The sequence below is a fragment of the Anastrepha obliqua genome, chromosome 4 (genome assembly GCF_027943255.1).
Source record: "Anastrepha obliqua isolate idAnaObli1 chromosome 4, idAnaObli1_1.0, whole genome shotgun sequence".
In the NCBI taxonomy this organism is placed as follows: domain Eukaryota; kingdom Metazoa; phylum Arthropoda; class Insecta; order Diptera; family Tephritidae; genus Anastrepha; species Anastrepha obliqua.
Genome location: NC_072895.1, coordinates 41,089,234 through 41,161,322, shown reverse-complemented (window position 1 = coordinate 41,161,322; position 72,089 = coordinate 41,089,234). Strand labels below are relative to the sequence as shown.

The following is a 72,089-nucleotide window of genomic DNA, read 5'->3' as shown; positions in this document are numbered from 1 at the left end:
CAAAAAATACCTTGGTTATCTGCAGAAGGGCTTTTTGGATAAAAAATGAGCATTGGCTCCTACTAAATTTTCTAAGTAAAATTTCATTCTTATTCTTATGTATGTAAGTAGCTTTACTCACTAGCCCCTATACATGATATGACTTTGGAAGTCTAAAACTTTGGCTAATGAGGTCCCACGAAGACGTGAAAATTTATTTGAAAAGGTTCTTGAGTGGACAAGGCTGCCTTAAAGCATATCTGCACAGATTCGACACTACGAATACTGTGGCAAAAGCGTTGCAGAAAATGTTTATCACGGACTCTTGTGCTGGCGCTTTAGTACTTCAGGGGAAAACTCGACAGAACCCTTAAAGAGCGTGCATCGTAGGAAAAATTCCTGCAACAATTCCTGCGATGCAGTACTTATGTGTTTTTTACTGTATTTGTATAGTTCACAAGTCTTAAGTATGACCCATTTACAAAAATTATAAATTTTTATATAGGGTGATTAATTTTGCGCTAGCTTGAATGGCGGATTCATAACCCTGAAAAACATGCTAGTGCATAAACTTTTTCAAACAAATAAATTCGTGAATATGTAACTAGTTAGTTCTTATTGCTCCATAGCGCGCTGTGACTTGGTTGGTTTATTGTCTTTGATATGCGAGCCACTTTCTGAGGCTTTTTTGCCATATCATTAATGAATTTAGAGTCGCACCATCTAAGTATGTGAGTCTTCATCTTGAACATCAATAAGTAGTTGACTTGATTTCAATAAACTCTCATTTAATCAGTTTACTAAGATTTTTGGCGCAATCTTTTTTATAAAATTATAGAAATTAAAATAAAATTGTTTTTTATAAAATTATAGAAATTAAAACTAATGTTTTTGTTTATAAAATTATAGAGATTAAAATTAATTTTTTTTTTTGTAACTTTTAATAAATTAAACGTTGATGACGTTGATGTAGGCATTTTGTGCCCATTTCTCAGACACTTTAGGAATGCCTCCGCCGAAAAGTTACTCGTCTCTTGAACCAAACCAGCCAATAAAACATTTTCTCGCATATCTATATGAAAAGAACAACAAATCTATGGATGAAAAAAAGTGAAAATCAAATGCAGCATAGACTGATACATAAGCAGAAGTCCATCCTAATGGTTCATAATACAATTGCATGGTGCATATTTTTGTGGCACATTTTAGCCCAATATTTTTACCCGAGGGGGCCATTTTGACCATTTCTTGTAAACAACAGAAAATGTTTAAAATAATCCATAAAAGCATTTCTTTGAAATATTTTTTAGGGGCTACCTTACGAAAAAAGTGAGTGATAACAGATAATAATTTGTGCGCAACATTGCTTAACCTGTCGTACTCCCCTGCCTTCTCTAATGAATTATAATGCATATGTACACACAAGGTGGCGCAAAATTAATCACTCTATCGGAAGATTTATAATTTTTGATAGACGTACATCAATCATATTTGAAACCCAAGGAACTGAACAGCCACAGTATATAAGCAGACAAGCCATAGTGCGTGTAAAGGAGCTGCAGCTCTGATTTGGCACCTAAAGATTTCCCTTTGTTCCCTAACGTCAAAACTAAAATTGGAGGTCAACGTTTTTCAAAGCCTGAAGAAGCTGTTGAAGCCTTTAACCAACTCTCTTCGGAGGTATTCACTTCTGAGTGGCAAAAGTGCTTTGAAAATTGATTTAAGCGAATACAGATAAACAAGTATATTGGCTTCCAAGGGCAATACTTTGAAAAACAATGAAGCCATTTTCATTATTACTACACTGGGTTTTCATTATTGGGCGCAATATATAAAAGGCCACCCTCGTAAGCCAATATATTAATTTAAATCAGAATGAATATACACTTTTCTCTTACATACTTTTTACATGGCAATACCTTCAATTGTTTAAGTAAATTCTGTAAATTTGAATAGCAAATCCCACTTCCGATGAATATTTTTTCCACCTGTGTTGGATGTGATTTTAAAATGTAAATTGCCAAATCCCTTTACGTAGCAACAATTTAACGGAAATCAGTAAATCACAACTGAATTATGGACCTTTCTAATTTCCCCTAAGATATGCCAGAACAAAAAAAATTCCAATACGGATTGATAATTCTAAATTTTCCAAGTAGGAAAAGTGCTTGACCACAAGTAAAACAATAGCAGTCGGTGTGTTGCTTAAGTGCGCACAACTTAAATAAATATGAATGAATGGCGACGATGCAGACAACAGTAACAAGCTCTCTTGATATCTGGGCAGTAAGTTGTTCTTGTTGTTGTGGTGACAGTAGTTGCTGCATTATGTTGAATCAATACAAGGCAGACACACTCGTACTGTAAATGTCAGCTGCTTATAAAAGTGCAAATAACTAAACGTAATTGTCGATGTAGAGCAACAATGTGAGAATATATTTACAGTTTGCAGTGGGAAGAGTGGAAATTGGATCATTGAGAATTTTAAAACAATAGAATTTTAATAATTTTAACGCTTTAACAGTTTAATTTTATTTCGAAAATCTTTTTCGGACTGCATAATTACTTTCCAGCAAAGACGACTACGCTCGACATAAACAGAGTAAACTATTTCTGCCTATAAAAGTAGGCAGTTATGATTAAAAATCAAGCTGTTTTTTAGAAAATATATATTTTTCATCGCTGTTAACAAGCAAAATTTATTTCATTGATAAAAAATATATGACACAAAGATAAAATTAAGGCATTGAACGAATAAAAAGAGAAACACTAAAAGACCAAATAAATTTCAAGAAATCTCTGTTACAAAAGTAATGATGAAAGCCGCTACCAAAAAAAAATGGAATAACTTTTTTTCTTTTTAAGTTATCTGTTCCATTTTTGTTTTAATTTGCAGATTGATCTTTAAAATTTATTAAAATGGATAACTGGGACACGCAAACAAGAATTTGGATAGTCCGCCGCTATCACGCACTGGAGTCCGTAGTTTTGGTACAGAGAGAGGCGGATGTTTGGCGGCGATCCCCCGAGCAGATGGACCATAATGAGACTGGTGAATAATTTTGCTGAGCAAGGAACAGTCGCAAGAAGGCCTTATCATCGAAACCCACCAGTTCGGACGGAGGAAACGATCGATGCTGTAGCTGCAGCTATACAAATCAATCCAAGGGTTTCAACAAGAAGCTTATCTGCTCAACTTGGTGTCAGCCGACAGTCTTTGCAAACAATAATGCACAAAGATTTAGACTTATTTCCCTACAAAATTCAAATAGTTAACAAACTGAATGCAGCAGACTTGCCGATTCGCTTGGAATTTTGCCAGAAGATCCTGCAAATGGTGGAAGAAGACCAAAACATGTTAAACTGCCTTTTCATGTCTGATGAGGCCCATTTCGATTTAAATGGCAATGTGAACAAACAAAATTGTCGAATATAGAGTACTTCTAACCCACAGATACTCCACGAGACGGAACTGCATCCTCTTCGCGTGACAGTGTGGTGTGCGGTTTCTTCACGCTGTATTGTCGGGCCTTATTTTTTTGAAGAAAATGGTCACACCGTTACGGTTACTGGAGACCGTTATTTGAAAATGCTGAAAGAATTTTTCTACCTAGAACTACGCCGAAAGTGAATTCCTTTCAACTCTGTGTGGTTTCAACAAGATGGGGCAACGTCTCACATAGCCCAGACTGTTATGACAGAGTTGCGACGAAAATTTCCCAATAAACTGATTTCAAGAAACTCCGAATTTCGTTGGCCCCCCAGGTCGCCTGACCTTACTGCACCTGACTTTTTCTTGTGGGGTTTATGTAAACAAGAAGTTTATAAAACAAAGCCAACAAATTTGGATGAACTAAAACAATCCATTCGGGCAACAATTGCGGCTATTCCTGTCGCAACTCTCAAAGCAGCAATGAACAACTTTTTACTAAGATGCCGCACTTGTGTCAACGAGCATGGGGGGGGGCATTTAAATTCAATTATTTTTAAAACTAGTTAAGCTACATTTAATAAAATTTAATGACCTTCAACTTGACAAAAAAAATAAATGAATTCCATACACTAAAAAAAAGTTATTTGAGTTTCTTAATGTAGCAAAATTCATCAGCCGCCCTGTATTTAAATTAAGGGCACATGAATTAGTCTGATCAACTCTTATTTTAATTAGGTTATTATCCAAAAACTTTTCTATAGAAAAGGGTTGGTCTTGTAAGATGAAAGAATGTCGAAGCGCTTCGCACGATTAGATAAAAACTCAAAAGGTTCTCGTTCTCTACCTACAGTCGTCCATGTTAAACTTGAATTATGTTTATTTTTTTCTGATTAATTGTATTCTCCATCTTCATCACTGCTCTCTGGAAACTTAGCCCTGTCGTCTACAACTTGATCACTGCTTCCTGCGCCACCATCACTGATTCTGGCATCTTCATCACTGCTTTCATCAGCAGGCGAAAAAAGTATTATTCTTTTCGTTTTTTTTTTCTGTTCAAACACATATCTTCATCACTATCATAATAATTAATCTGGTGGGGATAATTAAAGTTATGTATTTTACAATTTATTTCTTAAAGGAATAAAAGTTATTAGTACTACTTTTCTTTGAATAAAATCCACAATATTCTCATAGCTTTCGTTCCTTCAGCTACATATGACATCGCACAATCAGCTAAGAATAGAAAATTTGTTTTTTAGCTTAATACTAATAAATGAGGTTGGCAGACTAATGAATATTCTACATTTTTAGAGGATCTTTATTTACCCTTTTTTTCAGGGGAAAAAATTACAACACAAAATTTAAATACGAATGAAATTTTTTTATCTTCGAAAAAAGGTGGTTTCCACTCTGACGTGTAAACTCGACATAAACAGTTAAAGGGTTAAATAATTATCAACCCTAAGGTTCTACACTTGCCCTGCGTTAAGCAGCTATAGCACCTAAACTTACTGACAAGTTTTCACAATTTATTCGTTTTCTATTTGAATTGAATTTTTTTTTTATTAAAATTTAGGTCATTCGCCGACAAAATCCATATAAATCAAAGTCTCACACCCTGCGCAAATTAAAAAAAAAATTAAAAATTTTACACTTTTTGGTCGGTATTTCTATACAAATTTCATGTATGAAGTTTTATAATTTGTTACGAGTATCAAACGAATTTTAAGAACCTTGCAAATGGCTTTCATTTTTGAAGTATTTTTTTTTTTGCTGGCGCTTCTATGCATATTCTTTAATAATTGATCGATACTTTTTTACTACTACTGATATACCTGTTATGTAGATAAAAATTAATATTTCTTTGCTTGCTTGCCTGGTATGAATTCTCATATCGTTCATCTGTTTTCACTTTAAATCAAATTACCGGCTTATCTGCGCAAAAGTGAAGAAATCAAAGTGACCTTTTTACAATTATTGTTGTTGCTTTCGCATTGGAAACACTTCAAAGTTAAGACATGTACATTTTGTTTCTGCAAATTGTGGAGTACTCCCTATCACACAGCACTTATTGGAAGTCGAACGAATTTTTGCAAGGCAAAAACTTGCGAGTTCAGTAGTACTTGCTCAACTTTCAGTGGTAATTCTCGAAATTCGCTAAGGATGATACAAAACTGCTCACATAATTAGATCACCTTATTCTTTCGCCTTATTAGCTGGTGAAAATCCTCTACTGAACCCTCCCCGAGGGTGCCGGCTGGAAATAAGTACCACAGTTGATCTATTTTAAGGAGGTACTTAAATAAGTTAAGGGTACATTTTTTATTCAAAGTCTGAGTCGCTTTCATCTGAACTAAGCTCATCAAAGGCTCATCAAAAAGCTCATCAAATCCAAAACATTTTTTCTTTGCGTAACCGCCATCTATATAAAAGCCAATTCTTCTTCTAATGCATACTTAATAGGAAATTGAAAAAGGTAGCAGGTGATTTTCCACATTTACGATCACAACCAATCACATTAATAACTAAAACTGACTTGAATACCGTCGAATTTCGTAAGTTCCACCCACCAAAAAGTTAAAAGGTAATTTTACAAGGTTAAATGTGAATTTTGTCTTTTAGTTATTCCATATCTTTAACTTTAAATCAAAACACTTTGATTAAATAAAAATATTTGCTTACTAATGTAGAGAGTTCCAGTATGCAGCGTAAAAAGACGGGAAAGTCTTGGCATGCACATGACACAACACCAGTAATGTTTGAAAGCTGTGCGAATATGTAAAGCAGAACAAAAGAGATGATGCTAATCCCTGCAGTGGACTATTGTTAAGAGAATTAAAAAACAATTTTGGCGGCATTTCACTACATTAAATTTTAATAAAATTCCGCTATATCGCTCATTTCGGTCACTGCGCATCGTATGCAAAAAAAATTGTCAACAGTTAACGCACTTCATGAATTTCAAGGGTTTAAAAAACTACAAACCCAGAAATTGTCTAAATATTCTGATTAAAAAGTTTAAACTTTTGATGGACTTTTCTTGAAATTTTCGTAAATTTCATTCAAAGTTTGGAATTTTGGCTTAGAAGGCTTTTATTATGCGGCCAAATATGTTTTTATATAAACTTAACGAAAAAACTTTGCCTGAAATATATTGCCGGCAAAGGCAGCGCGATAAAATTTTTTTTTGTGCCTGAAACCAATCCCTACTTAATATAACCTTCACAAAGGTACGACTGAAATTTCAACTTTTTCGATACCTTAAAAAATTATTAATAAATTCCACAAATATAAAATTTAGAAAATAAATTATGAGGGTGTCTGACACTATTGCATATGAATTCCTGCCCAAGTGAGCTCTCATTCTTGGGGACAACCTTGCATTACTATATTTCAAATTGTGAATGAATTGAAGAAGTGGTATATTTTGAAATTGCCTTACAAGCCACGCAAAGGAAGAAAAACGTGAAGCCTTTTTTAATCAAGTGGGGATTTCCAATAAGAGGTGTTATTCCCGTAAAAGAGCAATGGTTTCGTTGCTTGTGTGGCACGTAGCGCCGTCTTGTTGAAAATAAATGTTGTCCAGATCAATACCATCCAATTCCGGCCATAAAAAATCGTTAATCATCTCTCCATAGCGCAATCCATTCACCGGAACTATAGGTCTAGCTTCATTTTCGAAAAAGTAAGGTTCAATGACCGCCGGAGCAAAATCCGCACCAAGCAGTCACACGTTGAGTACAGAGAGACTTTTCAACAATAACTTTTGGATTTTCGGAGCCCCAGATCGGACAATTTTGCTTGTTGACGAAGCCACCGAGGTGGAGTGGAAATAGGTCTCATCACTCAAGATGATTTTGCGATGGAATTCCGGATCATTTTCATGCATTTCAACGACCCAGTCAGCAAAGACACGACGTTGTTGATGATCGGCCGACTTGAGTTCTTGTGTTAACTGGACCTTACTCGTATAAGTCTTAAGATCAAAATCTTTATGCCAAATACGGTGTAATGACGTTTGTGGAATGCCTAATTCCAAAGAACGTCGAGGAATGCACAAACCTGGGTTTTCTTCAACACTTTCGGCTACAACAGCAATATTTTCGGCTGCTAATAAGCGACGTGCACGTGTTTTATTCTTCACATCACTAACTTGTCCCAGGAGCTCGAGCTTTTTCACCAATTTCTGTATTGCGGTCCGACAAGGTGCTTCACGATGACCCAAAAATATTCGAGTTTTACGAGCCGTCTCTGCCGTCTTTCCACCATTTTTATAGTAAATTTTAATCATTTCAATGCGTTTTTTAAGAGTGTATCGTTACATTCAAATATCAAAAAATGACAGCTTCAAAAATGGCATCTACCGAAACAGGGGGTATTAAAAATAACACCTGTTATTGAAAAACCCTTTAGTAGACCAACCAGTAAAATTATGGCCCTCCCTTGGAAATACGTCGAAGTTTTCGTTAATGTTTTTATCCATCTAGCGAATGTCTGCACTTCTAAGTTTTTTTTTTTTTTTTGCTGGCGTCTTGTATTTTCCCCACGCAAAAAATGCGCGAAATTTCTTTATATGGAAGAAAACCGCAAACACCATCACCAAAAATAAATGGTCATAAAGGAATCCGATTTGCGAGCGACTGTAACTCTCATTCTAATATATAAACAATTCAAATAAAAAACATTTCAATATAATCAGCCTTTGAATTTTTAAAAAATATAAAGTAAATATAAAATATAAATGTTCATTGATTTTAACCGCATTCGTTCGCCGCTCTCGCTTATCCACACTTTGTTGAGTTCCCGGCCACTCTGGAGCAGAGGAAAATGAAAGAGGGGATGAGTGTGCAAGGGGCATCTTTAGTTAGAATGGTAGAGGTAATAAGCATTCTTCCACCGAAGAAACTCGGCACTACATTGGTTCGGTAAAGTGGCACCCTAACCAGTAGAGTGGGTGCACCTCACAATGACTACTGCAGGAGTTGTGGAGATGAAGAAGAAATTGAATCGGTACAAGACCTGCCAAATATCTTGGCGACTATTTCTTTGAAAACCTAGAAAATTTGGAAAATGTCTCACTGGGGAGACTAGTTAACTTTTTAAAAATATCTAAGTGGATTAAGTAACGAATTTAGGAGATAGAAATCAAATGCAGGTATTAAAATGGGTCTTCTGGGCACCGATTGTTTTGTCTTACACAAACAACATGGCTAATCTAATCTAACAGCATTAATTTCGGTATCGAGCATTTAAAATATTTGTAGTACAAATCAGCGACACTAGAGCTGAGAGGGACTCGTGGCTGCTAGAAAGTCAGGAAATTTTCGCTTAATACGAACCACTGTACATAATTACACATGCATGTAAAGGAGGTAAGAGCATTGTTGTGTAAAAACTCTACGCAATGCAACATCACAATAATCTTGCAACATCCAAAAGAGATTTGCGGTTACCACAAGAACAACAGCATTACATACAAGCATTACTAAGTTGCAGCTGCAACAATATTAGCAGTGGAGACAGGGCACAGGAGCAGCAAAGGAGGCAGCATCGGGCGCTGGGACAGCAAAGCGCCAGTCAGGCATGTCATCCATTTATAGCTGCATTTAGCAAAGTAGTAGCATTTGACGCTGCTGCTGCAACATTCACCTGTCATTCTATTTGTATTTTTTGCCTTTGTCGTTATTTTTATGTATGTTGCACAATGTTGTTAAGCCAAATGTGTCTGTGTGTGTGCAATGTGTATATACTAGGATACGCATCTTGCACCACCTCCCCGAAATGTGGGCACACCGGCAGCACTTGACACCCCAAATAACCTGAAGTGAGCTGCAAATCCTTGTAAACACACACACACATGCACGCACGCATACTCATTTGCACATCTGTGCAAAGAATTGCTCTCCGAGGACACACTCGCCGCCCTCGCATCGATGTACCAAATTAACACATTTCCGTGTGCTGCACTTCTTTACTTGCAACATATCCCGCCTGTTCGACTACCAACGCGCGTCCTTTGCTTGTTGTATTTTTGTAAATTCACACAAAGCTATTCTCGAAATGTTTTTCCACGATGTCAATCTTGCTTAAAAGATTTCCTCTGTGTGATTTGAAGTTCTGCATTCTTTTCTCTGTTTTTTGTTTTCCTTTTAACGCTACAGCATCCAAGCATTCTTTTCTTAAAAGTCTCTCTTGTTTGCTTTACCTAAGTAGCACCCAAATTTTATCCGCTTTCAGATTTTTCTACTTTTTCTTCTTTCCGCTTTCATTGCATTCTCTTTTAACTCTTGTTTTGTATATACAAGTATTTTTTTTTTTTTGTTACTACTTTGTGTCAACTTCTGCTTCTTTTGTTCAACCCTTTATTTTCTTGCCTGCTTATCTCTTTGTCGCTTTTAGTTGGTTTCTATTTGGTGCATTTCTTCTTGCTTCATTTTCCACAGTAATTGGCACTTGACGCTGCACAGCAGGAGCGAATAGCTATTCAAGTACATACAACAGCAACAACAATAAGACGATGATTTACACTTTCGCCTGCACCCAAGCGACTGCATGTCGAAATTTGTTGACGGTAAAGAGCTTGCGTAGTCAAACACTACACAACAACAAAATGCACATACCACATGTATTGTTCGGTGTGCAATTTGCAATGCAAGAAGAAGCACGGCAAAAAATAGCTCGCAAATAATTTTTCACTTCTAATTTTACATTGTTACCTTTTTAGGATATCATTTGTAGGTTAATAGTTGCTATTTTTTACTTTTTCAAATTGATTTCCAAAATGAACTGTAACTCCGAATGCCACAATGGATGAACATTGATTTGCCTACCTACTCAACACCTGATTCAGGAGCCTGAAAACACCGTTGTTTTGTAAGAAAGTTGCACCAGTGCTTTGAAAGATTGTTCATGCGACGACAGAGTAAAAAAGGAAGTCGGAAGAGGGCTAGTCAGCTATCTGTCATTGGAAAGAGCAGAAAAACTTTTCCGTCTAATCTTTAGAAGACTGTTTCGGTACCTCATACATATATATATATATATATAATTAGCGCCTACACCCTTTTTGGGTGTTTGGCCGGGCTCCTCCTCCTATTTGTAGTGTGCGTATTGATGTTGTTCCTCAAATGGAGGGACCTACAGTTTCAAGCCGCCTCCGAACGGCAGATATTTTTTATAAGGAGCTTTTTCATGGTAGGAATACACTCGAAGGTTTGCCATTGTCTGACGAGGGGCGACCACTATTAGAAAAAATTTTTCTTCATTTTGGTGTTTCAACGAGGTTCATAGAGAGCTACAATTTCGTGCCACAGTAAAAGTTGCTAAGAAAAAAATATATGTGTACGTGAAACTTTAGATTTTACCAGGTTTTTGTAGTAAAAACACAACTATATGGTTTGAAATCCACTTTATTATTCAGTAGAGTCTTCTTGAAGATCAATCAACTTATTCCAACCTGATTCCAATTTACGAATTCCATCCCTGAAGTGAGACCTCATCATTTGAAGAAAAACGGTTTCCACGTATGAATTTTTTAGGTCCGGAAATAGATGGAAGTCGCTAGTGGCCAAATCTGGCGAATACGGTGGATGCTCCTACAGTTCGAACTTTAAAATTTTGTCATTGTCAAAGTGCTCTTGTGACTCTTGTAATTTTTCTCTTTTGCAAATGTGGTCTTTTTTCATGATTTTTTTCCTCTAGCTATTCACAAAGGTTACAATAATATCCAGAATTTTATGTTTTACCAGTTTAAAAATAATCCACAAACAAAACTCCTTTCACATCCTAATCCCCTTTCTAGCCGATTTCTGGGCACAATCATGTTTCGGAGCCGAAGAACCAGGTCCACACCACATTTTAGCCTCTTCCTGTTATTTAGGTTCATGGAGATAGATCCAAATCATGTTTCGGAGCCGAAGAACCAGGTCCACACCACATTTTAGCCTCTTCCTGTTATTTAGGTTCATGGAGATAGATCCAAATTTCATCCATACTGATAAATCGACGCAAAAAATCAACTTTGTCCTTTCGTAAACGCTCTAAATGTTGCTGAGAAATTCGCATTCGAATGTGTTTTTGTTCCATTGTTAGCGAATATGGCACCCAATGCTTCAGTCAAAATATTCCTTACATTACCCAATGCGATGCCTATGGCTTCTGCTAAATTTCTTTCAGTCACTCAATGATTTTCCAATACGATATCCTATTTTTTTCTACGAATTCAGGTCTTGTTACTGGTTTTGGACGTCCTTGCCATGGACTTATGTTGATTTAAATTGAGCAAACCATCTTTCTACTGTGCTAATTGATATCGAGAAGTAATTACAGGCTTTCAAAAATTTCCTCTGCTTTTAAACCTTCCAAAATTAGATATTCAACCTGCAGGATACTTGATTTTTCCCATTGTGGAAAATACTCTGGCATGTTAACACTAAATGGTTTGTAAACAAAGAATGAATTGACAGGTTGAAATGAAACTTCACATACGTGCATATGAAAAGTGTACCAACATAGCAAAAAAAAAATGTAGGCTAGTAGCAATGCCCTCTCTAATCGAACGCAAAACTTATTGAACCACCCAATATTTCAGGTTGAAGTTCTATCCATTAATGAGGCTGCCTAGTTAGGCAAAAATGTGATTATCTTTAGGGAAGTCTATATTTATTCTGATAGCCAAGCGCTTGGTTGGCTTGTCACTAATTCGCAAATGCCAGGCATCTCTTAGCGGGATGGCAGATTAATTTCCCATCCATTTGATATGAATGCCCGGGCATAGTGACACCCCCACGATATAGAGATTGTAGGTATTCCCCTCTCAACTTACCACTTGAGGGGTGCAACTAGCATTGTCACTTCAGCCTACACGAGATGGGTCGATAGTCTGACACATAACGCTACAAAAGAATTTAGTCAAAATGAGACGTGAGGTGCTCGAAGATGCTACTTAATCCAGTCAAGGAAAAACGTCTCTATGTTAGTTGCTTTAATCACAGATCACAGTTTTCTAAGTCGACGTGCTCAAGGACTATTGCAAGAGCTGCAAGAATCAAGAGACCGAAGAGTCTGTCAGACATCTTCTCTGTCACTGTCCTGCGGTGCATGCCACTAGGCTAAGATACTTTGGCTCATCGTTCTTGATTGTTACTGCTGGCCTTAGCGATATAAGTAAAATGGTTTAACGAAGAGTAGCAGCTAAACTGCTACCATGGTATCACAATGCATCTTCAGCAGACTAAGTGAATTGGTTTAAAGACCAATTGCCACTTCTACGAAAAGTGCCTTTTATATGTCGGGATTAGAGAACAAAAACAAATTTTAATCATCGAAAATCACTTTATTGTTTTTCAAAATATTCTCCATGAATATGTATACACTTTTGCATGCGTTTGAACCAAATGTCGAAACACTTTTGCCACTCTAAATGAGGTCCCTCAAAAACATGCATTCTAAATGCCGCAACCGCTTCTTCAGGTGTCGAAAAAAGTTGACCTCTCAGTTTGTTTTTTACGTACGGGAACAAAAAGAAGTCATTCGGTGCCAAGTCAGGACTATACGGCGTTAATTCGATGTTTTGGGTGCTCAAAAATGCAGTTGTTTGAGCCGATGTGTGAGAGCTCGCATTGTCCTGGTGAAGAGTGATCCGTCTTTGGCGATTGGTTTTCCTAATTTCTTGGAAGACAACTGGCAAACAAATGGCTGTGTACCACTCAGAATTTACTGTTCTGCGTAGTTCTAGTGGTACGGTTGCGACATGTCCAGTTTTTCCGAAAAACAGGCGACCATTTGCTTGGAAGTGCTTCGTGCGCGAACAACTTTTGTTGGATTTGGCTTATCTTGAAACACCCATATAGTCGACTGCTGTTTACTTTCGGGCTCATGTCATAGACGTGTTTCGAAGCCCCGCGATCGTATTTTTTGAGCATTTCTTTCGACCAATCGACACGAGCCTTTTTTGAGCGATTGACAAATTGTGTGGGATCCAACGCGAACAAATTTTTTTGACAGTCAAATGTTTATGCAATATTGAATGTATGCTGGTCCCACTAATGCCTAAGATTGTCTCAATCTCACGATAGGTCACATGACGATCTTGCAATATCAGTTCGCGCACAGCATCAATGGTTCTCGGAACAACAACTGATTTTGGACGACCTTCACGAAATTCGTCTTGGAGTGAACTACGACCACGATTGAATTCACCATACCATCGATAAACACTGGTCCTTGATGAAGCTTCATCGCCAAAAAATGAATTAAGTTCATCCATGCAATGTTGCTGAGTTAATCCACGTCGAAAGTTGTAAAAAATAATCGCACGAAAATGTTCACGATTTAATTCCATTTTTGGACCGAGATGAATCTTTTAAGTTACTGTAAGCAACACAAATAGCGCTGATATTTCAAAACGTTCTGAGTACGTAAAAGCCAAAAAATGTCGAACTTTGCGATACAGCTGTCAGTTGCCAGATTGCAACACCAGGGTTGCCAAATCTCGACATATAAAAGGCACACCTCGTACATACCAGAGGAAAACCTCCTAATAAAACAATATTCCTTTCCAGATGAAGCAATCCTTTTTGAAGTGAAACTTCTTACGATGGGCGAGCGAGAATGGAGAGTAAAATAGTAAAATTTTAAGGCCATGCAACGTTTTGGGCATTTTCGTTCCTCATGAGAGAAAAAAGATATAACGTAGAGGAAGAGGAGAGAGAGAGCTACACCTTATATATATCTTAGACAATTAAGTTTTGTTTTCTTTTTTTTTGAGATTATTATATTAATTATTTCGTATTCTAAAAATCTTACTTCATACCAAAAAGCCTGAGTAGTAACTTTCACCTGACTCTGATGAATTTTCAAAACTATGTCCGCCATTTTGTGTTTTGAAAACTTGACCTCAAGTTTGTATTCAGCGACCAGATAAACTCCCAGAATAAGGAGTATCAAGAGAAGCCAATAGATGTTTTGTAAATTTTCGATCATATTATATCCGGTATTTTCTTGTTTGCTATGTTGCACGGCCTTCGAAAGTTATATTCTCAACATAAGCCTTCCTCATAGAAAATTCTTTGAATCATGGCGTGTTCTGGGTCGAATGGTGGCTCAGTTGATACTCATATATTTGTATACTTTTACATATACGTGTACTTGTTGCACTCTTCATTATTCTGGAACTTTTTACACATTTCTAAATATTCTTTCAAGTTTTTTGCTCAAATCAAAGAATATTTCATTTCATCTCAACTATTACCTGGATTCTTCCTACTACATCCGGCATACAAATATAAATTGTATATGGAGTAAGTACATCGCAAGTATTTCCTTATTACTTAAATCTGCAAAACTACACAAAATTAAAATAAAACTGAAATGAAAGAAAGAAGCTAAAAATCCAATAACTTTCTCAACTGGCCGAATGCTCAAGTGGAGAGCACAGAGGTTGCAAGCGAACATTTTGAAATATTTATTGTGACCGGAAGAGCGATAGCAGTAAGCGAAACCAAAATGAAAACAACAAATACAAAAATAGGAAATATAAGTAATAAACAACTACAAAGTAATAACTACGCATTGCAGCCATTAGCGTTTGCGTCCAAATCAAGTTAAGGTTACTGCAGTCAACCGGAAGGCAAAGAGTGTAACCAATGAAAGCCATATAAGGCGAGGAGTGTAATGTATGGTTGGTGAAATTTTTCATTTTTACGGTTGAAAAGCAACTAAGTAAAAAATCATGCAATCAAAATTATATTTGATGGTAGAAAATACATTAGAAGTTGTGAGTTCCTTCGAAAGTGGAGGAAATATGAAAAATGATTTAAAGCATGAGTAAGTTTATTAAATATTAACGAACAAGGGGTACTTACACACGCATATGCAAGCATACTTTTATTCATAAATGCGTATATGGTACTGATCCAGCTAGCTGTAACTTTTCGGCAGAGTGGCTGAGACCTGTTTAGCGAGCGAACCCAAGTACCTACTGAATTTAATATTGTGGAAGTTTTCATTAATGAGGAACTGCACAAATCAGTAAGTACATATGTGTTGGTGAAAGCACAATAAATCAGAAAGATAGATTTTGTAAATACCTTAGCGAACAGCAGGCAAATTATTGAATGAAAAAGAATAATTGGACTATCAGGTTTTGGTAGAGTTTTCTCAACATCAATTTATAAAAGTCTTAGATATGACTTTTGAATTAAAAATATTGGTGCCTTTTACTAAATACTAATAGAGGGAAACATAATATTTTGATCAAAATTTGCTCTTCTGTAATATAAATCAGAATAATTTTTTGAATTTTTGAGAGAATTTTTTATGATTTTTTATAAATGTATTACAAACTGCAGTCAGAGAAATTATTGCTGAACATCGTAGTATTATTTATTCAAGAGCAAGTAATACTTAATAATAGCACTAAAATATTAAAAAATCAAGTTCAAAACTGAATATTCTTAAATATTTTTTTATACAAGGGGACACAAAATTAATGATAAATTTCGTTTTTAAATAAATAAATGAAAAAAAAAAATTTTAAAATTAATAAAAAATTGTATTTGAGTGATGAACACCTTTATTTTGAGCTTCACGCGCTGCATACCTTGTGTGTTTGAATACCCCTGTCAACTGTCCAGTTCACTAATGTCAAATATGATTAAATTTTCCGATAGGCTACACCATTTTATTTGCATTAACCTTCTCATATTAAATGCCAAACTCGACGTAAAACAGACAAAGGAAAGGAATTGATAATTTGCTGATTTGGGACGATATTCTCATATTCATATTTGTAATTATAATCAAAATCATATTATCTGTAGTCATACTCGTACTCAATGGGTGCGCCATCTTTTATGTCGGTATGAAAACATTGAATAACTTAAAAAAAAACTGATTTGTACAGGGTAGGCCATTTAAAGCGGGCCCATTTGTTTCTGCAAAAAAAACATTGAAAAAAACATTTTTTTTTGTGTTGATATGAAAAATCATTTATTTTGATTCAAGGAGATTTGTTCCAGCTAGTTTTTGAAAATGATATCCTTCAAATGTTTGCCTCTGGCCTTGATGGCCAAATGTGTCCTTTTTTCGGCGTTTTCCATCGTTTTGGCCAATATTTCGGCCGGTATGGCGGCGATTTCGCGTCGGATATTGTTTTTAAGTTGAGTTAGAGTCCTTGGCTTGTTGATGTATACCTTGGATTTCAGATAACCCCACAAATAAAAGTCCGGTGGCGTCAAATCTGGTGATCTCGGTGGCCACGGAAAATCACCACTTTTCGAAATCAACCTTCCAGGGAACAATGGCTTCAAAAAATCGGGTTTAATTTTTGTGCCATTTGAATTTTGTACGGAAACATTTTCAAATCGATGCGAATTATGCGCCTGAGTGTTGTCCTGGCGATGCCTAATTCCTGAGAACGACGATAACTCGATGTTCGCGGAGCCTCCTCAACACTGGCTCGTACAGCCTCGATATTTTCAGCAGAACGTCGTGTACGTTGTCTGGATGCGTGGCTGGTATTGCTGAGACTACCGTGGTTAATAAATTTTGCGTATAAACGCTGTAAAGTGCTTTTGGATGGCGCACTTTTAACTTTATTTTTTTTTTTAAACGCACGTTGAGTTTTCACAATTGAGAAGTTATTTTGGATGTAAAGCTGAATTATTTCAGCGCGTTCTTTTGGAGTGTACTGCTCCATGGTAAAAATTGTCTTGGACTGACGCTTCCAACGCGCTATGTCATTAGTCGATCTGACGTTCCTGTCAAAAGTTATAGGGTTGCCAGATGGGCCCGCTTTAAATGGCCTACCCTGTATAAGTGAGGTATTTTTATTTGGTTTGGTTATTTACAATTTATTAAAACTATTTTTTTGAATACAATACCAATCAAGTGGCCACCTTTATTAGAAATCACAAACTGCGATCTTTTTTCTGCGTTTGTCATCATCTTGTCAAGCATTTCGGGTTTAATAGGGTCGATTTCGGTTGTTTCGGTGTAATGTGATCCATGGTTGAAATTGTACTGCATTGACGTATCGAAAACATGTATGTTGAAGTCGATCGGTTGGTAAATGACAAAGTTATTCAGCGTTTGCATACAGACATAAAAGATGGTGCACCCTGTACTCATACTCACACTCATATTCATATTTATACTCATACTAATATTCATACTAATATTTATTCCCATATTCATATTCATATTCAAATTCATATTCATATTCATATTCATATTCATATTCATATTCATATTCATATTCATATTCATATTCATATTCATATTCATATTCATATTCATATTCATATTCATATTCATATTCATATTCATATTCATATTCATATTCATATTCATATTCATATTTATATTCATATTCATATTCATATTCATATTCATATTCATATTCATATTCATATTCATATTCATATTCATATTCATATTCATATTCATATTCATATTCATATTCATATTCATATTCATATTCATATTCATATTCATATTCATATTCATATTCATATTCATATTCATATTCATATTCATATTCATATTCATATTCATATTTATATTCATATTCATATTCATATTCATATTCATATTCATATTCATATTCATATTCATATTCATATTCATATTCATATTCATATTCATATTCATATTCATATTCATATTCATATTCATATTCATATTCATATTCATATTCATATTCATATTCATATTCATATTCATATTCTTATACATATATTCATATGCATACTCATATATATAAATATAATATATATAAATATAAATATAAATATAAATATAAATATAAATATAAATATAAATATAAATATAAATATAAATATAAATATAAATATAAATATAAATATAAATATAAATATAAATATAAATATAAATATAAATATAAATATAAATATAAATATAAATATAAATATAAATATAAATATAAATATAAATATAAATATAAATATAAATATAAATATAAATATAAATATAAATATAAATATAAATATAAATATAAATATAAATATAAATATAAATATAAATATAAATATAAATATAAATATAAATATAAATATAAATATAAATATAAATATAAATATAAATATAAATATAAATATAAATATAAATGTGAATATGAGTATGAGTAGGAACTCGTACTCATATTCATATTCATATTTATACTTATATTCATTCATATTCATTTTTATAGTCATACTCTTATTCCTCCTCATATTCACATTTATACTCATATTCATAATCATATTCAGACTCATATTCGTATTCATATTTCTATTCAAATTCCTATTCATATCCATATTCATATACATACCCATTTTCATAATCATACCCCTACTAATGCTTATACTCATACTCATACTTATATTCGTACTAAAATTCATGCCTATATTAATATTCATATTCACATCCACATTCATTTTCACATACATATTTCATATTATTATTCACATCCCCATTCATATTGCTATTCATATTTACACATATGCTCATATTCTTATCAAATTAATAATCGCTGCAACCACTGACAGTTTGGCAAATACGGTAAAATTTCCAAATATTCATTAGTTTGCAACCCGGCATGTCATTGTTTGTTCACCCACAAACAGACTACATTTATAACTAAAAACCGTTTCGGCCCACGACAGCCAAGTTACTTACAACTCTCAATCACAACCAACAACCCATCACATTGCTTCAAAATCAGTGCTCTTTTTGCATGCATCAAAGTTCAGTTCATTTACAAAGAAAGTTCATCAACCAACTTGCGTGCAAGGCTGCTTACTATGTATGCATGGGTGTAAGGAAACATTTCCATTTAAACTCTCGTACGGCAGGATCTTTTCGACAATTCAGTCCCTTTTGCAATTCTTCCTAGCATCAAGTAGACCTACGCACTGTTCTTGTAGAAAACGTTGCCAAACTTCGCCTAAAGTTGCAAAACTTTATTCCACAGAGAATTCCGCAATATTGTTGTCGCCAAACCTAAACTTGTGGTTGTAAAATGTAGCAGGGCGAGGCGTGTCTGGGAATTTGGATTTAGCAAGTCTGATTTTCAATTAGTTTTGTCAAGAAAGAATTTACAAAAGAACGCGACGAAATATGATGTGGAAGTTGATTGCAAAAAGTATTATAGAAAAACTTGAAAAAATGATTATAGTTGATTTAAGTGGTTATGAGTTCTTTTTCTCACTTAAACTACTCATACGCGAAATAAGAATACTTTAGCCGTTATGAGCAGCTACCAATCGTGCATATTGATTTAGTTAGGCATCGGACACTGGCGATGCGCTTTCTCTATTGAGATTTATAGATATATAATACTTAGGGAAATTTGTATGGGCAGCTCCTGCAATAATTAGTCTCTCACATATTTCATAGATGCTGAAAATAACGTAACTAAAAAGATGGTGATATTTGCAATAAATTCACAGAAAATTTGACTACATTGCAGGGACTTTGCGAGGTATCATAGTTGAGTATTTTATTTTAGTCAACTCTACTTTAAAGCGACCAAAAGCGTATTTGGCAGAATGTCCCAATTCGCAAGGCTAAGTAATTGCTGGTTATTTAAAAAATTTATTCACATATTGGGAGTCTAGTACTATAATAGCTGGCTTTCGAAGTACTGCAACGCTAATATACAATCGAGGTATTCTCCACTATGCACTGCTCCAATTTTTCGAGAGTTTTCTTGAATCTACTTAATAGACGAATTTGCAATAATGTAGAGTAGTTAAAAGTACGGACAGACTTTTTATGTGTACCCGAATTATCAGCTACAATGAAAAACATTGCAATTGTGAAGTGAAATAATGCTTTCTTTGATGTTTGATACATAAAAGTTTCAAGAAGTATTTTTTGAGAAGTTAATGTCAGCTGCGTTAACCACCGAACTCTTCCAGTTTTTTCTGACATATCGTAATTTCTCCATGAATTTAATTGCTTGTACGTCAACCGAAATTTAAAATAAAGACATATTGACAAGTTTTGCCTATGTGCTTATTTAGTTTTTAATTTCAATAATTTTTTTATAAAAATTTAGTTCATTCTATATCAAGAACAGAAATACATTAAGTTTTCAACTTTGCACAAGATTTACTGTATAAAAATTCGAAGCATTTTTATCGAAATTACAAAATCTGTATCAGAATTTCTAAAAAAATTGGGTACGCATTTTATAGTCCACTTTTAGTATCGGGTGCTTTTTAAGAGGTTGAGAACATAAAATGATTATACAAAACATAAGTAGGCATGGCATTTATTTTTTTAATATAATATCCGGCATATGTTCGATCAGTTCAATTTTTGACTACTTTTTTCATTAAATCTGGCTGTATGACGTCAATGGCGGGTTGTATATTGCAATAAGTCAATTATTAAGTGCGCTCCATAGTAAGTTGCACCGTCTTGTTGGAACCAAATTTCGTGGATGTTAGCCTGATTAATTTGTGGAAACAAAAATTCAGTCTACATGGTTAGTTAGCGCTCGCCATTCACCGTAACGGCAGCTCCTTCATCACTTCGAAAGAAATAAGGACCGATGATGCCGCAAGTGCTCTTTGAACTTTGCGTACAGATTTTTCATGTTTTTTTTTTTTTCAAAGTAAATTTTCACAATTTGAAACCGTTGTTCTAGCTTTTCTCAAAGTTCTAGAAATCGGAGAATTGGAAGCATAATTAGTTCTAACCAACCATAACGAGAAAATAATGTGATTCCGTAAGCTTCGCTGAGAAATATTGAAATGAATTTTCTCGAGCGCGATGGAAATCGCTTATCAAATCGAGAAGAAAAGTGAGGGAGAGAATAGTCCTTTTAATATATAGTGTTTTTAGATTATTGAGTAAGCACCGACTTTTATAGAATGAAATTAGATCAGTAAAATTCAAAGAATGATCAGTAAAATTCTAGACACGTTCAAGCCTACTAATACGACAAGCAAATATGGTATTGAAATATAGACGGCGTATTCCGGCTTCGAACGTACCAGATTTAGAATATATGGATCAACAAAGTCCGAACTAAAATGTCGAATAAAAGCAAGTACTGGATATGAATTTGCAATGGTGTAATTGAAATGTAATGTAATGTAATTTAATTTGAAAAGAGAATTGAGTCTAATACCACTCTAAAATCAGTAATTTCACAATGTATAAAAAGGTAGGCATAAGAAGGAAGATTTAGAATAAAAAAGATGAAAATATCATACTTGGTGATATTTAAATTCAACTCAACGACAATATTTAAACTAGATTGAAGATTGATACGGTATGTTGCACTCAATTCACCGAGTATATCTGTAAATCATCAGCATACAAAAGAAAATTTTCGATACTAAAATAACTGGAAATGTCATAAACAAAAATTGTAAAAAGTAGGGCACCAAGTATACTTGCCTTGAGTACACCAGAGGACGCAATAAAATAAATATCTAACGCACCAGCAACATGAACAACACATTTCCGAGAAGAGAGATAGGATTGAATCTATTTTAAAAGAGTGGAATGAAATTCTAAAGCCCTAAATTAGTAAATTGAAACCGTGTGATTAACCTTATCAAATGATTTTGAAAAGTCTGTGTACATAGAGCAGACTTGAACTTATTTTGGAAAGCTGATATAAAATATTTATAAAAATTTGCAAGATTTGTAATAGTTGATCTACATTTCCTAAAACCAACCAACATGGAGAAATCAGGGATTAAACGATTAACTGCAAAATAAATTTTATCTTTTCCAATAAGTTCAAAGCATTTTGAAGCCGTGGATAATTTGGAGATTGGTCTCTAATTGGCAACTTATTCTTATTACCACTTTTGAATACTTGACTAATGGTTCGTACTCTCCAGGTATATATACACTCTCCCTGTTCAAATGATTTATTGAACATTAATAAAAGCGAATAGGCAATTGCAGGGCAGTTCTTAAAAAAATACGAAGATAGCCCACCCGTGGGACCCTTTCCATAGCAAATATTCACTCTGAGTCTTGTGGTTCACTACCGTTGACCTCTAGCTTTAAAAAAAAGTTCTTTCGTTAATAATTTGGAAAATTTTATGCGCAGAGGGTATAGAAAACAACACCTATGGCCGATTTCACGTACAAAAACATTCTGCTGGGCAATTATGCAGGACACCAAGAAGAAGAACGTAAAAGAAGAAGCCGTAAAAGTTCATCAAAGTACTCATATTTGCTTTCAAAATAGTTCGATTTATTTAAATAAATCAATATTTTATGTACAACTTATACCAAATTTTAAAATGCATACCTTGAACTAAGTACATTTGTACATACATACAAACATATAGTGAGTATAATATTTCGATAAGCAAAAAATGCAGTATATTAAAAAACGCTAACATCCTTGGCAAAGGATATAAGTATGCGGTGTGAAGCTCTTCACAGATAACCATAAAATGCAAATGGCTGAGAATTGGTGCGTTAAGTGCCATAAATAAAGTAGTGCAAAGAAAAACATATGTATATACGTCACAATAGACACACACTTGCCCTGCGAGCCATACGAACCGGTTAGTTTTTGTGTAAATATTTGTTATTCTTTGTGTGCTCTCGAAAGGATATCAATAAACAGACAAATACTTCTGCGCTTGTGTGCATACAAATATGAATTTGCGTTAGTGGTGTAGGAAGCAAATGAAAGAGACTTGCTAAACTTTTCAGACCCATTCACCAGCCATGAGTGCCGATGTGGCCGGGTAGATGTTTGCATGCACGAAGAAGAAAAGTGTAAAAGAAAACTTTTCTATGACGTTTAAGAAAGAAAAATAAATGGAAGTTATGCACAAGTATGTGTGTGCGTGTGTGTGTGTTCTGGTGCAAGTGAACGTGTTTTGTGATTTATACAAATGTGAAAATGTGTAACATTACTCAAGTTGGCATTCAACTATTGGCGCAAAGCATCGCAATTGAAGTGATGAAGTGTGGCCGCTTGAGGTGAACAGGTTTGTGTATGATTTTTTCTACGACGTAGTCGTTGGCTTTCTTTATTGCATACAAATTATATAGTCTTGCGAGTTGGATTTTCTTTTTTAGAGGTGCTTAGACCTCTTTACCTCAAAACCACGTAAAACGAATAAACAAAATAAATGAACCACTTCTTTTCTGATGCCAAGATTTTAGCTGTCATTCCAGCACCTCTGATATGTTGAACGCGTTTTTTACCGTTAAGGGACGCTGCTATCCTCTTGAAAATAATAAATATTTTATTATTTTCTATGGTTCCAGGAAGGAACAAATGGCCTCAACAAATTTCTTCCATTCATATCTGTTCTGCGCCAGTCTCTTAGCTTCATCCCAGGTTAAACTCACAGTACGAGTTTCCAAATCCAACAATCGTCTCCAAATATTCGATGGCCTTCCTCGTCTACAGCTGCCGTGCGAATGCCACTCCATAGCGGCTTTTGCTAAGTCATTATATTGTCTACAAAGGATGTGACCAAATCAATCCAATTTCCTTAATTTTCTTCCAGAAATCTAAAAGAAAGAATTCCATTATTTTCTCGGTAGATGGCTGTAATGATCGATATGTAATTAAGTAGGTGTGGCATCGCCCAGCAGCAAAAGATCAGCCATGAAACAGTTTTAAGCCATTTGCTCAAAAATTTTACGCAAAAATAATGGATTTCCTTTTCGTCAAACTAATATTAACAGAACATAAATAAAACGGTTTCCTCTTAATAATAAATAACTGAATTTTTGTTGAACTGTTGAGAATTTTTTCTCTAATTCAAGAGCTTTATATCTCGACATTTAGCAAAAGTCTGCCTTTCATAGCCCGGCGCCAGGCGAAAAATGATATGTACACCATACAGATTGAACCCCTCGTGTCGGACATTCATTGGGTTTAATACTATTAAGTTTATTTTAGCTTGCTCAAACTCGCTGAAGTCTCAGAGATCTTTAACAATAGCCCAAAATTCAAGCATGGATGTCCACTGTACTTAGAACTTAGGGAGAAAGTCAGAAAATATAGATAGAGAACACGCAAAGGTTAAAAAAAAGAAAAAAATTCACAACATCTTCAAACTTCCTTTCACCCCTTAATGGATCTGAGAAATTTATCGAGTGATATAGAATCTCGCTAATCCATTGGCAAGCCATCTGACCCAAACGCGTTTTCTTAGTCTAGGGAAAATCTAAGTAAAACAAAGAAAACACTCTGAGTTTCCGTCCCCTCCTGCTGTCATGGTTTGGGCACCCATTAGTGTCATAGGCAAAATATCTCTATATTCCATACACACAAAAATTAATAGTGTCAAATATATATGCAGAACCTCTAGACGAATTCGGTAATGAAAACCAGTCCGTCAATTCCCAATCAGCACTGAAGCGCCGTTTTGATACCATTTTCACATCTCCAATAGGTAGATATCTACAATCAACCAGACTGATGATGTAATGGAGAGGGTTGATGAGACTTAAGTTGGAGCACTGTCCTTGGCTGCCAGTGACCTTAATCGTCCAGCTGCCTATCCCGGACATTTACAGAGAAAGTGCTCAACAATATCCTTCAATGAAAGGTCCCCACCGCAATGGGGATTAGACCCAGCTTTCCTGTGTGTGTGCCGTTAGTTCAGTGCCCAGTAAATACAGCTACAAGTTTGAAAATTGAATGACGTTGAATTCCCATAACTTTCTGCGTCCTGTGTCTATTATCCTGGTGCCAAAAGCTTTTCGAAAGAGCACACGTATAAATGGAGCTCCATCTGTTCTCCGCTTTCCTGAGAAATAAGTTGTCGAATTCCCCTTTAACAACAGTCAGTGGGATGCAGGTGACCGGGTAGGAGACTTCTGAGAGCAATTCAGTCGACCACTTTCTCGCAAGCTCATCAGCAATTTCATTTCTCTCTATGTTTGTATGTCCTGGACGAAGTACTAATTACTTTTTTTGCTGATTATTTCGATGAGAAGAGGATCTTCCAACATGACAATGCAGCCAAAGCTGCAAAAGAGTTTTTAGCAGCGAGAAAAATTCTAATTTTAGGACAGCTTTAATCAAAAATTTACGGGCAATACTTTCTCAATCGGTTTTCCAAAATCGAAGACAAGTTGATGGCGCTAAACGCCTTACAAGAGCGACTATTGTCAAATTATCAAAATCGTATCAAATTATTATAAAAACATTTAATCAAATCGACTACAGTCAAGCTAAATACATAATTGTTTTCAGTATTTATCGAAATTTCATCATGGATAGACACACGCCATATTGCCGTATTTGGACTGAAGAGCAATTCGAAGCCATTCAAGAACAGAAGAATAACCCATTACATTCATTAGAAACAACCGTTTGGTGCGGCCTATGGGCTGGAAGAATCATCGGTCCATATTTCTTCAAAGACGAGGCTGGCGCCAATGTAACAGTGAAATTGAGGCTCGTGCTCTCCATACCAGTTGGTTCCAACAAGACGGCGCTAGTTGCCATACGGCCCGTGAAACAATGAATTTACAGCGTCATCGTTTCGGTGAGCAAATTATCTCTCGTCTCGGACCAGTGGATTGGCCAATAAGATCGTGTGATATTACAGCTTTAGACTTTTATTTGTGAAGGTATGTAAAATCTAAATGCCACTGGAAGCCAAGATGGCCGAATTACGCATTTTGGCCAACATTTCAAAGGGATTGTCTTTAAAAAATAAACTCCATGAATGGTTCTACTCAAAATTAATAAAGATTGCGCAATTAATTTAAATTTTTGTTGTTTTCTTGGAATTTAAAATCCAATACTTTTATATTGATCACCCTTTATAATAAATTTTATTAGTTTGTTTTTTTGTAATGTACAACTTTTTATACGATCATCAAGTGAAAGTAATTCAAAGCGTCACAATTTTACATAGAAGCTATGGACAAAAAATTTTACCGCACACGCGCCAACTTTTTAACCGCAGAATGCGTAAACAAATTTGTGCACATCAAAATGTTTGTAACTGTCAGCGACTATCAAATTAAACTCTTCACGAGCCTATAACTACATGGCTTGCATTTTTTTACAATTTAACTGCGCCTGTTTTGTTCAGTTTTTATGCTTTTTTTATCAAATTCATTTGAGCTGTCGGTCACATCGCCACAAATAACACAAAACGAAAAATTCACCGGAAATGCCTTTCGACTAGCTGAATTAGCATACAGAATGCCATGGTGAGTTTCAGCAAAAAAGAGAAAAATTCGCGCACCGAAAGAAAAAACCAAAATAAAATAAATGGATTTATCAATCTGCGCAATTTTGTGAATCTTTGGCATTTGCATGTCAAATTGAGCAGCAACAAGCCGATGTTTGCCGATAAAAAATATTCCTAACATGAGGTATCTATGTATGGGTACCTGTGCAATCATTTGAAAAAAAAAAATTGCCATAATATTCACTGCTGTTGACAGATAAGCAAATATTTGCCACTGCACGTTGCTAGAATTTTTGCGGCCAAATTAGTGGTCATCTAGATTGGCGGCTATTCGCACTGGATGCACCGCATGTTAATTTGACCTTAATGCGAGGCAACATATTTACATGGCTGCTTGACGCACATGCAAATGCACTTAGGTATGTATGTATGTCACTTGCCTCATGCCGCATGCCATTTGCCACCACATAAACAACAGCTACGCATCGCTCGTTAATGTATTTGTGTTGCTGCCTTTGCTTTCGGTTGAACATTAACCACTGCCCACAACACATATGCAGCAGTAATACTCGCGCATATACAGTCAGGCAGCCAGCCAGCTTGTCGAGCTATAAATTAATGGTTGTAGCTCTCTCCAAAGCAAAAAGCCACTCACACACACATGCATGCATACACACACTCCATTGATTGTAAGCTCATTCTCTGCTTTGGTTGAGCGCTGCTGATTGTCACTTACTTACAATTGCAACCGACTCACAGCACCAACTGTCAGCAGCTGCCAGCCAGTGGCTGTATTAGCAAATGGCGACGCCTGCCGTATGAGCCTATAAACAAATTTGCGAATTCATCAAGTGTAAATCCCTTGATTATGACAGCATTATCACAAGCGGTGGCGGCTATAACTTGATATTGCTGATGCAGACACTACAGCTGCTGTTGCCCCGGCCTACGCTCTATACCCTTATGCCATAGCGATTGGCTGTTCAGTTCAACTGAATCAGCGCGCATTTATACTCGTGCGTGTGTAAGACATTTAGATTTGTTTATTTGTCACATTTGCATACATTCGGTATATTATTCAGTATGCACACACACACATACACTTGATTGCATTTATTGCCAAACCATCGGCAACCAGCAAGCATAAATACAGAGAAAATCAATTCGGTCACAATTCAAAATGTTACGTATACGCCACCACATTTGGCAGGAGCAAAAGGTGCACAGTGTGTTTGTTAGATTAAAATTTAATTATGAATTTTATCTGTATATACAATTATGTATATAAGTATCTGCATAGATTCGGAAGTCGGTTTGAAGTGGCGAATATAAAAATTTTTATGAAATTTCGTGAGCTGTTATGGGTATGTAAGCTTGCTTGCACTCGCCAGGTGGCGCGAAAGTTTAAATATTCCTAAAAATTGTATTTGGAGCAGGATTTGGCTTATATTTAGTCTTTAGATTGGTTATCTGCGAATAAGTACGCCAATAAGAAATTAGCTCGACAAGTGCTAGACCCAAGACTTTTCTGAAAATGTTACAACCAAAATACATATATATCATTGAGTACCAGGAAGGCAAATGATATAGATAATAGTGGTTTTTCTATTGCACTGAGAGGAATGTAATAAAAAATCGATATACTGCCGAACATGTGCCCTTTTTATTGCATGAAGTTCTCCAAAGGGCGCAACGACCTTGCAAACAAAATGGATGTGTTTCTAACACCCAATAATCTAGTCGCACAATTCGAGGCGAATTAAAAGTGGAGCGCGGTGCAAGCTTTAGCAACACGAATTATCGTGAAAGACAGACGACTCATCAGGAACAACTGTCGTATTGATAAAATGCTGCAAGACGAACAGCAGACGCATGTAACTGACGATTGAGCTTATTGCTCACGACAGCCTCCAGACGTAATTTTCAAACCGGTATCGCTGTAAGATAAACCGTCTGATTTGAGGTGTTTTCAATGGCGTTAAAGTCCCGCACTAACTAAGGCTTTCGATTGCGTTTACACCGCGTAAAAAATAGTTCCTCACCGCTTGATTGATGATATTTTATGAAGAGCTTTTTTTCATGGTACAAATACAGTCGCAGATTTGTCATTGTCTGCCGAGGAGCAACCACCATTAGAAAAACGTTGTCAGTTATTTGGTGAATTCGAACCTATGCACTTCCGAATGGTAGTCACGCATCAGCCCATTCAGCTACGGTGACCGCCAATTCTCATTAAGTTTATGAAATAATTTATAGAAATGAGTAAAATTAAAGGCAGGTTCTGGTCAGCGCTTCCGCAAGATATTTGTATTTCCTTTTGACAATTTTGCTCAAACCACTCATATAAAGAATATAACTGTACCTTTTAGCCGCTCAAAAGTAAATAGTTATTCTAGCATAAACTTATTTACTGAAAGTTAACAGCCGAAACTCAAACGAAGATCTTCGAAATCCTTATCCAATAGTTAGATATTGAAAGCCTCAAAAAATTAAAAAAAAACATTAGTATTTTATTAAAATCGAATGAAATATTATTCAAACTTACATACTGCTATGTGACATATGTTCATATTACTTTTAGGCTCCTGCGCACTGCGCCCATATACCTATTGTAGCGTTTTTTTAGTAAAATTTCATACATAATGTCACACTGTGTCGCGGGTGCCACTCACTCGATCTTTGTCAATCGAGTTAATGGGATGACATATGAGTGTATTTATATTTGTATATGTATGTGCGGGTATGTACTTCCACAACTTTTGACAATTCATATTTCTCCGAAATTACTGGCTTATTTAATTTTTGTCAGTTGCTGTTCACTGATTTACGGATAATTGAGTTTTCCCAACGCAACATGGATACGGCAGAAGGCAAGCTACATCTATGGTATATGAAGTCATTCAGACATCCGCCATAGGGTGAAAAGGGCGAGATTTATGAAAGGAGAAAACTCTTTGCACGATGATCAATCTCCGTACCCTAAAACCCACTAATACATATATGCTAGGAATTAATTGTGGGGAGAGTGAAGAGGACACTTTTTTCGAGGTAAAAATGTTACTTTGCTTTGACTTTGACTTTGACCAACTGCCTAAAATAAAAAAAAAGTGATTTAGGTGCACTGAAGGATCAGCTGCGGAATCGTAGCAAGTATAGCTCAGAGTGCAAATTCAAAATGTAGAAAGCCGGCTTTACAAGACGGCGTAAACTTTGATAGCAAATACATATTTTTTAGATTTAAAAATCTATCCGACTGTAGCGTCTACCAAGCAGAAGTCTTAGCCATAAAAGAGGTAACTCTGTACCTTAACACACACGGCGTAACAAAACCTACAATCGGACAACCAGGCGTCCATCGAATCAATAGAAGCAGTTTACTAAGATCAAAGGAAGCTCAAGAATGCCTGGCAGCTCTAAATAATATTAATACGGTCTTCAAGATCAGAAGGAAATAGCAAAACCGATTAGTTAGCTAGAAAGGGTACTAATCTCCCACTGCTTGAAGACAGAGACATTATTGGAGTTCCTATGGAAATTTGGAAATTAAGGAAAGAATAATATTATCCAAGGGGACAAAAGATCATGGAGAGAAGAAATTATTTGCACTACAACCAGGCTAATTTTGCCGCAAACAGATACGAAAAGGTCAGGAAAATTGCTCAACCCCTTGCCAGGAGTATTTTCTCATGAATACTGCAAAAGTTGTAGAGGCGAGGAAAAGAAAGAAATGGTAGAACACCTTATTTGTAATTACCCAGCCTTAGCTAGGACTAGGGCGAGGTTGTTAGGAAAACACCTTTTGACTCTCTTATGGAACTATGGTTTCAATGATGAATAAACATTGAGGTTCCTGTGTTACACAGCGGTACCACCACGGATCTACATGGTCTAAGTGAGTTGACTATTCTAAGCCAACTACCACAAAAACTCAACCCATCCTAGGTTTAAAAAACATTGTATGCTACCTGCTATCAACTCTTCTACACAATTTTTAGACTTATGCCACGAGGCTTCTGTTAAAGCGGTGTTGTACTCATTTTATAGCACTATTTAAAATATTAAAAATTCTGGAATTTGTAGTCAAAATCTTCCATAAATTTTTCATTATAAAATACTCCTTCCGATTTAAATTTTAACAGATCCTAAATTTTTTTAAGAGTTCTTCATTTGACATGGCTGGCTATATGCACATGTGCGTAAGTATGTGTGTATGCATGTGCACATGAGTTTGTCTATGGCCAACCCCAAAATTTTAATAGATGAAGCGTAGATTTAAAAAAATCAATAAAATCGTATGAGTCTAGTGTTCGTGCATCTGCATGCGTACAAGTATGTTTTCACGCATAATAAAGTAGCATAACGTGACGCATAGTAAAGAAAGTTTCGAAATCGATAAATAAGTTGCAACTTAAAATGTGAACATGTACACGAATACATTGTGAAACGTGCACAAGAAAAGCGAATTAGCTTCCAGCAGGAAAATCTAGTTCAAGACTATGTAAAAATGAAGAATAGAGAGCCACCACTATGTACTTTATTATATCTCTCAATTTAGATACTAATTCCGTATCTACTAACGAAAGAAGCAGAGAGTAGAGTCAATTCTGAGACCATCATTATGTGATATTTACTAGCTCTCAATGATGGCTCCAAATTCACTAGAAGCTGGCCATTTCTGTGCCCATAAATTTCCAAGCAGGGTTACTGCCTATGCTCACTCATACATATTCGAGCATACACGAATCAGCTTTTGTTACTGGTCAAGGTTAACAAAACGTAGCGTGTGCTCTTGTCCAAAACTTTAAGAACCCATTCCAGATTTTCCGGGCCATCATATATGTATATAATTGGCGTGTTTGGCCGAGCTCCTCCTCCTATTTGTGGTGTGCGTCTTGATGTTGTTCCACAAATAGAGGGACCTACAGTTTTAAGCCGACTCCGAACGGCAGATATTTTTATGAGGAACTTTCACATGGCAGAAATACACTCGGAGGGAGGTTTGCCATTGCCTGCTATTGGAAAAATATTTTTTTTTTATTAATTTTGGTTTCACCGAGATTCGAACCAACGTTCTCTCTGTGAATTCCGAATGGTAATCACGCACCAACCCATTCGGCAACGGCGGCCGCCATGTTGCGGTGTAAATATTAGTATGTTATTGAAAAGTTTGGAATTTAAAAGAAACCTTTTTTTTATTTTTAACGGATGCGTTTAGTTATGCCTATATATTTACTGGAGCATATTAAAAAAGTGTACTATTAATAATCGAACAGACTTAGAGGCATGAGAAACCCACGTAAAAACTTAAAAAAATTGGAGATATTCCAGTTTGAAAAGTTTTCAGTGAGATGCGCTGCAATTGGTTTGAATATTATGTCGCACGCCCATCGTGAATTTAAACTTCACATATTTTAATTAAGAAAAGAAATATTATATTTCAAACAGTAATAATAAAAAAAACATATTTGGGGCTTATAATTGTCGAATATTAAAACTAAATTAAAAACAATCAAAGTATTTCATGCAAAAACTTTAAACCAACTACTCTGAAATGAACTAGTTGTACACTAGTTTCTAACACACCAGTTGTTATGTTTATACCGAAAAAATTAAAAACTACCACCTACTTTAAACTAACTACTTTCAAGTTAACTGGATGCCAACTACTTTCTATTATACCAGTTGTTATGTTTACGTATAATAATTTAAAAACTTTAAGCCAGCTACTTTCAAATTAACTAGTTGCAAACTAGTTTCTAACACACCAGTTGTTATGTTTATACCGAATACTTTAAAACCAACTTACCGCTTACTTTAAACTAACTAATTTCAAATAAACTGGTTGCAAACTAGCTACCAACATCCTAGTGGCTATGCGTATCCTGAATACTTTAAAAACAAAACTACCACTTAGTTTAAACTAACTAAATTCAAATTAACTAATTGTAAACGAGTTTTTAACAAACCAGTTGATATGTTTATCCCGAATAATTTAAAAACGAAACTACCACTTAGTTTAAACTAACTAAATTCAAATGAACTAATTACAAACTAGTTCCGCAATTTTTATTCCGATTAATTTAAAAAACGAAGCTATCACTTATTTTAAGCTAACTACTTTAAAATTAACTAGTTGCAAACCAATTCTAGCACACCAGTTGTTATGCCTAAAATAATTTAAAAGCAAAACTTCCACATGCTTTGAGCCAACTACTTTCAAAACAACTAGTTGCAAAGTAGTTAGTAAAGTAGTTGTAATGTGTTATTTCCTAACCGTAAACTCATTATCAACGTAATACTAAACTTCGTATGGACTGATTTTCCAAACCTCAAATAACACAAAACAACATTTATTTTTAAGTAAAATCAATCCAGAGTAAAGCCAGATCAATTCTAACAGAACAGTTACGATAGTTTAAAACTTCATGATTTAGTATTTCCCTACACTGAAGCCAAAATCGCTCATTACATAATTGTACTTACTTATAAAGTTATTTCACAGCTACTAATCTACTTATCCTTGATCACAAAACGAGAAAAAGGATCCAGTAGAAGTTCAGATGCGACTCTTTTACAAGTTGAGGAGTAGGCTAAAGCAACTACCAACTGCAGGATACCTATACTTAGAACAGTCAGAGGATCATGTTCACATTGGCGAGCACTTTCTGTATTTAGAAATTTAGAAATTTAGAAATTCAAATGCGAACATTCAGCTCCTGAGGCGTGCACTGAGCCATTGGTCATATTGCTACCACGTTGAGAATGCAATATAAAAATTCCGGCAGAAGCTGTGAGATGGCAAAGCTACAGAACTCATTCCACACCTATTTTGGGGATGCGACGCACTTTGAGGAATGCACATCTAATTTCTGGAATATCAAATCATCGAGGAACTGGTTTGTTAAGGCAGAGTCTTCCGTGGCGAGCTAATTGGATTAACCAGAGCGGTGAAAATATTTGTCGGGTATCACCATTCATAAAGTGCATGAACTATTTTCTGAAACAGCCCGTCTAACCTAATCTATACCAATTTTTGATGAAAACTTTAAGAAAACTACTTTCAAATCAACTTGTCACAAACGATCAAAAATGTGTATTACGAATAATCCCATATACTAAAATCTTAATTTCAATGTACTAGAATACAAATAAAAAGAGCAAAATAAGCAATTTATTTCATGAAAGTTAATTGAAAGTGTAATTACCTGTATTTATTATTTATTTATATTTATTTTTATTTGTGTACAAAGAGTATCCTTAACTTATGGGCTAACAATTAGTTCAGTAAAAACTTATGTTAATACCGTTAATTGCGTACTTAGATACTGATGAAAAATAAAAAGTCAAGGATACATAAAATGTATTACGTTGACCCCTTTTTTCGCCCTCATTGTGTGACGCCTTCTTCCCATTAATTATACTCGTAATTATAGTATTCTAATACAATAACATACTTAGAGTAATATACATTTTCTTTCGACCAAATGAAATGATTCTACAGAACTCGTTTTTCATTTTTATTATTTCGTATCGATGAAGGTCAGCACCTCATTCTTTGTACGAGAGTTCACTGCTGTTAAATGTCGAGGCATTAACATAGTAGGTTGAGCTGTCGCGACAACTGTTTTTTGAAAAAAAAAAAAATTGGTAATAGCATCCGCAATAATTACAGTTTTAAAAATATGCATACAAATACCTATGACACTGCCTAAGTAGAAAAAATAGGAAATATAAATAAGCGTAATACTCATAGCAGATTTTCGGACCTTTCAGACCAATCAGCTTACCCACTGTAATATATTAGACATAGCTTTAGTGGATTTTAGGAAATTATTTCAGCGTTTATTTAACGAGGTTTATTTAAGAATTATATACCTATATATGCATTTGCACGCACGTACGTAATTACATGTTTGGTTCTATAACATCCATTAAAAAATAAATATGTTTCGGCACGTGCACTATTGCCAGACAAAATTTCATTGTATTATTCATTGCCGTATGTGAATTAACATTTAGTATGTAAATATATATGTATAAATTTTATTTCCCCAAACGACCTTGAACTTGTCTTTATACATATTTATTTTTGTGTATAACAAATACATATATCTGAATTTAGTTATGCACCACAGTATAGGCACCCCGTACTCATGCACGCTAGTGGCCAAAAGTCGAACAGAAGCCCGTATTAAAAATGAGAAATATTGTAATTGGAACTATTTCGTGTGTTTGTGAACGAAATATCAAAACTGTACTATTTTACTATTAGAGAAGATATGACTATTCGGCCTTCAGCAATTACAGCATTTTCTTTTTAATTTTCAAAAATTTAAAGTCTAAAATTAAGCAGGAATTTAGATCTGCGCTGAAATTTTCATACTTATTGTAATTTTTTGAAGAGTATTTTTATTCGCATTGGTTGGGCTGTTGCTTTATTATTTGGTAATTTTTGCTTTATAATGTATTATTTTTAGTATTTTTATTTGATGCAGAGCCCTAAAATAAACAGTTATCACATTTGTGAGAAATAAAAACCTCAGGGATGAACGATTGTTATATGTACAAATTTTGGATGCCTTTGAAGTCCCCAGGACCTCTGCTATAACGATCCTGCTTGGTTTTTATTTTGCTAGCTTTCTGGAGAAAAGTACAATATAAACTTTTTACTGGACTTACATTTATTACCGCACATAAACAAAAAAATCCCTTTATCCTGGGCTACATAACTAAAAAGCTTTCAGTTCAATTTAAGTACAGTTCAATTTTAGTATTATAAAAATAGATTCTTCCTGACTTCTAGATTCTAAAAATAGATAAATTGACGACACTGAGCTCAAGAAACGAGTTGGCTCAAGAAACGAGTTGGCTCAAGAAACGAGCTGGCTCAAGAAAGGAGACAAAAACCAGCTGCGGTTTGACTCCCTAGATGACAACAAAATAAATGCAGATTCCACTACAGTCCAATAATTTCACAAAAACTTTAAAATGCACAAAAGGCAGTAATTATGAAAGAGGTTTTCCTGAGGATCAACTTTGCCGCAGACAGTATGGGTCCAAAAGGTCTGAGTTTTTGTTATTTTTACTGAGAGCTAACGCTTTAAACGGCCGCCGTAGCCGTAGCCGAATGGGTTGGTGCGTGACTACCATTCGCAATTCACAGAGAGAACGTCGAAAGTATTTCATATACAACAACTTGAAACATAATTTCTGTCCTTAAGCCTCTGTAATAGAATTTAGGGAAGCATTTTTTGACAGTAAATTTACACAAATGAGCATTCTTAACCCTCTCTCAAAACATGTATTAAAAAATTACATTAAAAGAGGCAGTTAGAGGATTAAAGTATTCCACAAATATTTTAAGCAGACAATTTTACTGTGGGTCACTGAAGGCGAAAGTAAGAGGTATGGCTTACGACAAATGCACACGAAAGCTTAGTCCAAGCTAATGCTAGCCCATAGCGTAGCGTAGCATAGATGCTGTGCAACCTCTTATAACAGGCATCTCTACTATATGGACACTTACCTTGAGCGGACATTTTTTCCTATAACTAGTCTTAGGTATCGGAACATTTTACTCCCTCTTCAGCGGATACCTCTCTTCGGCTCACTGTCAGATAACTTTTGTCCACCCATAAGAGATTTCACTGTACCTTGTAAGCACTTACCAACACTATGCATTCAATTAATCACCCTGTGCGAAGATTTATAATTTTTGCGAACGGCGTCGTACGTCAATCATATCTGACACTTGCGAACTAAACAACTACAGTACACAAACACATAAGCGATAGAGCGCTTAAAGTCGAAATAAAGATTATCATCACTCAAAATATTTTTTTTTTTTTTTTCATTTAATAAAAAATGTATTCAAAAACAAAAGTGGATGATTAATTTGTAGCCCTTATACAGCTATAAGCATTAGGGAGATGCGTTTTTATGGAAATAAATTTTTTGTCTTACTGTATAGCATACATCTAATTCACTCTGTCAAGTTTAATGTTCACTAGAAATTTACACAGGATAAATTTAGCCTTATAATTTTAGGCACACATCAATTTCACTATTTTTTAATTACACTAAGCTACAAAATAAAAATAATAAAAAAGTTAACTCGAACTACCACACCAAAAAAATATTTGGAATGGTGAAATTTTTGTCTATAATTTTTTTAAATATTTTTAAAAGGCACCTCAATATACGACATATTGATAAGTTTTAATACTTGTTTATTTATTTTTTTGTTTCAATTACTTTTTTATAAAAATATGGCGCATACTAAAACAAGAACCATATAAAGCAAAGTTTCGAACTTTGTATAAAATCCGGCAAATTTTCATCAAAATTTCAAACTTTTTGACAATTTTGTCTCCTGACGGTGTTGGGTGATTTCTTCCATATAAAAAATGCAGTAGGCGCAAAATGCAGACCGCGACCAATAAAAATTATCAAAAATCTGCGTGATTTTTTATTGACTTCAAACTTACATTTATTATTATTATTCAATGATCTACTAAACTGCATACCTGATTTTTTTTTTAAATTCTGAATAAAAAGATTGAAATTTTGTATGTAATTTCGTGTAATTTGTGTATAAGTTCGAAACGTTGCTGTATATGGTTTAATTGAAGTATGAACTATGTTTTTATAAAAAATAATTGAATCTGAGATATATTTATATAAATAAATAGTGAAAACTTATCAATACTTTAATCACTTTGTCCACATCAACAGTTTAACTGTCTAAGTGTGCGAATCTTAGCAATTCCCTGATACTTCTAGTTGAAAGGAGTACATTTGGAAGACCGTCTGAATATTACGAATTTCACGCATGTCAGCTAACCAACACTCCCGTACCCAGAGATAAAGAATACTCTGCAGTTGTCGCTTTGGATGTCAAAAACGCCTTCAACTCGGCATTCTGTCCCCATATTATGAAGGCTCTGGAAGAGAAAAAAACACCAGGTCCTAAGAGATATGCAGTGACGGGCGGAGTACCGCAGGGATCTGTACTGAACCCGATCCTATGGAATATACTATACCTTCTACTCAAATATGAACGAGACGTTATCAATAAGCGGTCCGCGGATGACATATGGCAAAAATAAATTTTTTGTTTTTTGGTAGGACTGTTATAAGCTTACATGGCAAATTTCAGCGTGATATGTCACATAGTTTGTTTTCTGTGCTACTGTAAACCAGTCAAGCTCGAGTGTGTTCTTCGAATTTAACGATGGAAATTCAAGTTGAACAAAGAATTTGTTTGAAATTTTGTTATTCTAACAAAATGAATATTATTTAGACGTTTTAAAGCGTTTGCGCGAGAACATTCGTCTTAAAAGGAAGGAATTGTGGGACAACAAGTCATGGTTTTTGCATCACGATAATGCACCAGCTCACACATCACGTCTTGTTCGCGATTATTTGAACAAAGATAATGTTAATATCGTTCCGCAAGCACCGTATTTGCCTGATATGGCTCCATGTGACTTTTTCCTGTTTCCCAAGCTCAAGTTGCCGCTCCGTGGAAAACATTTTGAGACAATTGAAGTCATAAAAGAGAATTCGAAGAACACACTCGAGCTTGACTTGTTTACAGTAGCACAGAAAACAAACTATGTGACATATCACGCTGAAATTTGCCATGTAAGCTTATAAAAGTCCTACCAAAAAACAAAAAATTTATTTTTGGCATATGTCATCCGCGGACCGTTTTATTGATAACGTCTCGTTCATATTTAAGCAGAAGATATGATGGTGCAATGATGATGATGCAATTCCCAATGCCGGGAGAAGTGCAAATAATAGGATACGCAGACGACATTGCGTTGACCATAGTCGCCAAAACAATCCCTCAGATTCAGAGCATCTGCAGCGAGGCAACCACAAAGGTCAAACAACGGCTAACGGTTAAACTCCGTAGAAAAAAGTTAGAAACGACCACACTAATCATTGATGGGTTTCACGTCACAACTCAAGCAGCACTAAGATATTTGGGTGTAATGATCGACGCTCGACTAAGCTTCAAGGAGCACATTAAAAAGGCATGCGGAAAACCAGCCATAGTGATGGTGGCACTATCAAGAATTATGGCCAACATTGGTGGTCCCACTCAGAGTAGAAGAAAGTTACCCAGTCTACACTCATGTACTATATGCAGCACCCATATGGGGTAAAGCTCTAATACAAAAAACATGCGCGAAGAATGCGGAAATAGTTTTTAGACTAAGTGTCCTTAGAGTTGCCTGTGCTTTCAGGGTAGTGTCGTTTGAAGCAGTATGTGTCATATCGGGTATCATGCCACCAGCTACAATGGCCTCTGAACTGGGTAGAATCTACAAGAAAGCCAAAAGCCTAAACAGGCGGCTAACGGCGGAAGTGTATAAGGAAGAAAGACGGGGGAGCATAATTGAGTGGCAAAATCGCAGGGACCTAGCGACAAAAGGCAGGTGGACGCATAAACTTATCAGAAGCGTGCAGGCTTGGGTAGAGAGAGGACATTTTGACACAGATTACTACCTGACACAGTTCCTAACGGGGCACAGATGCTATAGAGAGTATCTTCAAAGACTCGGCCACGAGAACGCAGTAGACTGCTCGTTCTGCGGCAACGGTAGTGGGAACGTAAAACATATCTTCTTCTCCTGCCCGAGATATGCTTCTGAAAGAATGTCCATTGAAGAAATCATAAAAAAAAGAATAACACCGGGCAACATTGTAAATCACATGCTGCAATCGAAGTTGGTTAGTTAAGTTGCGTTACAGGAACTGCGGAAAAAGGAATGCGAACGCAGTAAACAAAGAAAACAACGAAGTAATGAAGGGAAACATATATGCAGAGCCTTACTGGCCAGCTTGACGATGCGATGCAATGCTTAAACGACGGTACCGCGGGGCAAACTAAAGCTACAGAGGTCGGAGTTAGGGTCTAGTATAATATGTAGGTGTACTGTTTCGCCAGTCCAGTTTAGTAGTAATACTGACTGTGCGTGGTCCCGAGTGAGAGGCACCTTCAACGTTCAGTATGAATCGTGCATGCCGTCGTTATTAACGGTATCTATGGTATGTAAGATTCCCCCTTCGGACAAAAAAAATAAAATAAAAAAACACTCCCGTACCTGTAGGAATTCTCCTGATATACACACCGATGCGAAATTTTAAACACGCCACCATTTTTCTTTATAAAAAGTAGTTCATACTACAAAAATCTATACAGCGCAAAGTTCCAAACTTTGTAAAAAATTATAAAAATTTATAAAATCTTTTTAATTTAATTTTTTTTTTAATTTTAATTTTTTTTTTAAATTTCCCTATTTTCTATAAAACATTTTTAATTTAATTTTTTTTTGCTTTTACTTATTTTCTACTTATTTTTTTTTTTAACTTCATCAAAGCTTTCACCATTTAAAACATAATATTAAATTTTTTTCTAGATGCGCAGTTTTATTTTCAGCGTATACAGTTTTATTTAAATTTTCATTGACCTTTAGTATATCGACGTGCAAGTTTGAAGTAACTACAAAATTCTAATGTTTTTTTATTATTTTTTTTTTTTTGTTGGCGGCGCTAAGCTAGCTCCCATATAAAAAAGTCGAGTATGTACAATACTTTGCATTGAATAAAAGTCGTTACACTTCAGCGAAAAATATTTTAAATCATCAACAGATTTTGTAGTCACTTGAAACTGAGGTTTACTAAATCTTAATTAAAATCTAAATAAATCTGCATACGCAGAAAAATTCCAAAAATTCTGGTTAAAAGTTGAAAATTTTGACGAAAATTTTAAATTTGTTGTACAAAGTTTGAAAATTTCCATTATATGAGTTTTGTTGTAGTATTAACAGTATTTTTATAAAAAAAATTGTAATGCGCTTATAATTTTTCAACGGGGTGTATATGAGCATGAATCGTAGGGAAGCAAATTAATAAGGGTTAGGAAAACAATTAACAAAGTTCATTGCGTATGCATCTATTTCTCTAAATACTGATTCAGTGCCAATTCAATACCATGTCAATTCTGATTCTAAACAGAGTGTAGCCAGCTGCTTTACTTCACTTTGTGACGAAGTCTTGCTGACGAAGTATTGGTGCCCTGAGAAGCACTACGAGTAACAGCTTGCTATCAGCGTACGAAATAAGACGCAACCACTTGCTTATATTTATATAAATAATTTAATTATTTACATTAAGAGTTTTTTTACAAACTCATTCGAATTATATTTACATAGAGGATTTGCCACTGAAAGTAACTTCAGGAGTGAATTTTCCTCCTATACAATTTTTTTACATTTTCTTTTTAATTCGCATCACAGCGGCGTTGCATCCAAATACTCGTAACGCAAGAATTCTTGCAAGACGACCATTTTTTGCTGCAACTTTTCGGACTCCTTCATTTTCGCTGACCAATCCGACAACTTTTGTGCAGCCGCTTTTCGCCGTTGCTCAGCCGATAAACCGCTCACATATCCATCAATTCTTTTCACACTATCAGCAATTAACTTGTTGCGTTTTTGATTTACGCTTTTCAGAAAGTTTTCAATGCCATTTGAATAGAGCGCTTCCTCAATCCTATCATCATAACGACTCTTAGCGGGCTCCAAACGCGCCACTATATCCAAGAATTCCCTATATAATAGCGAGTTGCTGAATATGTGAAAGAAACGCGCAGGTTTATGCGCCTTCGGTGGAAATTTTTTCAACTTTCTCTCCGAAACATGCTCCACAAATTTCTTCAGCACCATTTTCTTGCCTTGTAAAATTTCACTCTTCGTATTCTGCAAGTTATCATCGTCGAGTACATCCTGAAACAAATCCTTACTATGAATCATTTCATAGTCAAGCACTTTAAGATAGTCTTCCGTTATGGCATCGAGCAATTGATCGCGTGCAGTTGGTGTGGGTTCGCTGTCAGATTCCTCAGAGGTCTCAGCACGGATGGAAGTGAGCTAATTACAGAAAATGTGGGTAGTTTATTTTTATTTTTATACGTCATTCTTCTTACAAATATTTATTTATAAATAATTATTCCCTTCTTTTCCACTTACACCCTCCACTAGCAGTAAAATACATAGGCTGACACACAAATTTATCGCTTGCCGTGACATTTTCCACAATCAGCACTACTTCAGCTCACTACTTGTAATCTCTTTCAACGATGTGTGCACACTATGAGTATTGATCTTTTTTCACAAATCGCCTGCAAATCTTTTCAAATACGAAGTGTATAGGCATGAACTTTGCTCGAATCTTTAACGAAATATTTCAGTATACCATTTATGCGAAAAGCATCGGCGCTCATGAGCCGACTGGTTCACTCTAGGTGCTTGTGTATGTATGTGGTATACTCTCTATGAGTTTCGATGCTTATTTTTATTTTTGCGCTTATCAATTTTGAGAAAAGATCAGACTCTGAAGCCAGGCAGCCGTTTAGTATTTGTATGTATGTATGTGTGTATATGTGCATATTTACTAAGTATCTGCGATAAGGTAAAGTAACAAACGGAACTCACTTGAATTTTAGTTTTGAAAATAATCATCAATTATTGATGTGTTTTAATTCGTGTGATGAGTATAACACTGCACAACAAAAACCAACTTTTTGCATAAAAATGCAGCTTCGCTAATGGAAAATGCTAAGAAAAACTATTTTAAACCAGTTTTAGAGTTTATGTCTCTACGAAAGTAACCCTAGAATTATTGTAATTCTAGGTATAAACAGTGGTGCGCTGAGTGCACGATGTTTTTTCTCTCGTTTTTTATTATATTATTATTTTTTTTAATATTTTCCATTCTTAAACCAAAACCATATAAACAATATTTCCAAACTTTTTATTAAATATAGGAAAACTACAAATTTTCCTTCAAATTCAAAATTTTGTAATCCGAATTTTTATTATGCGGTTTTATAGTACATTGCACTTTGGTATCATATAATACGGCGAATTTGATGCGGCTAACGAATGGCAATGCATTTTAGATATTTTCTCTTTTTTTTTGTGATAGCTCTTTCATTTCTTATGGAAGAAATTGCATAACAGCGTCAGAAAAATATGATGAAAAACTCCACGCGACTTTTAGCTGCTTAAAGGTAGGTAGGTAAGATGGCAAGAGTACCCCAGGTACACTTCAAGTAGCACTTACGTGCCGTTTTGATACCATAATGTGGGCCACCACCTGTGAAAAGATTAAGAGAAAAGACCGTCTACAGCCATCCAGTGCTGTTGATGTAGTGGATGAGAGAAAAGGGATCTGGGCTGGAGAATTTCTTCAAGTCATCCCCAAAGAGCACGCTAAGGAATCTCAAGCGCCTAGCCGCCAGAGGCGGACATTTGCAGAGAAAGTGTTTCACAGTCTCTTTCTCTGCAGGATCCCCACAGCTTCTGCAATAGGGGTTGTAAGGAATTCCAAGCATCTCCGCATGAGTACAGATCAACCAGTGACCACTGAACACCGCGATGAGTTTGAAAATTGAATGGCGGGTGATTCCTATCACCTTAAGCGTTCTGTTTCTATCGTATTCAGGCCATAGGGTTTTCGAAATAGCACACTATGAGACAGACCTCCATCTGCTTGCGCTTTTTATAGAAAAAATTGTGTAGTTTCCCTTTAACGACGGCCAAGCCGACACCGATGTCTGAGAAGGGGATAGCTGCTTAAAACTTGTACTTATTTTAATGAAATTTCTTGAGCAACGCATCATTTTTTTAGAGACGCTGGTTAAAAAGTTTAAAATTTTGATGAAATTTTATTGATTTCGCATAAATTTTGAAAATTTTGTTTTACATTACCTCGGTTAAAGAACGAACAACATTCAAGAAAAACTAACTAGAGAAATATTGCAAATGACGAAACACAAAATTTTTTTTGGGAAAAACATAGCAAGTATTAAAAAAAAATGAACTCCAAAAATAATTCATATATTAATATTAAAAAAAAAATTAATGGGAAAAATTTTCCGAATGCTAGAACAAAATTTAACACGAAAAACATCCCATACATTAAAAACAAATTTAATTCGAAAAGTTTGGTAAATATTGAAACAAAAATAACTAGAAAATTTTTTAAATATTAAAAAAAATTGAGAGGGCTTTTTTTAGAATATATAATAAATAAAATTCATTATATATCTTAATTTTATTGCTATTAATATCATGAATTATTTAAAATCAAATAATATGCACATTTGCTTAAAATCAATTATTCTTATAAAAGAATAAGCAACTTATTTAGCAACATATTTAATTCGAAAAACATTGTAATTATTAAAAAACGAAATTAATTCGAAAAACATTGTAAGTATGAAAAAAACCATTTCAAAAATCATTGCAATAACCAAAAAAAAAAACAACAAAAAAGCATTATTCGAAAAAAATATATATTCGAACAAAATTATAAATAATAGAAAAATGGGAATATTAAAAAAACTAACTTGAAAAACATTAAGGGGGGAAACCGGTTTAGATCGATCAAAAAATCAATTTTTTTTATTGCATAAATCGTTAGTATAACTACTCAAGAATACGTGGTAAAAAATGTAAAGCGAAATTCGCATTATTCCCGATTCTATGAGCACTTAAGGGAATGCCTGTCGGTTCCGCACCGTAGCACGCGTTAGTTAGAACGACGTTTTTCTCGAAACTACTTTTTTCAACTGGTGGGCATTCTAGCTTCAAAAGTTATGGACTAATCGTTCTCAAATTGTTCGGGACTTTGCTTTGTGTCCAAGCGCCGCAAATAATAAATAAAATATCCTTTAAACTTAAACAATTTCTGATTATTCCTTCTTTGTTCAAAAAATTCTCGAAAAAGACCAAAATTTTGGCCTCCTAAACCGGTTTCCCCCCTTAAAAGAAAATATTAAAAAAAAATTTAATTCGAAAAATATTAGGAATATAAAAAAATTGATTTGAAAAACATTAAAAAATAAACATAATACGAAAGAGTTGTAAATAAAAAATATTATATATTTAATTCGAAAAACGTTGTAAATATTATATTAAGAAACGAATCATCACGCACTCAGTTATCCAGTCTATACGAGTTACATGTACCACTGTAGATGGACTCGTATAGAGAAATAAGCCACAAAATTGCATAACCAACATTTTTTACAATTTTAACACACACACAATTTATTAACCTATTTTACACCTTTAGAGGCCTTCGTAGGCAATGGAAAACCTCCGAGTGCATTTCTGCCATGAAAAAGCTTGGGAATCTTTCATTTGGGGAACAACATCAGACGCACACAACAAGCAGGAGGAGGTGCTCGGCCTAACACCTTTTTATATTTTTTATTTTATACCTCGGACGCAAGGACTGTAGCCTTTCATCATAAAAAGGAATCAAATTCGACCGTCACCTACATTGATAAAAAATTCAGACATTAGCTTTAAAAATGGTGCACACCAGCTATTATTTCTTGGCCCCTTTACCATCAGCTCTTGTCAGCACCTTTTCATTTTTCTTTTGATTGTGGGATTGTAGAGAGAAATCTATACTCTTAAACATACCTTTAAAAATATTATTATTGTTATAGTTTATTAATATAATATAATAATTTAGAATTAAAATTACAGACTTTTTGTTGCAAATATTACTAGGAAAATATTTACAGGGTGAACGAAGTGTTACCTATTCAAAACATCATACATTTTTTGTGTGAAATTAGTTTTTATTGATTTCAAATACAAAATTGTTCAAAATGACCACCTTTTGCCTTGACTATAGCCTTCAAACGGTCAAAAAATGAGTTGCATGCTACACTTTTAAGCGGACTTCGAGCTGCAATTGGTTTTTTATAGGAAGCGTTTTGATGGCAGAAATTCTCTTCTCCATTGCCTGCTGGCATATAATACATACATAGGTGATATTTTATTCGAAAAAAAACTAGATAATTTTTTTCATTTTATCCACTTACTTCAATTTACGTACAACTTTCTCTTAATTCTTTAACTCAAATCAAATCTGTGTGAAATAAACCCATACACTCACGCTTTGAAAACTTCTGGAATACGTCTTTATACTTATATGTATATTCTGTTAAGCAGAAAAACACAGTACTATAAGCTGTTGTTGTTAACAAATATGCACACTTTGTATGACGTATGTGATGCGATTTGTAATCAGTGATTTACGTACTCACAAAACAAATCGTAAGTGCGTTTTAAAAATAGTTTAGAACTATATATACGAGTACGTATGTATATAAAAACCATAGGTATATGGACACGGAATCTCTCTCAAGTGATCCAGTTATATTGGAAATTGTCCTCAATTCTGCAAAAAATTTTTTTATTTGGTAGCTTGTATGTAATAAGAAGTAAACTGCAAAAATTAAAAAAAATGCATTTCAAAAAAAATTTAATTTTGGGATTAGGGATTGGGATTGGGACAGATTATCAGATCAACAGATTATCAACAGATTATTTATAATGAAATATCTGCAATTTTATAACATTTTTATAACTTTTTTTGTTTTTTGCAAATTTAAGCAAATTTTTGCAAACAAAATTACAAAAATATTTTCTTCAACATTCAGTTATATCACTTTTGAAAAACTGTGTTTTCTCTTGGTTTTTTCTTAGTAAATGTTTAGTTTTATTTCGTTAATGCTGAGATTATGCTCGGAAGTCGCTGCTAATTAAATAGTGAAATTCGCATTATTTTCGAGGTATATTCAAATACGGACAGGAAGAAAGTGAAAAATTTGTGTAAAGTACTGCTCTAGCAAAGGTCTATCACACGCGCTCGTACATTGCGTTCGTTCACAAATCGATCGAGACACCGATGCGTACATCAATAAGTATTTTCATGGTCAATTTCTAATAGAAATATTTTTAATAGTGTAGAGTACAATTACACGAAACCCATTTTTATGGAATAATTTAGCCCCAAATCTGCTTAATTTGAACTCATTTGTATTATAAGTTCAAAAAGTCTTTATAAGGAGGATATTAGTGGCCTAATGGCGAAAATATTTGAGGGAATCAACTCAGGTAATAATGCCAGCTGCAGTTAAAGCCTAGAAAGAAGATATAAATGATAAGAATATACAGATGGAGAGGGGAGTCATTACTTCTTTTCCAACTTTCCCGAGCTTTTTTTAATAAATATGAGCAGTTCGTTGGCAAACACAAAGAATATAACTCGTCTATTCTCAATACAGTCGTCCCAAAAACTGTACCGCCTAAATAAACGAAAACTAAATGGCGGCAAAGAGAAAAGATGTGCTCAGTGGTATATCGGTAATGAGTTTGGTGATCGTATATCATCGCCTTAGATTGTGCCCCATAATTAATTCTATCACGGCTCAGCCTGACAGGGTAATAAGAGGTTTCCTTCTCACACAGAGGACTACTCACTCGCTTTTTCAGGAAACACTTACTTGCTTTGCAGCTATCAGTACTGCACCAACGGTTTTCTTGAGGTTTATTAGTGAAAATCTTGATGTACCAGACTGTCCGATTTGATTGCCCATAAAATTAGTTACGGGTCAATCGCACGCTCCAATGAACCGTAGCTCGCCAATGCATCAGCCAGTTCACTGACTTGAGCATAACAATAACCTATTACTCACATAACTGCAAACTCATTCCTGGACTAGTTTTAAAGAGGTGGGAACGGTTTCTAAGGCCTTCAGAGCAGCTTGAGTAGTAATGCATGTCCTACTATTAGGTCCAAAATCTATACAAATTAAATGCATTAAAAATTGTATAGCTCCTTTATACAAATTTAAAAAAAAACTCATTGACACGCAATTCAAAGTTAATTCTGCTAACTCAACACCAAGCAGAGCTTCAAGCATTAAATTTCGAAATTAACAGATTTAGTTTTCTTAAATAAAATTTCCAATTTTTTTAAATTTGTCACCTAAATTTTGCATTTAATGATTTAATTCGTTTTGGCTTCCCAAATATACATTGACTGCGCTTGTCGTCTTTGCTATTTGCGTTCACTTTAGAATTTCACAAAGAATCTCATGAACTCCTTAAAAGTTTCCATACGTTGCTCCACATTCGCTTCGGCTCTCATTTTGGCCAACCAATTCAGCATCTTTGCTGCCTCTCCATCGTCGTCACTGCGCTGCGCCGGCGTCAGTTGTGCCAAATACGCTTCTACCTCGTTCACAAAATTATTCATAAATTGAGTTTGCTTTTGTGTCACGTCGCGTTGCCAATTGGCGAGGCCATTCTCTTTTAGCGTACGCTCAATTAAATAATTTTCTGATTGAAAATTTCGGCGTGGATTTGTAGTATTATGGCGTCTTAGAATTGCCTCGAATTCTTGATAAATCAGCGTCTTGGCAATGAGGTAGAAGAAACGATTTGCTATATTGCTTTTCAGTGGCGGTTCTTCTTCCTCTTTGTCCGTCACTTGGCGCACGTAATTCTCCAGGATACCCCGCTCTGCCTCCATGAGGTCGGTATGCATTTGCATTACTGCTTCACTTGCAAGTACTTTCTGCACCAAAGCCTTGCTATGCTCCAATTCGTAGTCGCTCAGCTTCAGGTACTCCTCAATCATTGTGGTCAGCAATTGTTCGCGTTTGTTTGCTGATCGCTCTACAGATGCTGGAAAGCAGGAGGGTATGAGCTGAAATTATCAATTTTTGGTACATCCCATAGAATTTTTTGTTTTCATTTTAATAGTACTTTTTTCAATCATTTACCTCACCCAGAAGAAGTGCCAAGCCGAGCAGAAGCCCAAGTCGATTTATTATTGTGAACATTTTGACTCTCTACAACTGTGCTCGTTCTCGCTTTGCCGGCAAATGTGTTTACAATGAAATTTAGAGTATCAATGCGTTGAACGGAAAATGTTGACTGTCAAACGACTGACGGTGGCGGTCATCAGTGATAACACTGAAATCATTGCACACTCAATTTTTTGCTGCAGAGTAGAGCTGATTTATTTCCTTTAGTGCTTATCACGAAGCTGTTAGGGTCAGCAGTAGAGTAAAAGTATCAACTTGAGTTGAGTTGCTTTTAATCGAAGAGTAGACAAATATTTATGAGGTGGAAGTAGAAAAATACTCGCAGGTTTGTAATTGCTAGCCGAGAGGCGACCACTTTTAGAAAATATAATTTCTATCATTTTGGTGATTCGTGCCACAGCTGGTTTTGATCCTAGGTACTCCCGGATGGTAGATTAACGCATCTATCCAGTCAGCTATGACGGCCGTCATTTATATACATTTAAATATCATAAATTATTTAAAAAGCAGATTTTGTAAAAATTCTGTCTGGGCCCACGAAAAATATATGTACACAAAAATGTCTAAAATGGTGACTTTTGGAATACCTTGAAGTGATAATCTATAGCTGGAATGTACACAAAAACCACCTCCAATTGTTGTCACTGCAAATATGTTATGAGGCTAAAATTCCTACAGGGTTGCATTGTGTATTTTTACAACTTTCAAGATTCACTGAATGTGAAATCCTAGCTAGATAGTGCTCGTTTTTCACGGGTTTCAAATTCATGGTGTCCGAATTCTGTTGCCGAGTAACTCTGATAAGTTTTAATAGGATTAAGTACTTAAGTACTACAACGTTTTACTGATGTAGATGAGTCATTGGTATGAGAACAGATATGAGAAGATTACAGCTCGAGTTTATTTACTAAGTTAGTGCGAGGTTTATTTTTAATTTTTTTTGTTTTTGTCATGTTTTTTCAGATAGTATTAACATTAGTGTATTCAGTCAATCTGAACATGAGAATGCAACATTGAAATAAAATTTCCGTAAATGTTCATTGCAAATTATTCTAAATTGAGCGAATGACGGTGAACCTTCGGAGTCGTCTTGAAGTACCTCGCAACATAATCAGCTGAAACCCATAAATTTAAATGCAAATGGATTTAAGGCGATGTTTTTATTACCCTTAGAAACCAAAAAAATTTACAAATCTAAAAATTCTGAATAAAAATTTTGAAATTTTAATGAAAGTTTACCAAATTTTCACAAATTTTATAATTTTATACAAAGTTCGAAGTTTTGTTTATATGGTAGTTATTGTAGTATGAACAAAACTTTTACTAAAATTTCAAATTTTAATTTTAAAATTTAAATTACTAACAAACAAGCAAATAGTCAAAACTTATCAATATGTGGTGTAAACTTTATTTTAACGCTGACTGTACATATGTAAGTTACCGTATACATTTTTCGGTATTTTTTCTGGTAATTAATTGGAATTTTGCGCTTTGATGTATGTACCTATTAAGAAACTTAAAGAAACTTAAAGTAGGATGATAAATATATTTGTAGTTTATTTCTAACCATTATCCTCCTCGAATATGGGTATTTTTTGCACATTCCCGTAAAAAGACCCAAAGAAAATTCGCGTCTTTAAGGAGTAATAGTAAACCAAACAAAATTGTTCCTCGTTAAATTTTATATAGAATTGCTAAACACATCATATGCATAAAATATAAGGATCGCATAGCTTTCTATGCCGATTTACCATAAGAATGTTGAAGAAGGAGCTTTTAAGTATCGGATATTTTTTTAACTGCATAGGAACTATCGATATCGATAATTATGCTTTGACAGCTGAGAGTATATGTTGACATTTCCGTTCAATAAGGTTTGGTAAATCATTATAAATAATTTAATACCAGAATGACACTTCTAAATTGTGAAAATTTACTTTGAAATAAATATATCTGTTCGCGAAGCTCATGACGGTATCAACAGTCCTTATTCCTTTCGAAATGGGCAGGAGGAGCTGGTTAATAGCGCACACTATCTAGCCTTACTGACTGAATTTTTGACTGCAAACATTAACTAGTGTAACATCGAGGACATTTGGTTCCAACAAGACGGTGCGATTTGCCACACAGCGCGCTTAACACTAAACCTACCACGGCTGGTTGTGCTACAAAATCATTGAATTAGACATTTTTGCTATTGCATCATATATTTTGCTGTATTGCGTTATATTTTTTGTTGACTGACGACTGAATAGCGAATTTCACTCTACTCCAAACGAGCATACAGTAAACATTGCAAGTTATAGTGCTATTTTGCGAGTCAAGAATTCTTATTTTGTTATTTTACTAATAATTCTTATCCCAAAAATGTCGAAACATTCAAGATATTTGAAATCTTTAGAAATTATAAATAATATAGATGAAGAGTGTTCGGAATTTAGTGAAGACGAACTATCTGAAAGTGAAGTGGATAGCATAGAACAACATGGTGACTCATTTGACACTACGGACGAATGTGAGTCCTCAGGTAAGGAAAGTGAAGACGAGAATATTTTGAATATACGTAGAGAACAAAAGAGAAAAAGACCGTTATCGAGTTCAGAAAGTGAAAGTGATGTGGAAGACCGATGTACCGAAATTGCGGCTGATGGTACAATTTGGCAAGAAATACAAGAAGGTTCAACACCTGGACGAGCATCAATTTATAATATTTTTAGGGAGGTTGTAGGCCCGACAGCATTTGCCAAACGAAATATTATGAAGGGAAAAATGAGAACTGCATTTTCTTTGCTTATTGATAATCGTGTAATGGAGCACATAAGAAAATACACAGAAGAAGAAGCCTCTCGAGTGTTGGGAATTAAATGGAATCTTACTCTTGCAAAAATAAATGCATTTATTGCTCTTCTATATGCCGTGGCGCATATCAGGCAAACAATTTGAACATCTCATATCTATGGAACAAGAAATGGGGTCCCGCTTTTTTTTTTCAAATACCATGAGCAGGAGTGATTTTTGTGAAATTATGCGGTTTATCAGATTTGATAAAAAAAGCCAACGAAGCCAGCGTTTACAAACGGATAAATTTGCTCTAATCTCTGATATTTGGTACAAATTTGTCGAGAATAGCCAAAATTGTTATAAGCCTGGGGAACATGTTACTATAGATGAACAGCTTTTCCCAACTAAAGCGAGGTGCAGGTTCACGCAATATATGCCGAATAAACCGGATAAGTTTGGTATCAAATTCTGGCTAGCATCTGACGTCAGCACCAAATACGTTATAAATGATTTCCATATTTGGGAAAGGATGAAAACAGAGGAACTTCATCTACGCTTGGGGAATTCGTTGTTCTCAAACTACTGGAACCGTTCACAGGATGCGGAAGAAGCGTCACTACAGATAATTTCTTTACGAGCGCATCATTAGCTGCAAAATTACTAGAAAAAAGAACCACTATTGTTGGAACTATCCACAGTAATAAAAGAGAACTCCCAAAATTCGCCAAGCAGGCCAAAGATGGTATGCCACGCTTCTCAACAAAACTATACAAATCGAGTCATTGTTCACTTACCATTTACAAAAGTAAGCCAAACAAAAAAGTGCTTCTGCTAAGCTCCAAGCATACATCTATAAACATCGAAAAAACGGTAAGCGTATACCTGAAACGATCAGATTCTACAATAGTACTAAATACGGCGTGGACATGACGGATCAGATGCCAAGAAAATACTCTGTGAAATCGAAATCGCGAAGATGGCCTGCGCAGATTTTCTTCAACATTCTTGACCTGGCTGGAATCAACTCATGGGTTTTATACAGAGAAACAACCGGCGAAAAAATTTCTAGACAACAATTTTTATTCCAATTAGCTGAAGAACTTGCCGAAGATTTTCAACATGAGCAACAGAAAGAAAAAGAAATTATACAGCAAACGTCAACAAATTCAAGTTCGGATTCGCAAAAAAGGTGCCAAATAGATTTTTGCAAAGAAAACAAAACTACAAATATCTGTTTCAAATGCAACAAATATGTGTGTGGTAAATGTGCCTTCGAAAACCCAAAAATTTGCAAAATATGCGGAATATGAATAAAATTAGCATATTATTTATTTTTTTTTCTAAATTTAATTGAAAAATATTTAATTATTTTCTTTTATTATTTTTGTTTTTCTTGTATTATTTTTATGTTTTTTGAATTTAATAAATAATTTTGAATCGTTATTTGTTAATAATTGTTTTATTCATGTAAAATTGTGCTGAATGATATATATATGTATATATATAACATTTTAAAGACGGGTCACTTTTATATTAATGATTTTAAAAATAGCGCTGAAGTTGACCTCCCGAAAAATTAGACCTGGACGGTGTTGTCCATTTTGGCTTTTCTATTTATCTGAAACACAAAAAACCAAAAAAAAAATTATTAATTAATACGACTGTAGCCATGGCCCGCTACTAATTAAAATTAAAAAAAAAGAAAGACAAAATTTAACAAAATGGCGAGGTTTTGAACTTGGCATACTAAAAATCGTTTTTTCAATATTTTAATAAAAAAAAACCAAATAATTGAAATAATAATATGATTCTAGTAGGGGCGATAGCCATTGACTTAAAATTTCATACAATTCGGTTGAATAATAATTTTTAACACCAGGCCGAAAAAAGTAGTTTCGAGATAATTGAGTTTAAAGTTTGAGGCATAGGAGCGCGCAGTCCGCTCTCTACCTAGTTAATGAGTTGTAGAAGCTATAATATTGGGATTTTCAGCATGAAAATTTCATAGTATATTCTTAAGATACTGCACTGAAATATCGAAAAAACAAAAAATCGGTTTTTTGAAATTTTAAAACTACCGGGTCCCCTTAACAACCGATTTATTAGACTGATCAAATGGATCATATAACTCGTAGCCGCAATGTATTCAAAAAAATAAAAGGCTAGAAATTATCTACCAGATTGTAATAAAAAACTCATTCCAACAATATTTCAGCTTTATTTTATCATTTTACATTCTCAAGTTCTTGAAAAAAAACACCCGATGTAACAAGCGAAAAGTGTTGTTAACATATGGATAATATCGATATTTAATCTGTCAAGCATTAGTGCATTTCCAGCTATATTTTAGTAGAAATGTTACTCACTGACATCAACAAAACGCATTTACTATTGAACAGCCATGCTGCTACTTTTACGGCTTGTGTCGAGCCAATCGACTCAAATTTTCCGATACATTTTTTATTGCGACATTATAATCACCGAAAATATCCATGTTTAAAAAGATTGTGAATTTATATTTATACATAGATCCATTATTATCGTAGTGCACTTTAGTAATTTTTATACAGTTCTCATGCGAGCCATTTTAGTAAATAGTAAAAAAAAAACAATAAATGAAATCCAATTTAGTAAATAGTAGATTTGCGACTTAATATCTGTCCAAAAAAAAGAAAAAAAAAAACCATTGCAAAAAATAAACTCAAACTTGGCATAACCCATACATGAGCCGGCAGAGAAGATTAACCATTAAACAACTTGATGTTATTTGGGTATATAAAACAAGTTTTTTTACATAAAAAAAATCTTCGCTCCCAATGGTGTTGCGCTAAAATAAATAACATTTAGCGGGTGGAGCTGTGGATAACATCTGGTATCTATTTCAATAAAATCCCCTTTAATAAAATTTGTGAATCTACATAAGTGTCACAAGCATGGACATTTTTGAAAATAACTTTACTTTTTTATTACTAATTTTCCATGCATTTCCCAATTGTAAATACATATGAAAGTACACACTTAGTCCCGGACACGTGGCCTAAATCCATGCAATTATTTTTGTAACAAAGAGAACTACCATAAGTATTTGCTGTTCTGCTAACAAACTAATATACATTCATTATTTTCGTTAAATGCATTCTAACCGCTACTCGGATGGGAATTAAATTTCGTATCAAACAAAAATATCTCAGTTCTACGTTTGTGCCATAATAATAATAAGTAAAAGCAGTAATGAATGTAAAAGCAAAAGTAGAGGAGGTGGGGGTGTAAGAGGAAGCACCACAAGTATGCAGCAGCGGGAATTTCATTTGAGTTATTTCTACAATTATGAGCACCGGCTGCATAAAATAGTGTGCAAAAAGCAAAGCACGAACCACACAGAATAGGTGAAGAAATTGAAAGGTGCCAAGAAGAGTGAACAAACAGAAGAGCTGCTACGCAATGGGCTCACAAATTAAAGAACGCATGTGCAATAATTAGTTAAAGGTTCATATATTACAATATAAAGTTAGGTTAGGTTAATGTAAGCAATGGAAAAGAAAGGGAATAATAAAGTTGTTATAAATAAAAAAATTAAGCAAATATCTAAAAATACGTCAGCTCAGGAACAGATTTTGGCAAATTGAGTCAGAGACGACGAGCAATCTTTTGGTAGGTACTCCAGAAATATTTTTACTTTTTTAATTTAATTTTTTATTTTTTGCTTCTGAAACAAATGTCTTTCCAAAGGAGAAAAGTATCAAAGAAAGAGATAGTAAAGAATAGAGACAGAGACAAAGGTAGTTAGTGCTGTGAAAATTTTCCATATTCTTTGGCAAATCTGTAAATATGCTCCAGTCTAAGAGATCGAATACTACTCATTCTCACGACATCGGAACCAAAAACTCGCAGCCTTGCTCTAGCAAAGCCAGGACCCTCACAGAGAAAGTGTTCAGTGCTATCCGCCTCTTCCAAGCAAGACAGGCACATTGGGTCCTCAATGATGCCAATGGTGGTCATATGCTGACCCCTTGGGTTGTGTCTTCTAATTATACCGACCATCAACTGAACATCTTTCTTTTCAAGATTTATTAGAAAGTTTGACAGCCATTCTCAGGAAAAAGCATTGAAACAGTGTCGTCCACCATGCTTTTACCCTCGAAAGTCGGCGGGCCTTTCGACTGACCGATAGCTTTTCAAAGATAGCTGTCAAGATAGTATTGTTGTCCTTTGTACAATAGATCATCTTGTTTGTCAGTATGTATCTCTACCGTCATTGCCTTTGCTGCCACTCTCGCGAATGATTCACCAGACGTTGCTGGTCTTTGAGGTCCTTGCCTTGTCAGGTAAACTGGATAAGGATAAGGTCGAGGATGCAGGCATTTTCGATTTCTGTATCTGGATTTTTCTCTTCTTTGCCTTTCTCCTCTTCCCGTCGTTGAAACAGACCCCTTTTTCGGTTCCGGAAGAGTGCAACGTTACAGAGGAATCTTCTGTTCTGCCGCGCTTTTCCGTTTCCATTACAGGTGTCAAAGTTGACGGAGCTTGAGTACTTGCCCTAGCTACTGCTTCGGCTTTCTTCGCCTTCCGTCGTCTTCGTTTGATCTGTCTTGCAGATAGACCAGCACCTGCGTTCGAATCTGCAATAACTTTGCTATACCTACTCAATTTTACATAGTACTTTTTCCCATAATGTACCAGGTATCCTCGAGAGCTTTTTCGGTGTACTTTTTTTAATCCTCTCCGGAGTATCTTCTTTTGGAAATGCAAATACATTCATTTTTTGGTTGCTCCTATAATATAAAAAACGCTTTTATAGGTTAAGCATTTGCCATACTGTTTCTACAATTCGTAGTGCACAGTTTTGTGCTGCATTCGAACCACCGACCGATTTTATGACCATATTTCTACTCAGAAAAAATGCGCTCGGGGCCTATCAATAGAAAATTTTATGATTCATGCACACAATGAGCATAAAATTCGAGACCAACTGAATTACTGTAGCACACAAATACCCCAGGCACGGTGGTCGCTTTTCAATTTACTCAATCCAATGAGACCGAAAAGCTGTATACCATATGCATGCCCGCATACCTATTCAAGAGTATAAAAAAGCTCTTCCGCTGCTAGCCAAAAAAAAAAGTTGTAAAAAAATTATTTATTTATGCTGAACGCGCTCTCTTTACAATATATTCTTTTTTTTATTATACTGAATTTGTTATTTTCCCTTGATTATTTTATATTTTATTTTTATTTTATACAAAAGGCATTCAAGCAAGTAAATTAACGATTTCAAGTTAAATGCACAGGCAGCACAATATGCAAATAAGGGCAAATAAATACAGCCACACACATACATGCATGCTTGTGTGCATAGTCAAAAAAGGCGCTAATACACATGAGTACTTTGCCAAACACAACACTTGTACAAATATACATACACACACGCATGCGTGCATACATATATAAATGAAGGAGTCAAGGCACTACCAAAAGTCAGGGAGATCTAAAGATTGTGTAGGCGTCATATTGCCCTACGATTGTACAACAAATTCCCTTGTATCCATGTGTAGGCGCTAGAATATCCTTGAATACATATTTGCTTTGAAAGGGTACCTGCGATTCCACGTCAGCCAGCTCATTTATTATTAATCAATTAGGACATATATAAACACATCACAGATGTAATTTAACAAAAAAAGGTGAATAATCAAATGTGTTCTAACACACACAGTCATACAGGTATGTTCATGTGCATGTACGCACATTTAGCCAAATACTGCTGCCGCAAACGCCTCAACGCGCTCCACAACATCACTGGCGGTTTTGAGGTTATTGTATAGTGGTTGTGTTTATTTGCATACTGAGTACACGCCGCGATGATTAAAATCAAGCGAATCGTGCACGGGCTGATTACTTTGCCGCACTTTGAGTCAGGCTAAGGATATGTGGGCGAAGATTTGCATTCATGTATATGTATGATATGTACATATGCTTGCCGTTGTCTAGTGATCTTATACATAGCAGCCATTCAGATGGTCGCAATAATTAAATCAAATTTAATTTAACGATCAAATTCATATTCATACTCATATTCATATTCCTAATCAAATTCATATTTATATTCCTACTCGTTTTCATATTTATGTATACTCATACTATTACTCATACTCATACTTGTGCTCATACTCCTACTCATACTCATACTCATACTCATACTCACACTCATAATCATACTCATATTCATATTAAAGGGTTGTTCAATAGGTGTGCTTCAACTTTTTTCCGATAGGGAGGGCGAACGACGCAATATTTTTTATTTTTCGCTTGTCATTTGTAAACTTGAGCAACGATTACAAATCGTGCAAATTTTTTATGAAAATAATCGTTCTGTTGCTGCTACTTTAAGAGCATTACGGTCATTTTACGGTCCATTTAACAAGCCGTCCCGTTTTGGGGTTATGTGAAGTCATTGGTCTACAGTAACAAGCCGGCGACGATTTGTTAGCTCAGAGCCAATATTGAACGCGAAATTGCTGGAATTTCGGCCGATTTATGCAAAAGAGTGGTCGAAAATTGGGTTCAACGATTGGACTTCGTAAAACGTGCACGCAGTGGTCATGCAAAAGAAATCGAATTTCATACTTAAATGTATATGTTCAAACTCGCTAATAAAAAAAAATTAGTTAAAAAAGTCAACCCGTTTGTGTTTTATTCAAAAAAGTTCAAAAGTTGAAGCGCTCTTACTGAAAAACCCTATACTTATATTGAGACCCATGTTCATTTTTGTATTCATGCTCATACTTATATATTTAATCCTATATATATTCGTATTCATACTCATTAAAGAATTACAATTAAAATTAGAATTAAAATTAGAAGTAAAACTAAAATTATAATCAAAATTTTCAGTTATTAATTTTTATTAGGAAACGTTCTTTAAATTAAGATTAAAATTAAGTTTTAAATTAGTAAAATTCAAATTTTATCAAATCTATTTAAAGTTAGAAATGACAAAACTTCCATTGCGAAACATCAAAAATTTATGTAAACAGAAAAAACAGAAGTCAGCTCAACTGCAAACAAACGAAGGCAATGCCAAGAGGAGAATTCGTAAAGCAAGTTGATGTCATTTATTTTGAGTGGGTAAACTTTCTATTTTCAATTAAGCCGCACGTCAACAAAAGCTCCGCAAAAATTCCTAGAGAATATTAAAATTTTGATTTCTGATCTAAGTCATTCATAAAAAATAAACGAAAAGTTTGAGACGCAAAAACAAAATGCATGTGACTACCTCAACTCACAAATAGTTATCCGATTTCAGCAAAGTTAAAATTTCAGCTTTTGTCTATCACTTATGGCAGCAAAGATATCTAGGAAATATAGAAATATATGTACGTAAATATGTATCCACTTTTACTCGTACGCTAGTGCACTTAAATGCAAAGCTGTTGGGTGACATAACCCTGGTTTTGTTTTCTTTTTTTTGTTTTGTTTTTATTTGCTCTTTGTTTTGAGAGAACGGGTGGGAAATTCAAAATTCAAACATTTACAATTCAGATTTGATGATGAAAGCAATGACGTGCCAAGAACCTAAAATCTTTAGGCTGTGATTCATGTGACTGGCAGTGCTGCGAGGTGACTAAACTGACAGCATTGTTTTCATCAACGTGCAAGTATCACATAAAACAGCTGCACAGGTGCAGAGAAAATATTCATAATACCATACACAATAAAAATATCAGACATACCTACACCAATCAAAAGCTAACAAGAACGCATAAATAGGTGTGTCAGGAGGAGGTTAACGCCGTTGGATATGTTTAGCAAGATAGACATCTACATCGGAGTTGTAATGCTGATGCCTTTGCTATTAAAATTAAAGATCGAAGCCGAAAAGTAGGAAATATTGGGTATGGGAATAAGTTTCCGCCCTCGTAAAAGAGGTGTCGTTGCTGATACTATTTTTGTGTTCGCTCTAATAATATACTGGCGATTTGATTTGTTAGATGAGTGGGTTTAGTAAGGCATGTGAAGAGGTGGTTAGTGTCGTGCGACGAGCCCGGATATGCAGGTCATATGTATGTTTAGTATGTCGGGGTCGATACTGCATAAGTAGGAATTTAACCGGCTACAATTTCCAGAACATAATTGTGCGGCGGCCGCCGTAGCCGTTGGTTCGAAACTCGGTGAAACACCAAAATTAAGAAAAAAATACCAGTCTAACGGTTAGACGCGATAGAAGTGAAACCTTCCGTAAAACAAACTGAGAGAGAATGAGACGAAAGCAGCATTAGGGGCGGGATAATTATAGGTTCATTATAATATTGCTATAAAGTTCATATTTTATTTTCTTCATTTTATTATTATTCATCCTCAATGTTTTCAATTTCAACAAATGATACGAGTGGCTTATGATAGCTAAAATATGATACAAATGCTTTGGTTTCGATGTTGTCAACATGTCTTTGAAATACCGCGTCAATGGTTGTTTTTCATCGTGTTGTCGATTCAGTGCGATTGTTACACATTTTTAAATTGAATGTTGTATTGAGAACGTCAATTAAAGGAACCGCTGTGTCCAATGCAAAATTTACGCTAAAATCGCCACTTAAAATCATTGGAACTTTATCGTAATCTTTTCTAAGTATCCGCGATACTTCTGGTGTATACTTTATTAAATTTTCGTGAATGAATTCCGTGATGCTATTTATTGATTTTTTTTTCTGTCGATACTCACGACACTTTTCTGTATTATTTTTCGGCATAATTGCGGTAAATATTTAAAAATGAAAATATTTACGAATATAAAAATACACACGCGGTTGCTATTATGAGCGTCCCCAGCAAAACCTGCGTAACCGAAACTCTAACACAATTACATTTTTTTGAATGTTACAAACACATATGCACGCAGGTTTTGCTGGGGCGTGACCGAAACTCTAACACAATTACACATATGCACTCGTATTTGTTTGAAAATCGACTTTTTTTTGGTTCTCCGTCACCTTTGGAAAATGTGTAAACAGTAAGCAAACTTTATTCGTATATTTTTCTTCATTTTTGTATCAGTAAAATTAAACAAACGCCGTAGCCGAATGGGTTGGTGCGTGACTACTATTCAGAATTCACAGAGAGAACGTCAGTTCCAATCTCGGTGAAAACACCAAAATTAAGGAAAACTATTTTTCTAATAGCGCTCACCCCTCAGCAGGCAATGGCAAAACACCGAGTGTATTTCTGCCATGAAAAAAAGCTCCTCATAAACATATCATAAAATAAAATAAAATAACAGTATAAAAAAAATTTTTTTCTTGTGATTCGAACCAAGGATTTTGGATCGGAAGCTCACATTGCTAGCCGCTCGGCTATCGCGCCATGCTGTCGGCGCTGGCCTAAAAGTTATTTAGTTCGTCGCTACGTTTATATGTAATATTCGTAGCCAAGAGTGTCGCTTTTTTCGTTTCACTTTTTCTCAAATCACTCCCAACGATTCTAAAGAAGTTTTCACTTCAAAAACATTTTTCTAATAGTGGTCGCCCCTCGGCAGTCAATGGCAAACCTCCGAGTGTATTTCTGCCATGAAAAAGCTCCTCATAAAAATATCTGCCCTTCGGAGTCGGCTTGAAACTGTAGGTCCCTCTATTTGTGAAACAACATCAAGACGCACACCACAAATTGGAGGAGGAGCTCGGCCAAACACCCAAAAAGGGTGTACGCGCCAATTATATATATATATATATGTATTTGTGCCAATGTTACGCGGGTCTCACGGGGAAGTTGGAGCTCTTCATCTGCTGTAGGTGGTAGTGTCTCGATCGCAGTAGTTAACCTTCGTTTGAAGCGTGAAGATACTTTTTTATCTGACGTCAAAAATGTCTACATTCGTCTCGAAACAACAGCATTTGTAGGAAGTCATGCTTCATTAATATATTTTAAAGAAAAGTACAGCTGAAGCGTGTCGTAAAGGGATCAAATATTTTGATAATCACTCAACTTGTAAAGAATGGTTTCGACGCTTCCAAAGTGGCAATTTCGACGTGAATGAAAAAGATCGCGAAAGGGCACCGAAAATTTCGAAGATACTCAACTACAACAATTATTGGATGAAGACGCTTGTCGAACTCTTGAGTTGGATGTTGACAGATCAACTGTCGGTAAACGTTTGCACGCGATGGAAATGGTCCAGAAAGCAGGTAACTGGGTGCCACATCAACTAAACGAGAGGAACATCGAGAAACGTTTGGTAACGTATGTTTCCTCGAAGAATATGCGATATAAGAGGGATATAACGTTTCACTGCGAAGGTCTGCGTATAGCTCATTTCCTAACACCCTTTCGACTTCCCAAATTGAACAACCACGTTCTGCCGCTCTCATTAGAAGTTCGGTATCTTGGAGTGATACTTGACTCCAAACTCCATTCGAAGCTACACATTGAAAATCGGGTAAAGAAGGCCAGTATAGCCTTCTACTCCTGCAAATCTAGGTTCGGTAAAAAATGGGGACTTAAGCCACAGGTCGTGCTGTGGATGTACAACGCAGTGGTTTTGCCAATTTTAACGTACGATGCCTAGTTTGGTGGCTAGCTGTTCGGAAGGCTATAACACTAAACTGGCGAAAGTGCAAAGGACTGCATGCATTGGCATCACCGGAACATGTAAAACTTGCCCCAGTGTTGCTCTGAATGTCCTTTTGCACTTACTTAACATCGATGTTTCCGTCATGTACATCGCAGCTCAAAGTGAAATCAAGTTAAAGGAGATTTGCCTCTGGAGGCAATCTCTCAAGGGACATGGTAGCATTTTCGGGCAGTTAACACCGTATTTCTCCGAACGTCGAACAGATCTCTCTATCCGCGAAATGGAGTTTGAGGGTCGTGCTAGGGTAATCTTGAGAAATAGGCAGGATTAGTCCGGGAAAATCTGCACCGACGCTTGCCCCTCTGTCTTCACTGACGGTTCCAAGATGGAATCCGGACACGAAGCATTGCTTTTCTCCAAATCAACCGATTTATCTATCTCCTTTAAACTGCCGAACACTGCTAGTGTTTTTCAAGCAGAAGTCTTTGCGATTCCGCAGGCATGCAAAATGCTTAGGGAATGTGGGAGCGAGGGAGGTAATAACATTTTTTCCGATAGTCAAGCCGCGATTAAAGCTCTGACGACGCCATGGTGCAGAACGAAACTGGTAAACTCCTATAAGGAGAAGATCAAATCTCTTGGGTATGCAGGTAACATTTCTCTGAGCTGGGTTCCAGAACATAGGAACATAGAGGGAAATGAAATTGCTGATGAGCTTGCTAGGAAGGGGACTGAATTGGCCTCAGAGACCTCCTACCCGGTCATCGGCACCCCCCCCTGACAGTTCTTAAAGGGGAACTGCACAAATTATTTCTCAGGAAAGCGCAGAGAAGATGGAGCTCAATTTCTTCATGTGCTATTTCGAAAACCCTTTGGTCCCAATACGATATACGAAGGACTCAAAAAGTCCTTTGGACTCCTCGCCATTTAAATTCCAAACTTTTAGCTGTGTTTACAGGTCACTGGACAATCGGCACACAACCCCTATTGCAGAAGATGTGGGGACCTTTCAGAGAAAGAGACTGTAGAGCGTTTTCTCTGTAAATGCCCGGGCTTGGCAGCTAGACGACTAAGGTCACTGGGCGCTCCTTCCTTCGACAGCCTGGGCAGTGCGCTAACCTAAATCCAATCAGTCTCCTCCATTATATTAACAGCTCTGGCTGGCTGTAGATATCTGCCTGTTGGAGGTCTCATAATGGTATCGAAACGGCGCTTTAGTGCTACTTGAGGAGCGCCACACCGGCACTTCAACCATTTCACCTACCTACATACCTAATACAAGCCATATAGTTCCAATTTTCAGCTTTTAGACAAAAATTAGAAAACTTCAACAAAATGTTAACCCCAATTCTGCACTTTTCAAATTAGAATTTCCAGAAAGATCTCTGGTATGCAGTTTTATGACTTATTAAATTTGAGTACAATAAAGTGCAGGTCTAAAATTGCTAAAAAATCCCGTTGATTTTTTATTTATTTTTCCTTACAATTTTCTCCATACAACGAAAGCACGACATTCTTTGATTTATTTATAAGGAACACTGGCTAAGTGTAAAAAGTGCATTAAATTCAAAGCAGTAAATAAAACAAAAAAATTCGTATCGTCCCCTCAAATAAACGTTCATCCAATCGGCAATTACATAGACAGTTTAAGAACAGATAAAAAGTACTCTACTTTCCATATTGTTTACCATCCACCTCAATAATCGCTTACGAAAAAATTTGCATATTTTTAAGAGCACTCAATTTAAATGGTACATATCAGCACTTCTTCTCGATGTTGTAAGCTTGTGACACTTTCAGTGCCTGGGGAGAAATATCGTTGTTTTTAAATGATAAAATTCTGCTACCCAATTCAAGGAAGAAAACGAGTGTTCGGAAAACCCTTTTACTAACACTTTGATGCTTCCTCGTTGTTTGAAGTATTGAGCAGGGCCACCGTAATAAACCATAAGACTAGGGCTATAGCAATAAAAAATTGGCCGCCAAAAACAACACAAATGGAGTAGCTTGCGCGTACTGAAAACCCTCTGTTGTTTTATTTTCACATTGAAGACCCATCAATAAGCTTCTAAATTTTTGATGAAAAGTTAAAAAATAAATGAACAGGGCATATGACATATACCCAAAACTCGATTGGTCACTCAACATTACACATACAAACTTAATATTAAGTATAGGTCAGTACCCTGCAGGGAAAACCTGAGTGGTTAATGGACCTTTCGATTCAAAATAGAAAACATAAGTTGAAGTACAGCGCAAGGTATACTTTACGTAGGTACCTGCTGACGTCGGCCTTATCCCATGGCGCTCAAAAGCTCAGCGAATCAAATCGATGCATTGATCCGCGCCCCAAAAAGCTAAAAACACTTACGGTACCAATTGGTAGTGTGAACTGGGCACACTAGTCAACTTGGTGGCGTTCGAGACCTATCCAAACCTCCACACTTTGGCAGCCGGTTACAATGCAACTCCGTATCAAGCCAAAAAGGCTCTACCCGCTATACTCCTCGAGCAACAGTCCTCACAAACAGATTCCTAACTTCTGAGTACATTGGGCATTCGCAGAGAATGTGCCATTGGCGACCCAAAAACACATTTCTAAATTACTTACTGTGGCTTCCTATGCAAAAACGCATCAACTTACTACTGCTCCCGAATGCTTGTCAACCGAATATAGCAGTAAATAAGATTAGACAGTGGTTATCACAGGAAGAAGGAACACACCGATAGCACATCAGAGAAGACCATACCAGGAAAATCTTCCAGGTTGATTGCAATTAAATTTACCTTTTTAAAGATTGCATGGATTAAAATAAGAATAAAAAAAAAATAAAGAAATAAAACTCGGTATAATAGGAAAGAAGCTCCAATTTATTGAGAGAAATACTCTGAGCCCATGAAGGCTGCTCAATTCCCTCATAATAATTAAAATAATTACGTCTCTAGCTCCCAGAAAGAACTACTTCTAACATTGCTAGGAGACATAGGATTTAAGTATATCAAGCCTAGGTTGAACCTCTATATAAAATGTATTGTAACATTTCCTCAATACCCAGTCATAATTTATTCTCGTCAGCTTGCCTCGATAAGCAAACCCATTTAGTGTAGTTAAGTAACAGTCGGTAATGTTTGCTAAAGTAACTTATACGCAATCTTAAGTAGGATCTACTCTACTACTAGTACTCCTCATTCTTATTACAACTGTAGATATGCGACGCCTTCTAGGATATTTTCTCGAAAGCTCCACAGTAAACATTCGAGAACAAACGCAAGCAAGTCATCATTCTACATTCACCACAAGCACAACACTTTATTGTCAATGGGTTTCCTACAGGCAAGGCAAGAAATTGCTTTCTACTTTCAATGCTGCTCACCATTTTTATAACTGCAGCACATAATTTGCATATTTTAAGGGTCACTCAGTTTTAATTATTGCTGCAAGTCAATCTGCCTTTCAGGCTTCTGGCATTTACTGGTTAAGAAAACTGGAAAAATACAACTTAAACATAATATATATATTCATAGATGGAATAAGAAAACTCATTTTTGGATGGACTTCAACTTTTCTATGGCATGCATAGCACATTAAGGTGCCTGTCCCGCCACACCAAAAAAAGTCAGTGCGTAAATATTTTGGTATTGTAACAGTTTTGAAAACCGGTGCTAATTCACAAACGTGGAAGGATTCTCGATGTTATAGGCTTTAAAAGAAAGTCCTCGAAAAACTGTCCGCAACTCATACGAGAATATAATACTCACAGGGCAGTCTTATGGATTGCTATCACATTCAGGTTAAGCGACGAAGTTCGATGAGTAGACTCATCATTTAGTAGAAATAGTAGCTACTAGTGACCATATTTGTCCAAATTTGTGAGTGCCAAAAAGGGAATTTATTTCAGTAATAAGTGCGCTCGTTCACCAGACAGTCGGTTATATCTTAACGGAAAAACTCGACTTGAAATAAGGCGAAGTATACTGACACTTTCCGGTATACCCAAAAATATATGAAGGCCGTGGGCAAAACTAAATATCCCGTTGCCATTAGCCGTTACAAATTTGGAAAAGTGGAGAACTTCTTCTACTTGAAAACCGACATCCGACACCGATAATAATGTCAGTTTTGCGATCCAGCGAAAAATACAACTTGTACTAACAAAAGCTACTCTCCAGATCTTCAAATTCGAAAGGAAGCAATGAAGACGGCGTACAGGCTCAAGTTAAACGGGGTCTGGGGAAATGAAGCATTGGTCACTGTCAGATATGCCATCAGTTGTCGGAGCGGTGCACCCTGTTCTCGATGCCGGTGGATAATCGGGTGCCTGTCGTTGGTTTCGGTAGGAAGTATGATGTTTTGCTCCCAGATAGAGATCAATGGTTAAGTCCAGAGAACTTATTAATGAGATATCAACACACTTTCTACTCCGACGGATCAAAAACCAGGGATGGAAGCAGATCTGGATGGTACTTAGACTAAGTACAGTACAATCGTGATAGTCCGACATTTCTTAATCCGACACGTTCGGTAATCCGACAACCTCATAACGTCTATGGATGCAATTGGCATTATTTTATTTTGATCAGTCGTAGCAGAGCAGCAGAGGGGTGGTGTGTTTTGTTTCCCAGTCACAACGTATTTGTCATTAAATTTGAACGACGCCAGTTCTCTCGCGAATTCTGACGGTGTTGATGTGATTTTTTTCTGTCTTTTCGTGTCATTAAATGGAACCTTCGGTAGTCCGGAATATTTGATAATCCGGCAACGAGTCGGTCCCGTATGTGTCGGACTATCACGATTGGACTGTACTCCTATGCCACAGGACAGATGTCCACGGTATTGCTTACGTAAGTCCATGCCATCTTGAATGTGACGTACTGGCTAATTGAGAAAAAGTGGTAAGGCAACAGTATTGGAATTTGTAGTGACAGTCAAGCTGCACTGAAAGCCCTTGCTAACCCACGCTGCTCTTCGAAGTTAGTCGGTGAATGTAAGACAAAACTGAACAGTTTTGCAAAACACAACAAAGTTAGTCTTATTTTGGTGCCTGGACATTGTGGTATTACAGGGAACGAGTTAGCTGATAAATTGGCAAATGAAGGCTCTGCAAGTATACCACTAGGCCCTGAACCCTTTCTAGGTGTCAATTCTACATCGATTCAACTATGGATTGACGACTTTATGAGGGCTACCCACAGAGGTCATTGGTTTGAGTTGAACTCGTGCAGAGTAGCCAAGTGCCTTGTGAAAGAACCAAACAGGAAAACAGCGACCTTTCTCCTAAAACTCAGCAGACAGGACCTGAGAGTACTGATGGGTGTAATCACAGGGCACAACGTCTGTGGTCAGCACATGGCTACGACGGTGGTCGTAGACAAGCCGATATGCCTATCCTGTCGTGAGAATGACTCTTTCTCTTCCGGATCTATTAAAATTCATCAATGAATCCAAGAGATTTGTGGAAGAGTGACCTCAGACTAATTTTTCCGTTTTACCATCTACTTTTTATGTTTCCTGTCTCTATTTTTTCTACTGATATCTATCCGGGGGTAGTACAATGGTCTACTGACTGAGTGCTTGGACTTGTCCAACCCCCCACAAACCTAATGTAATCTAATCTAAAAGCTACTTTGAAATAAGTAGACAACTGATAATACAATGTGTTGTATGAGATGCAGGCAAACATGGACATTTTGCAGGAAATTAAGATTCATCAAGTCGTACGAATGGACACAAAAGTTCCGGCTCCGGTTTTCGATGCGATATCCGAAGGTAGAAACACACTTGGCTTCATTTATCATTTGTAATTGGCGTCAGTTAGCACGTGGAAGAAGTGCCTGTCCCGCTTTGTTGAAGTCGACACATATCGCTTAGGCGATTACTGCGACTACTTCTAAATATGATCAAAGTTTATGCGGACTACATATCGACCCAAATTTTTCTGAAATTACCACTAAAGGAATTAATGAGTTTAAACTAAGGTTATTCATTCCTTTCGTTTCTTATTTCGGAGAGAAATTATTGTATATATGCCTTAGTTTCATTAATAAAGTTGTGTAACACAAAAATGTCTGTTACTTTTCTATTTACAGGCTAGCCATTGCGAGTCTACCTTCAGCCTAAGCATTTCTGAATGGAAATCCACATTTTAGCACACACGCTTGTATAGTCATTGTTCCACCCTAATGCATGTATACATGTAAGTAAATGCATAATTTTACTCTCGTTTTTATTTGTGAGAAAAATGGCATGGGAATCTTTCATTATTAATCAACAACAGATAATATAATGAAATTCAATTCGGTTTTTTTTGTTTTTTTTTTTCAAATAAAGTTTTAAGTTACTAAAAGTGTGTATGTGATTATAAACTTGAAAAATGTACTCAAAACTGTTGCTAATAATTACCATGTAAAATGACAAACGTTGGGCGGTCCTCCTTTAAGATACATACAAATGTATAGGGCGATTCAAGGGAGAAGCAGATCTCTGACAGCAAACATTTGTGATGCATAATTTTTTTATTTTTTATTTCCTTTTCTGCACAATTGATACCCTATGCTTTGGCAAACTTAATCAAGTCAAGGAGCCATAGAGCCAATTCAAGTAATCCAACGTATTATGAAAATGGTCACTCTGCAAGAAGTGCATTTTGGGCATTGCGTATTTTTTTTCGTGAGCTGTGAGGCATAATTTCACCCAATTGGATGCGATAATTACAAAAAATTACACATTTGTGGTATTGAAAATCTACATGTCAGTCAAGAAGAAACTAGGCACCACCAACGAGTCACTGCTTTGGGTTGTTCGGACCGTACTTCTTGTGGAATAATAACCAACTTTTTATGGTTTGAACTTGATGAACTGTGGAATAGTGGATGATATCACCAAACAATAATGTCAAACGGCCGCAGAGATCTTGCGATTTTATACCATTGGACTTCTTTCTCGAGGGTTACTTGAAAAATGTGGTCGTTGCCAATCAGTCGGAGACGATTCCAGACCTGAGAAATGAAATAATATACGCTATACGGCCGCGGTAGCTGGATGGGTTAAAGTGTTACAATCATTCGGATGTGTGCAGGTTGCAAATTCCGGGCTTGAAACACCAATTGGTAGAAGAAGTCGCCCCACGGCAGGCAATGGTAAGCCTCCGAATGTATTTCTACCATGAAAAAGCTTAAAATAATAGGACTATGAATAAGTTCCTTGCGGTTTTACAACAGATGGCGTAACTTGATTATTATTCCATCGATCCACATTTCCAAACATTCATTGGAGAGCTACTGTCGTAAGGCACAAACGTCAGTATAAGTTTTTTATTTGAAGCGTAAACAACAATATTTTTACCACACTTGAAAATGTCGAATTTCGTGCCAAATAATGTGTTTTTGCGGGGAATTCTTCTTGGTGGAAGTTTATGGTGAGCATGCTCTAGCTGAGCGAACGTGCCAGAAGTGGTTTGCACGCTTTAAAAGTGGTGATTTTGGCTTGGAAGACGAAGAACGCGAGGGTGCGCCGCCAAAGTTCATGGATACCGAATTGGAGGAATTGCTCGATCAAGATCCGGCTCAAACGCAAGAAGAGGTTGCAAAAACTTTGGGAGTTGATCAATCAACCATTTCCAAACGTTTAAAAGCCATGGGAATGATCCGAAAGGTAGGCCATTGGGTGCCGTATGAATTGAAGCCAAGAGACGTTGAACGCCGTTTTATGGCATGCGAACAACTGCTTCAACGGCACAAAAGAAAGGGTTTTTTGCATCGAATTGTGACTGGCGATGAAAAGTGGGTCCATTACGACAATCCAAAACGTCGGGCAACGTATGGATACCCTGGCCATGCTTCAACATCGACGTCGGCGCAGAATATTCATGGCCTGAAGGTTATGCTGTGTATCTGGTGGGACCAGCTGGGTGTTGTGTATTATGAGCTACTGAAACCGAATGAAACGATTACGGGGGATGTCTACCGACGACAATTGATGCGTTTGAGCCGAGCACTGCGAGAAAAACGGCCGCAATACGCCGATAGACACGACAAAGTTATTTTGCAATATGACAATGCTCGGCCACATGTTGCACAAGTGGTCAAAACATACTTAGAAACGCTCAAATGGGATGTCCTACCCCACCCGCCGTATAGTCCAGACCTTGCGCCATCCGATTACTATCTCTTCCGATCGATGCAACATGGCCTGGCTGACCAGCACTTCCGTAATTACGATGAAGTCAAAAAATGGATCGATTCGTGGATTGCGGCAAAACCGACCGAATTTTTCACAAAGGGAATCCGTGAATTGCCAGAAAGATGGGAAAAAGTAGTAGCAAGCGATGGACAATACTTTGAATATTAAATTTGTAACCATTTTACGTCAATAAAGTTTCAAATTTCGAAAAAAAACCGCACGAACTTATTCATAGTCCTATTAAAAATCCATTTGCCATTCGGAGTCAGCTTAAAACTGTAGGTCCCTATATTTGTGAAACAACATCAAGGCGCATATCATAAATAGGAAGAGGAGCTCAAACAATCTTCTACAAAAAAAGAGAGTAAGTGCCATAAAAAGGTACACAGGCCAAACCAAGTCTGTGCTAGGCCTCACTCTGTGGAATATTAATTGCAATGAACGATTTCGCCTCCCATTTCCCACATATGTACACACCATTGGCTTTGCGGATGACATAGCTCTGGTGATTGTAGCCATACTGGTGAGCGATGTTGATTCCAAAGCAACAACCGTAACCAACTGGCTGTAGAGTGTCGGCTTTCTGGTTGGAGGAGAGAAAGCGGAAGCGGTAGCTCAGTTTAGGTCACATGCGGAAGATAAAGCGTGATTAAGTTTCAAAGGCCGGTGTTGATTTTGAATAAAATAAAATTTTTTTAAGAAATGATTGTCATTTCTTTTTATTATGATAATATTGTAATATTGGCTCAATTACATGTGGAACAAAATATCGGCCAATCGGCCGCCGCGGCCTCGACGGCACACCTCCATCCGATGGTCCAAATTTTCGATGACGCTAAGGCATAATTGAGATTCTATGTGCATTAATGTGCCGAATTATCTCATCCTTTAGCTCTTAAATTGTTGCTGGCTTATTGATGTATATCTTTTCTTTCAAATAACCCCAAAGAAAGAAGTCCAACGGTGTTTTGACGTTTAGGTGTGGTTCGCATTCAACATCGGCCCTTGAAATTTAACCACCCTTTATAACACACAAAGCGTCAAGAATGTACGATGCGCTCTTTAGAAGATTTCCGAACGTGGGTGGGGCGGAAAACAGCAAACGCAAGCTATTAACTACTGCCATTACATCCAGTGTGCTATATGCAGCTCCAGTAGGGGCGAAATCCTTGGAGGTTAAAGCATATAGAAGACCATACGAGGCCTTGTGCTGACTTTGCGCACTGAGGGTCATAAGCGCCTACAAAACCTCCGCTAGCTGCATAAGGCTTCCTAAAAGGGCAGGAGGGTTTGGAAAACTCGAGGGTTTGGAAAACTCGACAAAGCTCGGTGGACCTATATGCTAATCCCAAACATCGAAAGATGGTTTAGTCGAAGCTATGGTGAGCTTAACTTCCAACGAACACAATTTCTGATAGGATAGATACCAGAAGTACCTACATCGATACTTTACCAAGAAACAGACCCTTAAGTCGACGTGAGACAAAAATGGTGGGAGGTGGTGGGCAGGCCAAACTGGGGTGGTTTCCTTTGGAAATAAATAAAGCTGTGATTGAATTAAAGTATATGCAACTTTTCACGGACTAAATATGAAGCTCTACGTCACTTAGTGCTCAACCGCCTCCCGACGATTTACTTAATGGTAGTACCAATACCCACATTAAGAGGGGTACAGGCTTTCGATGCTTGCTTCTCGTAAAAAAAATTACCGAAACATTATATTTTATTTATAAAAAATAATATGTGGTCTTATCGTATCACCCTGTATATTTGTATACGTAGCTGCCCATGTATACACTTAGCTACATATGGCTTTAATTAATCTAACAAACAATTTTCATTTACTTCACTGTCACATTAATTGTGGTTGGGAAAAAAGTTTTACTTGTGATTATCATTCAATATATGTGTGACAAACATTATTCAGGTATGACATACTTACATACTACTTATTACGAGTATATCTGTATATGTATGTATGCACATGTTTGAACTCACACATCTCAACTCATAGAGCGGGAAATTGGAACGGAACCGAAAAAAGAAATAGATTCCAAAATGTCACTCAATCTCAGCCATGCAATGTTTCTCTCTTTGGGTTTTGGATATATGTATATATGTGTATATTTGTTTTACCGAAAGTGCTTTCCATTCGATTTGAAATCAATAATTGGCAAATGGTTTGACAATCGTTAAGTGAAAAATTTTATTTCGACATGCAGTAACAGAATTTTCATAGAGACAATTTTTGTAATTTAATTTATTTTTTAATTGATGTTTCAAAG

At 35.8% G+C, this 72,089-nt stretch overlaps 2 protein-coding genes across 2 annotated transcripts; both read right to left on the bottom strand.

Moving 5' to 3' along the window:
* Positions 1 to 40,717: 40,717 nt before the first annotated feature.
* Positions 40,718 to 41,883, bottom strand: LOC129244653 (uncharacterized). Its single transcript, XM_054882402.1, has 2 exons — positions 41,613 to 41,883; positions 40,718 to 41,513 (listed from the first exon to the last, which is right to left on the bottom strand). The coding sequence occupies exons 1-2, from the start codon at positions 41,670 to 41,672 to the stop codon at positions 40,875 to 40,877; spliced, it is 699 nt and encodes a 232-aa protein (XP_054738377.1). The 5' UTR covers positions 41,673 to 41,883; the 3' UTR covers positions 40,718 to 40,874.
* Positions 41,884 to 47,298: 5,415 nt separating this feature from the next.
* LOC129244609 (uncharacterized) lies at positions 47,299 to 48,490 on the bottom strand. The gene is made up of 2 exons (XM_054882333.1): positions 48,239 to 48,490; positions 47,299 to 48,162 (listed from the first exon to the last, which is right to left on the bottom strand). Exons 1-2 carry the CDS (start codon positions 48,296 to 48,298, stop codon positions 47,527 to 47,529), a joined length of 696 nt encoding a protein of 231 aa, XP_054738308.1. The 5' UTR covers positions 48,299 to 48,490; the 3' UTR covers positions 47,299 to 47,526.
* Positions 48,491 to 72,089: the final 23,599 nt, after the last annotated feature.

What these genes read in the sequence shown, in the direction of transcription:
- LOC129244653 (XM_054882402.1), bottom strand. Translation starts at nt 41,672, where the DNA reads ATGTCACGGCAAGCGATAAATTTGTGTGTCAGCCTATGTATTTTACTG. An exon ending in TTTTACTGCTAGTGGAGGGT is followed by an intron (nt 41,514 to 41,612) that starts GTAAGTGGAAAA and finishes TTCTGTAATTAG; the next exon opens with CTCACTTCCATCCGTGCTGA.
- LOC129244609 (XM_054882333.1), bottom strand. Translation starts at nt 48,298, where the DNA reads ATGTTCACAATAATAAATCGACTTGGGCTTCTGCTCGGCTTGGCACTT. An exon ending in TGGCACTTCTTCTGGGTGAG is followed by an intron (nt 48,163 to 48,238) that starts GTAAATGATTGA and finishes TGATAATTTCAG; the next exon opens with CTCATACCCTCCTGCTTTCC.